This window comes from Mytilus californianus, unplaced genomic scaffold (genome assembly GCF_021869535.1).
Source record: "Mytilus californianus isolate M0D057914Y unplaced genomic scaffold, xbMytCali1.0.p SCAF_9, whole genome shotgun sequence".
Classification (NCBI taxonomy): Eukaryota; Metazoa; Mollusca; class Bivalvia; order Mytilida; family Mytilidae; genus Mytilus; species Mytilus californianus.
In genome coordinates this window covers 88,450,780-88,522,868 of record NW_026262745.1, presented here as the reverse complement: position 1 = coordinate 88,522,868, position 72,089 = coordinate 88,450,780, and the positions used below count along the sequence as shown (strand labels likewise).

Genomic DNA, 72,089 nt, shown 5'->3' with positions numbered 1-72,089 from the left:
GAGAATACAAAGATATTTATAGTGTGTCTCTCTTTGTTGTGATGATACACTATTGTTTCAGATAAGGGTTAAGGTTGGTACCTATTAAAACGTTTGAACACGCTGCGATTATTTGCACCTATCCTAAGAACGAAATCTGATGTTCAGTAGTTGTCGTTTGTTGATTTGGTTCAGAAGTATATCTCGTTTCTCTTTATTTATATAGACCGTTGGTTTTCCCGTTTGATTGGTTTTACACTAGTCATTTTAGTGGCCCTTTATAGCTTGCTCTTCGATGTGAGCCAAGGCTCCGTGTTGAAGGCCGTACTTTGACCTAAAATGGTTTGCTTTAATAAATTGTGACTTGGATGGAGACTTGTCTAATTGGCTCTCATACCACATCTATTTTTATCTATTTGATAATCAGTATTTTTTATTTGATATATTAAATTATAGATAATCGGTGATCATATCAACGAGATTGATTTTCTCTTTTGAGCCGGTACGAGTTGAGATGACCAATGATAATCTGTTGATCGCTATTGTTTATATTTAATTGCATTGACAACGGGCACGTGCGCCCTTAGTTTCTATCGATTATTTTTTATATCTCTCTACTGTGTTGAGAAAGGAAATTACCAGTCAGTAAGATTAAAGGAAAATTTCGTAAAATAGCGATTATACTATTTTCTGATTAACCTTGGTTTCGAACACCATATTACATGTCAAACTTAATTCCGAAACAACTCTTGCCTAAATTCATTTGTTGAGAATTGGCGGAGGATGCAGGTAACCTTGACGACTCGAGCGCTTAGTAAAGAAATGAATTATAAAATACCTGTTACCCCTTCCTTTACTATTTTTTTTTTATAAATGAATGTATTTATAATGACACTCTTTAAGTTATATAATGTTTTGACTGTATGTTACGTACATATTCGTTTGCTATTCATAGCTTGTAATTTTATTTTTCATTTTAGGGAGACGGATTTATATCAGAACACTGCTCTTGTTTCCTTATCCCAATTATTGAATCACTTGACGTGTATTTCGTATTTATGTCTTTACCATTGTAGCTATATATATATATATATATATATATATATATATATATATATGTTTGTGGTATACCATCTTTTCCACAAGTTTTTTGGTTTCTGTTTGGTATTAAATTAATATTAAGATCCAATTTGTTAGATCTAGTGATCAATTTATTTGGCAATCGCCAATGGCAGTCAGCTGGGTTTAAGAACATCAGTTTGTTCGACTTGTTAGTCAAATGCGTTTTGTTAAAATAGACTTTTTCACTTTTTTTGGTCTTTTTGAAATTGTTGTTTTTGCTGTATTTAGACCCCTCTACCACGAAATTTGTTTTTCATGCACACGTATAAAAATTGCGGTTTTTATCCAACGCAATCATAGGTTTGAACGTTGTTTTCAATTAAGACAATTATATATTTTTTTCTTTTGGGCTTGTATTATATTTTCCTTCGGGTTTATATGATCCGTTCATCCTATTTCGACTCTTTAAAATTCAAGAGTCTTTCTTAAATTGAGGTAAATTATATGGTCTTCCAAATACCGTTTCAATCCCTAACATCACTGAAGAAACATTAATTGTCGAAATCCGGATATGGTGTACAAATTTTTGCACCTCATGTTTGTGGTATACCATCTTTTCCACAAGTTTATTGATTTCTGTTTGGTATTGAATTCATATTAAGATCCAATTTGTTAGATCTGGTGATCAATTTATTTGGCAATCGCCAATGGCAGTCAGCAGGGTTTAAGAACATCAGTTGTTCGACCTGTTAGTCAAATGCGTTTTGTTAAAATAGACTTTTTCACTTTTTTTTGTCTTTTGGAAATTGTTGTTTTTGCTGTATTTAGACCCCTCTACCACGAAATTTGTTTTACATGCACACGTATAAAAATTGCGGTTTTTATCCAACGCAATCATAGGTTTGAACGTTGTTTTCAATTTAGACTTTTATATATTTTTTTCTTTTGGGCTTGTATTATATTTTCCTTCGGGTTTATATGATCCGTTCATCCTATTTCGACTCTTTAAAATTCAAGAGTCTTTCTTAAATTGAGGTAAATTATATGGTCTTCCAAATACCGTTTCAATCCCTAACATCACTGAAGAAACATTAATTGTCGAAATCCGGATATGGTGTACAAATTTTTGCACCTCATGTTCGTGGTATACCATCTTTTCCACAAGTTTATTGTTTTCTGTTTGGTATTAAATTAATATTAAGATCCAATTTGTTAGATCTGGTGATCAATTTATTTGGCAATCGCCAATGGCAGTCAGCAGGGTTTAAGAACATCAGTTGTTCGACCTGTTAGTCAAATGCGTTTTGTTAAAATAGACTTTTTCACTTTTTTTGGTCTTTTGGAAATTGTTGTTTTGGCTGTATTTAGCCCCCTCTACCACGAAATTTGTTTTACATGCACACGTATAAAAATTGCGGTTTTTATCCAACGCAATCATAGGTTTGAACGTTGTTTTCAATTTAGACTTTTATATGTTTTTTCATTTGGGCTTGTATTATATTTTCCTTCGGGTTTATATGATCCGTTCATTCTATTTCGACTCTCTAAAATTCAAGAGTCTTTCCTAAATTGAGGTAAATTATATGGCCTTCCAAATACCGTTTCGATACCTAACATCACTGAAGAGACATTAATTGTCGAAATCCGGATATGGTGTACAAATTTTTGCACCTCATGTTTGTGGTATACCATCTTTTCCACAAGTTTATTGATTTCTGTTTGGTATTGAATTCATATTAAGATCCAATTTGTTAGATCTGGTGATCAATTTATTTGGCAATCGCCAATGGCAGTCAGCAGGGTTTAAGAACATCAGTTGTTCGACCTGTTAGTCAAATGCGTTTTGTTAAAATAGACTTTTTCACTTTTTTTTGTCTTTTGGAAATTGTTGTTTTTGCTGTATTTAGACCCCTCTACCACGAAATTTGTTTTACATGCACACGTATAAAAATTGCGGTTTTTATCCAACGCAATCATAGGTTTAAACGTTGTTTTCAATTTAGACTTTTATATATTTTCGTTTGGGCTTGTATTATATTTTCCTGCGGGTTTATATGATCCGTTCATCCGATTTCGACTCTCTAAAATTCAAGAGTCTTTCCTGAATTGAGGTAAATTATATGGCCTTCCAAATACCGTTTCGATCCCTAACATCACTGAAGAGACATTAATTGTCGAAATCCGGATATTGTGTACAAATTTTTGCACCTCATGTTTGTGGTATACCATCTTTTCCACAAGTTAATTGTTTTCTGTTTGGTATTAAATTAATGTTAAGATCCATTTTGTTAGATCTGGTGATCAATTTATTTGGCAATCGCCAATGGCAGTCAGCAGGGTTTAAGAACATCAGTTGTTCGATCTGTTAGTCAAATGCGTTTTGTTAAAATAGACTTTTTCACTCTTTTTGGTCTTTTGGAAATTGTTGTTTTTGCTGTATTTAGACCCCTCTACCACGAAATTTGTTTTACATGCACACGTATAAAAATTGCGGTTTTTATCCAACGCAATCATAGGTTTAAACGTTGTTTTCAATTTAAACTTTTATATATTTTCGTTTGGGCTTGTATTATATTTTCCTGCGGGTTTATATGATCTGTTCATCCTATTTCGACTCTCTAAAATTCAAGAGTCTTTCCTAAATTGAGGTAAATTATATTGCCTTCCAAATACCGTTTCGATCCCTAACATCATTGAAGAGACATTAATTGTCGAAATCCGGATATGGTGTACAAATTTTTGCACCTCATGTTTGTGGTATACCATCTTTTCCACAAGTTTATTGTTTTCTGTTTGGTATTAGATTAATGTTAAGAACCAATTTGTTAGATCTGGTGATCAATTTATTTGGCAATCGCCAATGGCAGTCAGCAGGGTTTAAGAACATCAGTTGTTCGACCTGTTAGTCAAATGCGTTTTGTTAAAATAGACTTTTTCACTTTTTTTGGTCTTTTGGAAATTGTTGTTTTGGCTGTATTTAGCCCCCTCTACCACGAAATTTGTTTTACATGCACACGTATAAAAATTGCGGTTTTTATCCAACGCAATCATAGGTTTGAACGTTGTTTTCAATTTAGACTTTTATATATTTTTTTCTTTTGGGCTTGTATTATATTTTCCTTCGGGTTTATATGATCCGTTCATCCTATTTCGACTCTTTAAAATTCAAGAGTCTTTCTTAAATTGAGGTAAATTATATGGTCTTCCAAATACCGTTTCAATCCCTAACATCACTGAAGAAACATTAATTGTCGAAATCCGGATATGGTGTACAAATTTTTGCACCTCATGTTTGTGGTATACCATCTTTTCCACAAGTTTATTGTTTTCTGTTTGGTATTAAATTAATATTAAGATCCAATTTGTTAGATCTGGTGATCAATTTATTTGGCAATCGCCAATGGCAGTCAGCAGGGTTTAAGAACATCAGTTGTTCGACCTGTTAGTCAAATGCGTTTTGTTAAAATAGACTTTTTCACTTTTTTTGGTCTTTTGGAAATTGTTGTTTTGGCTGTATTTAGCCCCCTCTACCACGAAATTTGTTTTACATGCACACGTATAAAAATTGCGGTTTTTATCCAACGCAATCATAGGTTTGAACGTTGTTTTCAATTAACTTTTATATGTTTTTTCATTTGGGCTTGTATTATATTTTCCTTCGGGTTTATATGATCCGTTCATTCTATTTCGACTCTCTAAAATTCAAGAGTCTTTCCTAAATTGAGGTAAATTATATGGCCTTCCAAATACCGTTTCGATCCCTAACATCACTGAAGAGACATTAATTGTCGAAATCCGGATATGGTGTACAAATTTTTGCACCTCATGTTTGTGGTATACCATCTTTTCCACAAGTTTATTGATTTCTGTTTGGTATTGAATTCATATTAAGATCCAATTTGTTAGATCTGGTGATCAATTTATTTGGCAATCGCCAATGGCAGTCAGCAGGGTTTAAGAACATCAGTTGTTCGACCTGTTAGTCAAATGCGTTTTGTTAAAATAGACTTTTTCACTTTTTTTGGTCTTTTGGAAATTGTTGTTTTTGCTGTATTTAGACCCCTCTACCACGAAATTTGTTTTACATGCACACGTATAAAAATTGCGGTTTTTATCCAACGCAATCATAGGTTTAAACGTTGTTTTCAATTTAGACTTTTATATATTTTCGTTTGGGCTTGTATTATATTTTCCTGCGGGTTTATATGATCCGTTCATCCGATTTCGACTCTCTAAAATTCAAGAGTCTTTCCTGAATTGAGGTAAATTATATGGCCTTCCAAATACTGTTTCGATCCCTAACATCACTGAAGAGACATTAATTGTCGAAATCCGGATATTGTGTACAAATTTTTGCACCTCATGTTTGTGGTATACCATCTTTTCCACAAGTTAATTGTTTTCTGTTTGGTATTAAATTAATGTTAAGATCCATTTTGTTAGATCTGGTGATCAATTTATTTGGCAATCGCCAATGGCAGTCAGCAGGGTTTAAGAACATCAGTTGTTCGATCTGTTAGTCAAATGCGTTTTGTTAAAATAGACTTTTTCACTCTTTTTGGTCTTTTGGAAATTGTTGTTTTTGCTGTATTTAGACCCCTCTACCACGAAATTTGTTTTACATGCACACGTATAAAAATTGCGGTTTTTATCCAACGCAATCATAGGTTTAAACGTTGTTTTCAATTTAAACTTTTATATATTTTCGTTTGGGCTTGTATTATATTTTCCTGCGGGTTTATATGATCTGTTCATCCGATTTCGACTCTCTAAAATTCAAGAGTCTTTCCTAAATTGAGGTAAATTATATTGCCTTCCAAATACCGTTTCGATCCCTAACATCATTGAAGAGACATTAATTGTCGAAATCCGGATATGGTGTACAAATTTTTGCACCTCATGTTTGTGGTATACCATCTTTTCCACAAGTTTATTGTTTTCTGTTTGGTATTAGATTAATGTTAAGAACCAATTTGTTTGATCTGGTGATCAATTTATTTGGCAATCGCCAATGGCAGTCAGCAGGGTTTAAGAACATCAGTTGTTCGACCTGTTAGTCAAATGCGTTTTGTTAAAATAGACTTTTTCACTTTTTTTGGTCTTTTGGAAATTGTTGTTTTTGCTGTGTTTAGACCCCTCTACCACGAAATTTGTTTTACATGCACACGTATAAAAATTGCGGTTTTTATCCAACGCAATCATAGGTTTGAACGTTGTTTTCAATTTAGACTTTTATATGTTTTTTCATTTGGGCTTGTATTATATTTTTCTTCGGGTTGATATGATCCGTTCATTCTATTTCGACTCTCTAAAATTCCAGTCTTTCCTAAATTGAGGTAAATTATATGGCCTTCCAAATACCGTTTCGATCCCTAACATCACTGAAGAGACATTAATTGTCGAAATCCGGATATGGTGTACAAATTTTTGCACCTCATGTTTGTGGTATACCATCTTTTCCACAAGTTTATTGTTTTCTGTTTGGTATAAGATTAATATTAAGATCCATTTTGTTAGATCTGGTGATCAATTTATTTGGCAATCGCCAATGGCAGTCAGCAGGGTTTAAGAACATCAGTTGTTCGACCTGTTAGTCAAATGCGTTTTGTTAAAATAGACTTTTTTCACTTTTTTTTGTCTTTTGGAAATTGTTGTTTTGGCTGTATTTAGACCCCTCTTCCACGAAATTTGTTTTACATGCACACGTATAAAAATTGCGGTTTTTATCCAACGCAATCATAGGTTTGAACGCTGTTTTCAATTTAGACTTTTATATATATATATATATAGACAGAGAGAGAGAGAGAGAGACGAGGAAAGATAACACCTGGCCACCGAAAGCTTCATTATGTAGAGCCTAGGTGGTCTAATGGTCTAGCACATCGAGCATAGTGCAAAGCGAATTGGTACCACGATATCTCAGTAGCATGAGTTCGAATCCCGGTCAGGGAAGTACAAACAATTGCTTTCGCAAATTTACAGATCTAACATTGTTAGGCTGATATTTGGGTCAATATCTTTAATTGATTTTCATAGGCGGTAATGGTAACTTTTTTTCCTGTAGCTCAGTCAATATCGTAAACTTGGATATGTATGATAGCTCGTTTCGAAGCTGTGACATTTTCACATATGTGGTTAAATTTTCGGGGTACGAAGTGAGATTACTTTTTCGTAAATTAGCATATCCCGAACATCCTTTCGTGATGCGGCTCCACGTGGTAAAAAATCACTTTTGTAACACAATAAGTTCTTTGAAAATTTAATACTTTGAACACATTTAATAGCTCCATAGTTTTTAAACATTTATTCTATGTTCGTCTTCTTTCCACAAATGGTTAGGCTCAGTCATTTGTAAAAAAATAGAAACATGTCCAATATCACTATACAGAGATTTTTTGTTTACTCACAAATTTTGAGTTCCTCATTTCGAGGGGCATTAGGGATATTGACCCATATTGAAATCCATAGTTTTCCAAATATTTTCATGTGATCTTTATTGGTATGACATTCTAAATAAATCTGTGTAATTTTGTCCCTTTCTTTAAAAAATCAAGCTGTTTCAGCACTATAAGGCAATGACACTTTTATCGCTATATTAATTTATTTTGAATACAATGTGTATGTATAATTAATTTCTTCAGGTATACCTTCACTAGTCAAAACATAGACAAAACATCTGATGATAACCTTAAATAACATTACACAGACCCTGTTAAAGCATTCAATAAAATTTTCTGGTGCCTAAAAGTGTATTTTGACAGAGAAATTATGCAAACATGTAGATTTCATAAAAAAAAAAAAAAAAAAATAAAAATACTTAATTATTTTTACCAGTGAAAATCTGGTATTTTATACTGTAAAAAACACTCTAAACTACTGTGAATGTCATCTTCATCATATAATTAGAGTGAAATGAAGTGCAAATTTTCAAAACTTGTCCTTTCACATAATTCTATTTGAAAAAAAAAGTTTTTTACATGTATTTCAGTGAAAACCTTTTATCAGTGAGAAATCCACATGAGATTTTAAAGGAAACATTGTGACATCACACGTATTATGGCGTCGTTAAATAACGACAGATCAAAATAATGCTAATTATAGTTGCAGTGTGAAAAGAGGAACAGTTGCCACAAGGTTTAACTCGAAATATGGAGTCGAAAAGATCAGTAACTAAGCATTTGTATATAATATTAAGACCATAGCAACAGTTTTGATAACAGCAAATTTTTAACATACACACTGTCATTTCAATTGCATAAATACCATAAATAAACAATTTAGAGCTTGCCTAATAAAACAAAATGCTTACCAGTTATTCAGAACTTTTTAAAACCTATAGTTTGCCATCTCAGGATAAAAAGTAATGATATGTCTGGAACTGAAATAAGCCAAAATATTTACTCAGGCTGTGTTATCATTTGATATAGATACATAAGTATTATTGAGAGAGAAAAAATCAATTTCTTGAAAGTTTTATCACAAACAAAAGAAAAATGCTTCTCCCTTGTGGCTTATCAACCTTCATTTAAACCTTTTATATTAGGAGCAATGAGTAGTAGCTAAATTGTTGAATAGGTACAGCACTATTGTTTTCCAAAAGGTTTGACCCTCACTCTTTTTCACTGAGAAAAAGATAATATCTTGTGATGTGCTAGTGTTCATTAAAATATAATAATTCATGACTTTCTAAATGCATATTTGTCTGTTTATTTGCACATGATTTCTAATGACCAGGGGTCGAATTATTGGAGAAAAGCACATGTGATGATGTATTACACTTCACTCGTATGAAGTGTGCTATTTCTCTTGATTGTCAGTTATTCCTGTAGACCGGAATGATAATTACATAACAAAGACTTTATTGTGTCATGTTTACTTACAATTTAATAATATTAAATGTTTTCATAAGTTAGTTCATGCCTTTTTCAATTAAATAACAAGTACCTTTTGGATCTCTCGGCGTAAACACAGTTATGATAGTGCCTGAAAGAAGTGTTCAGCCCCGTGCCAGTAATGCATTTTAAAAGCGAAAATTTCATTGAATTTTTGCTGATCTTTTTCGATAATGTTTATCTAAAACCAGCTGGGATAACTAGGTATAAATAAAAAACTACTTACCGTCATTTTCACAATTGTCTCTGGTGTACAAGGTCAGTCATCCATCAATCAGTCTGAAAACTGCTGAAAATCTTCAAGTTATTTAGGTCAATATCTTTAATTATATTCCATAGGCGGTAATGGTAACGTTTTTTCCTGTAGCTCAGTCCATATCGTAAACTTGGATATGTATGATAGCTCGTTTCGAAGCTGTTACATTTTCACATAATTATGTGGTTACATTTTCGGGGTACGAAGTGTGATTACTTTTTCCGTAAATTAGCATAACCTGAACATCATTTCGTGATGCGGCTCCACGTGGTAAAAAATCACTTTTTTAACAAAATAATTTCTTTGAAAATTTAATACTTTGAACACATTTAATAGCTCCATAGTTTGTACACATTTATTCTATGTTCCTCTACTTTCCTAATCACCACAAATTATTAAGCTCAGTCACATATCAAGTCTGCGTCTGATCAACAATGATAGACTTATCGGTTTGTCGTGTGCAAACAATCGTACAACCTTTAATTTTACAGCTTAAGTATGAATCAAATATTCTGATGGAGAAATTTATTGTATTATGTTCAAAAGTTTTTTTTTTTAATGAAAATTAACTATTTTTTTCCACGTTTAAGATACCAATGGCGCAACAACAAAAAAAGACGCTAAAAAGTAAACCAAGGAAAAAAATAGACAACAAGATGACGAACCATAAAAGCACATGTACATTCAACAAAACACTGCACAGACATCTAAACATTGAGTAAAGCAGGTTACAAAAGAAGGTAATGTTAATCATATGTAAGTCTTTGTGTTTTTCTCAATATTAATTTCATGATAGCAACGTATATTATCAGAACATATACTACAAAGAAAAATAATTAAATGAACAGGTTAAACAATGTCAAATCAATAAATTTTGTTGACATTTTACTGCTTTGTGTGTAATTGCATTGTATGTCTGTTTTGATAGAAAATAAATGTAGGATTAATTTCGTATTTCGTCTGATAAAAACACACACTGTGATAAACTTTTATTTTTTATTATGGTTGATATCATGGTTGATATTATGTGTACAATAAGGCCAGATTCAAGTTATTTTGAAGATTTGAAGTAGATATATTTGTAAGTAATACAAGTATAGGAAAGACGTTTTAGAAAAAAATATTTTCGCATGTAGGTTCTTTCGAAAACATTTAGATCATCTATTAAATTATACATACTACGAAATCTAAGTAAAACCAAAAATTTGAAGAAAGTAACATAGACAATTTATGGAGAAAAGCATTAAAAATTACATTTATATAATATGTTTAACAAATATAAATTTTACAATTTTTAGGACGCAGTTTATCACAATATAATTTATAAATTTTGATGAAACTCGATGTGTTCACTACAATATAATAATTTTTTCACTGCATGAACACAATGTTTACAAATATGAAGTTATAAAAGATACAAGGGTGAAATGTTTTACGACAGTACGCTCGTCTGCAAAAGAATGTTTCGTCTAATAAAGACTTTAACATGACGCAATAATAAAAAGATTTAAAAGAAAAAAACAAGAACCTCACACTTTTTGTTTTTAAACAATCGAAAATCCTCTATTTAACAGAAATGGGTAAAGCAGATTTATCTATTCTACACTACTCATATTTCATGGAACAACAAATGATGGAATATCGATACATTCCTTACATAATTAGCTCTTTAATCCATGTACATATAAATCATTATTCTCCGTCTAAACAACTGTATATCTATATATACTTTTATTTAATTATCCATTATCATAATTTGGAAAAAAAATGTGTTTTCAATCATAATTTACTGGGATCGGGCATAATTTCATCAAAACAGATAGTGCTAGTCCCTTAAACTCTGATATGCTTTTTGACCAGCAAATTGATGTCGATGGGTTCCATTTCGTTAACATACACTCCATTTATCCGTTCATTCATACTCTGGTCTGTCGAATTAACATCAACTTCAGGAATAAATCGAAAAACCTTTTCGCTATAATATTCACAGGAATAACACTTAACCATTTGTATTCATATATAGCAGTGTATACTCATATTGCTCTCATTTAAACACTAGTTAACAATGCAATCAAGTTATAAATATCGAGAGATATCTAAATAAACACCAATAACAGACCAATATGAAAATATGAATACGCATACTTACTTCATTGTTTTGTGGATTTCGATTACTTAGCTGTTGCAAAAACGTTTATTTCTTCAAAACCGAAGAAAGATTTAATCTTACAACTTGTGTTAAAGGGGTATAACAATTTTATTAACATTTATTAAAACATTTTTTATAGAAAAATATACCTTTGCGGTTTTTTATGAAGATGTATATTCAGCCAACAACAAAATATATGCAGTAACACTTACCTTATCATTGTGTGCCATCATATTCCCTTTTCAGAATAATGATAAAATGGAATGCTTACTATCATATCATACTGTATGCATGTTAATGTGTTGACCTACTCCAAAGGCGTGCGTTTCTGTGGTACAACATTGATGTCTTATTTGATCAAATGCATCCGTGATCTGTTTAAAAGTGCTTGTCAATCTACATTAACCGCAGGGTAAAACTGTTTATTTTGATCTAATCGACCCATGCACTTCAAACCAGTAAAGTGCATGGCCTAATAAATAAACGGATAAGTGGGTGTATGTCTACGAAATGGAATCCATCGACATACAATCATGTGATTTGTTGGTCAAAAAAGCCTATCAGATTTTAAGGGACTTTCACTATATGTTGTTTTGATAAAAATTATGTCCGATTGCAGTAAATTAAGTTTGAAAAAAAAATAATTCCAAACTATAATAATGGAATATTAAATAAAAGTATGTACATGTACAGTTGTTTAGACGGAGAATAATAATGTATATGCATATGGGTTAAAGAGCTAATCATATAAGGAATTTATCGATATTACATCATTTTTTTCCGTGATAAATGAGTGTGTAGAATAGCTAAATTTGCCTTTCCAATCACTGTTAAATAGAGGATTTTCGATTGTTTAAAAACACAAAGTGTGATGTTCTCGGTTATTTTTAATCTTTTATTATTTTAGCGTCACGATGAAGTCTTTTTTAGATGTAAAATTCGTCGATGAGTCTTTTGCAGACGAGCAGTCTGTCGTACAACATTTCATCCTGTTAGGTAGATTTTCTAGGCACTTTATACATATTCTAAAGCCTGGTATTTCTTTATCGTAAGAAATCTGGCGGACACAGTGCAAGGCGGTTTGGTGCCACGATATCTCAGTAGCATGAGTTCAAATTACGGCCAGGGAAAAATTGGCTTATGCAAATTTACAGATCTAACATTGTTTGGCTGATATTTAGACGAAATATATATATATGTATATATGTATAAATATTTCTCTAAATTCAGAAATAAAATTACAAGCTATTATAAAATGCTGAATAGCAAACGAATATGTACGTAACAAAATACAGCCAAACAATTAAATAACATAAAGAGTGTTCATTATATATTTATTTATTGATATAAAATAGCAAATGAAGGGGTGAAAGGTGCTATAAAATTGATTTCTTTATCAAGCGTTTGGGTCCTCGAGGTTACATGCATCCTCTGGCAATTCTCAAGAAATAAATTAAGGCAAAAGTTGTTCCGGAACTAGGTTTCACATGTAATATGGTGTTTGAAACCTAGGTTAATATTCTAAATATTCTAAAGCTGTTATTTCTTGATTATAAGAAATCCGTCGGGCATAGTGCAAGGCGAGGAAAGGTAAAGGAGGGACGAAAGACAGTCAAACTCATAGATCGAATACAAACTGACAACCTAATGGCCAAAAATAAAAAGACAAACAGACAAATAATAGTACAGATGACACAACATAGAAAACCAAAGACTAAGCAGCACCGGGCCATCGAAAGTTTTATAATGTAGGGCCTAGGTGGTCGAGTGGTCTAGCGCGTCGGGCATAGTTCAAGGCGATTTGGTGCCACGATATCTCAGTAGCATGAGTTCGAACATAATAAAGCTTTCAGTGGCCGGGTGTTACCTTTCCTCGTCAGTTTTTTCTCGCGTCGTAACACAGTACATGATTTGTAAAGCGTGAAGATGGAATTTTTACTGATCAGAATTTTCTATCGTAGATGATCTTGCAAATTAATGTAGGATGAAGTCACGGAAATAATTATATTATGTTATAAGTACGTCTGACCCAGTGACAACCCTACGAAAGATCTTAAGTTTTAATTGGTACCAACCTTCACCCTGATTTGAAACAATAGTGTAACATATCAACATAGAAAGACACACTATCAATACGTTTTTAATCTCTTTTCCAGCTCATTCTTTTACTTATGATAGTGGTTTTTCTTCCACAATGTGAGATCGAAGTAGTAGTCTGACCCCCTGAGCAACAACAGCACGATTTTTTTGTCATTATCTACAGTTTTGCTGCTGAAGGTAAGTTTGGTATTGATAAACAGATAATGGTTTGTTTTTATACTCTAACGAATGTCTACAAAGAATGCTGTATGTCCACTTCTCACAATTATATCATATGATTAAAATCATAGAAATTACTTAAATTATTAAAAAACGGTTTACATTTAATCCTGTGGAGCATGCTCATTTAGTATATATCTCTTTGTTGGAACGATATTCTAGAGCTTGAGTTTCCTATCATTATTTCCCTTAAGAAACTTTTGAACGGCAATTTTTTTTGAAATTTGAAATAAACTTGAGACTATTATTTATCTGTGATAAAGGGGCGAGGCATATTCCTTATCAGAATGGTATTAAACTCGATGAAACATTAATACAATCTTAGGATCGATTGTTTTTTTCGGCTGGTCCGAAACAGTTATCAACCCTAAGACAGATCTTAAGTTTTAATCGGTACCAACCTTCACCCTTATTTGAAACAATAGTGTTACATATCAACATAGAAAGACACACTATTAATACGTTTTTATTCTCATTTCCAGCTCATTCTTTTACTTATGATAGTGGTTTTCTTCCTTCCACAATGTGTGTGCGAAGTAGTTATCTGACCCCCTGAGCAAAACAGCACGATTTTTTTTTGTCATTATCTACAGTTTCGCTGCTGGAGGTATGTTTGGTATTGATAAACAGATAATGGTTTGTTTTTATACTCTAATGAATGTCTTCAAAGATTGTTGAATGTCCACTTCTCACAATTATATCATATAATTAAAATCATAGAAATTACTTAAATTATTAAAAAACGGTTTGCATTTATTCCTGTGGAGCATGCTCATTTAGTATATATCTCTTTGTTGGAACGATATTTTAGAGCTTGAGTTTCCTATCATTATTTCCCTTAAGAAACTTTTGAACGGCACATTTTTTTTGAAATTTGAAATAAACTTGAGACTATTATTTATCTGTGATAAAGGGGCGAGGCATTTTCCTTATCAGAATGTTATTCAACTCGATGAAACATAAATACATTCTTAGGATCTGAAATGTGTGTACCCTCGAGTCTCCTCAAGTGGACTTTGCATAGAAAGTGATGAGAAGGAATACTGTGGAGTCATTATTATTCGTTGGATACAGAGTTTCGTGGATTTAGTGAGTACAGCCCGGGGATCAATGAATTTAAATGTTCAACAACTGCAAAATTACCATAGGCTTGTATGCAGTCTTTTGCAAAACCACAAAATTAAATATCCACGAAAGTGTAAGTTTTCCTCAATCCACGAAAACTGATACCCACGAAAACAAGCATTCTGTGAGTATTGCATGGCAATACATAGTCCCCTACCGGTTAAAAACCTACAACTAAACTTTTCAAACATATTACTAAAGAAAAGGACAAAAATCCAAAATGTCATTTATCTTAATACAATGTCGTTTACAAATATTTTAAAAAATGAATTATTTCCCTTTGAACAAAAATCTAGTAATTAATAAGTATTTCATCAAAAAATTAATTCTAGGAAAGGGCTTTAAATGTACAAGGAGAAAAGCTAAAATCGTGAAAATAGAACTTGACCTGTAACTTGTCATGATAAATCAATACACCAAATATCAAATAAATATCTTCAAGCATGAAGAAAAAAAGTCTGGAAAACTGATTTGCCGGACTGACGGATGGATAGACGGACAGACGGACAAACAGACAGACAGAGTGCAAACCTAAAGTCCCCTTCGACTTCGTCGGTAGAAGACTAATACATGAATCCAAAGTTTCTATTTCTGGCTAATGACCAAAGGAAAGCTTTTGCAAGCTATTACAAGGACTTAAGTGCTCCTAAACCTGAACAATTTGATGAATAATGTGTAAATTTATGAAAAATCCGACAAAAAGAAACATGAGAAATGATGAAATTTTTTGAAGACCAGGGAATACCTTCTATTTATTTTAATGCTGCGGACTTAATCAAAGCTATTGAAGAATTAAATATGAATAAAAGTGCTGATGAATTTGGACTACATGTACGTGCAGAACATCTCTAACTTTGCAAAAAGGAAATAGCACCTTACTTAACTCTTATTTTTCTGGTGATTAAAGAACTATATACTAATCTGACAACAAAAGTACAATTGCAAGGAGATCTTAGCATGCTTAATGAAAAATTTCCTGTTCACCAAGGTGTTCATCAAGGCAGAATTTTATCAACTTATCTCTAAACAATCGGTATACAAGATCTGCTTTTAGAATTGGAAAGAAACTATTTAGGCTTAAACATTGGAAACATTTTTGTCTATACTCCTACTTGTGCTGATGACATGGCTTTTATTGAAACAAATAGAGACAATCTCCAAATCATGCTTTATGTTTCAGAAAGATACTCCAATCAACATCATTACAAAATTCATCCTACAAAAACAAAAATGTGGAAATGTCACAAACCCTGATTGGACTCAGGTAACGGTATCAAAAGAAATAACTCATTTAGATATAGCTAGAAGCTGGACAAAGGAAGGAGAAATACATGTGGCAAATAGAATAAAACATGCAAGCCCTAGTGGTCTCTGGGGTGTGTATCGGATCGATAAACATTATAACCTTGATTAATAATTAATTTTTGATTGTATGGCGATTATTTTAATCTGATAACATTTTCGATATTAGTATTGATTTATGACGGATTTAACCTGCATTGATGATGTGATAAAGTACAGTATACGTTAAAGAAGTGGTACTCCAAATAATGTAGGTATTATTATGAGTAGAAAAATACAGTATACAGACTCGTTTCATTCCCCTTTCTCGAATAACCCTGGAATGGTTTTTGAACTTGTTTTGTTCATCCTGGAAAACCAACAAGTTAATAGCAAATGATTGATATGAAATAGGCCGTCAATGCGTAAGTGATATCAACATTCTTTTTTTTATCGAATGTCTGAACTGCTTATTGTGTCTAATTAACTGTTATCAATCGCGATGTCAACATATATCAAATTTGTGACTTATGTGTTATTTGAATATTGTCATATTGTGTATTTTTAGGTTGAAACATCATTTACAATAAAAAAGTTACAGCCTTTGACGAATTATCTTCATACATTTCAACGCAAGGCAATATATCTGTTGATGCCGATCACATAAGGTTAACAAAGAAGAAAAGAAGTACGGCCGAAGGGATTTCATAGAATATATGGTCGTTTACTAAAAGGAATACAGGATGAGTTAGTGACAATTGTGGTTGAAAAAATACTTCAAGATTTGGAAACAGCGTATACAAAACTAGAGCAAGACATGAGGTATTTTTAGAAGCATTTGATTCTGAAAGTGAAGAAGACAAACCAAAGATAAATGAACTTAATCATGATCTAACTGGTATGTACCGAGAACTTTGTAAATCAAGATCATTGTGTGAGAATCTAAGACAAAAGATAAAACATGAACAAGACAGTAAGCTAAAGGAACAAACTCGATGAAGCATGCTAAGAAAAATAAAGATACTGAAACGTTTAGGGTGAAAAAATTAGAGGCTCCTATTTTTGCTGGCAACATTCGTGATTATCCAAGTTTCACAGTTGATTATGAAAGACACATGCTATCGTCATACGGTAAAGATCCATATGCTCTGAAACAATGTTTAAGTGGTGAAGCCTTAACTGTCGTGAAATGTGTTGACAATGATTTCGAGGAAATGTTTCGGCGTCTTGATATGAAATATGGCAGAGCAGAGAAAGTGATCGATCACATATTAAATGAATTGAAAAGATTAAAGAAAGTTCAAGAAGGTGACAACATGAAGTTTATTTCGGTAGTAGAAACTGTCGAGAAATGTTGGCTTGATTTAGAACGAATGAACTTCGAAGCAGAGATGAACACAGCAACCATGGTGAGTCAGATAGAAAAACTCCTACCGCCTATACAAAAATGTGTATGGGCATTTCGACAACAGAAGACACAATCGAAATGTATTCCACTGAGTTTCAAAGAATTCTTATTTTTTTTGTAAGAGGAAAAGGGTGCTCTAGAGTACATGGAGTCTGTTTGCGTGAATATGGAACAGCAACAGGAAAGATAAATACTTTTGATGCAAATGAATCGGAAAATGACGAGAATAATAATGGTGTAGCCGTAGATCCCTTACAAGTGCAATTACAAGAGAACCAGCAAGTGATGAAACTGGTTGTTGAAGGTCTTGCACAGGTAGCGCTAGCAATGTCAAACAAACCGACAAATCGATACCATTCAGACAAATATACCGGTACAAATAGAAATACAGAAGAGAAGTTTAAGTGTTGGTATCACAAATCAGTTTATCATGAAATAGGTGCATGATTGTTCTATTTTTGCGAGATTAGATTGTCAGCCGAAGATTGATTTAGTGAGAAAAATGGTGGATGTTTCAGTTGTCTAAAGATAGGACATTTATCAAGAAATTGTCACAGCCGTAAACCTTGTGACATACAAAATGAGCTTCATCAAACATGTGGGAAAATTCATCACAAAAATTTGCACACTGCACACATGGATGGCATATCCTTTCATAACTCTACACAGGTGATAAACGATGACAAGAACAAGAATGGAGTACTATTAATGATCAGTTCAGTTCAGTGTTAGGACATGTCGTTGACAACACTTTGGGACCCTGGAGCGAACATGTCATTGATCACACACAAAACTGCTAAACGATTAGGATTATCTGGACAAGATATAACATTATCTATGACGAAAGTTGGAAATGTAACCAAACACGTACAAAGTAAAGAGTGTGTAATACCTTTGACTGACTTAGGAGGTAAAATATGGACAATAAAAGCATATGGCATGGAGGAAGTTACAGCCGCGATTGCAAGAGTTGATATGAGTAGAGTCGAACAACTGTTCAAAGGTATATACAAGAATGACATTCAAAGGCCAACTGGCCAAGTAGACATATTGATCGGCACAGATTGTTGTATTTTAATGCCAAATAAAGAAGAACACATTGGAAATTTACAGTTGATGAGAAATCAGTTTGGGTACTACATTCATGGCAGCCATCCACTACTAGAAGTCCCAAAATTGTCAAACCATGGCATAGTCCGTACTTACTGGGCATCTGGGAAAATCATTCCGTTAAATGATTTTCATGTATTGGACAGAGACAGTATTATGAACAAATTAGATTCACTTTTTGACATAGAAGGGCCTGGGAAACAAACCATATTAAAATGTGGCTCATGTAAGTGTGGCAAATGTGCTATAAGACAATCACAACACAGTATAAGGGAGGAGAGGGAATTACATATCATTAAATCAGGCATGACACATGATGAAGAATTCCAGCAATGGATAGTAAATTACCCTTGGATAAAAAATCCAAACAACCTTCCAAATAATATGAATTCAGCCTTATCAACACTTGGATCTACTGAAAAACGACTACTTCGAAATTTATTAGAATATGCAAGTGCCTACGATGAACAGATTATCGATATGGCGAAACGTGGCATAGCAAGAAAATTGACGAAGGAGGAGATGGAGAAACATAGCGGTCCGGTACATTACATACCACATCACGAGGTGTTAAAACCCGAATCAAAGTCGACACCATTAAGAATTGTGTTTAACTCTTCGTCATCTTATATGGGACACACTCTCAATGACTATTGGGCGAAAGGGTCCAATGTGATCAATGATTTGTTAGCGGTCTTAATTCGATTCAGACAAGAATCCATAGCTTTGGCTGGTGACATTTCAAAAATGTACAATGCGATAAGACTTTCACCGTTAGATCAGCACACACACCGATTTGTGTGGAGAAATTTAGAAACACACAGAGATCCAGATCACTATGCATTGTTAACAGTTACTTTTGGAGACAGACCGAGTGGAGCGATTTCGACGCTTGCATTACATCAAACGGCAAAAATATATCAACATATTTACCCAGATGCATCAAAAATGGTGATAAGAAACAGTTATGTAGATGATATATTACAGTCAGTTGAAAGTGTAGATAATGCTCGTTTGATAACCCAGCAGACCGACAAAATGCTGGCATGTGGAGGTTTCCGCATTAAACATTGGATTATATCTGGAAATGAAAAATGCGGCAGTACATTACAATCCGTATACTTTAGCAGCTAAGATTTTCATGCGAAAGCTATGCATAGAAAACAGTACGAATGACAAAACTCGAATCAATTCTCGGTGGGATTATGCCATGTCATCAGAATCACGATTAGAATGGGTGGATTTTTGCAAAGAGCTTTTCGACATAGAACAGTTGGAATTTCACAGATGTTTAAAACCCGATAATGCTGGTGGGGATCCCATGCTAGTTATATTTTCGGATGGAAGTAAATTAGTTTATGGAACATGTGCATATGTCAGATGGGGAACAGCACACGGAGGATTTGAATCACGATTAGTAACAGCAAAGAACCGTATAGCACCAACTAAACAGATGTCTGTTCCAAGACTGGAATTATGTGGAGATGTATTGGCACCTAGAATTAGACAAAAGTTAGCCGAGGAGATGGATTACAAATTTAGTCGTGTTATACACATAGTCGATTCGATGATTGTTAGGGCACAAATTCAACGAGAAAGTTATGGATTCGGCACATTTGTTGCTACAAGGGTAGCACAAATTCAAATTTAGACTGAACCGTCCGATTGAAGGTGGGTGCCAAGTGAATTCAATGCAGCGGACCTCGCGACAAGGATTACGTCTAATGATTTGGTTAAGAACTCAATATGGAAAAATGGACCTGAATTTTTGAATGATCCAATGGACCAGTGGCCTTTAAGGCAAGATTGTAATTTAGGTAATGATTGAGTTTATTTTTTATCTCAGTTATGTAGTTGTGCCCCTTCTGAGTTCGAAATATTTTCGTGTTTCAAAATGACACTGTATGAGTTGACAAGAAACACAATCATTGTGATACTAGTAATGATAATTATGAATGTGAAATGAGAAATACAATTTTGAACAAAATAATAAACACAAAAAAAAACAACAAAAAACAAAAATCAAACAGAAAAACCAAGAAAACACCCCATACAATTACAAATAAGATAAGAAAACAAGACAAAGAATCAAAGAAGAAAAAAAAGAAACAGTAGTATCATTATTAATGATAAAAATAATGATAATTATAATTATAAAACAGTCTATATATTTATAGAAGCTAACCATTTGTATCCCCTTGATCAGACTCAATAGAATTAACTCTTTTGGAAATAGCAGTCAAGACATTCAAAATTCTATTCGTCTTCAATTTTCTGTCATTCAGTTGCCACTGCACCCAGTGTCTGAAATACGCATCATTTAAACTGGTAACAAGAACTATTTGTAAAGTCGAAATTAAAACGACTAGAGACTTCAATTTGCTTTAGATAGTAAGGGTTGCAAAACTTGTAATATGAAAGGATGGTTTATTAGAAAATTATATATCAAGCACAAATAGCGTGTTAACTTATCGATACCATATAAGAATACAACATCTAAAGTATTTACATGAAAAGCAATGTGGAAATGCAAATCTGTTATTACATTAACTTTCCTGTTTGGAAAAAAGGAATCATTTACCAACCAGTCTTTCATGTAAAGTACATTTTGTATTCTAAGAATCAACAAAAAGTCAGTTTCAAAAATAATAAGAATGAATAGTTAAATATTGAAAATTTGTCAAGAATAGCTTGTTTAAGTTATACAAGCATTCGTTTATATAGATATCTATCATAATTTGTCCAATTCAACTGCACTAGCAAGGTCTCTCTAAAAAACAATTCACTATGTAACTATATTTTTGAGAGACAAAACACATCATTAGATTTAACAGTTCATTTTTCAACTTGTATACAAATAATCAAAACTATGTCTTTACATCGTGGTGTCTATGTTTTCTGTGATAAACCTGCACTCACTACAATGCGGATTTTCAAGTGACAGGACATCATTAGTATAAATACGAAAAAAAAAAGAACTCTGCGAGATACTTTTTCCTTTTGTATTTAAAAAGGTTATGTGTGTATTCTGCTTCATATGAGTACAAACAACAGGTCAACCAAAAAAAAAGGAGGCACCAATAGTACCAGCTTTGTTGAAATATAAGGAAACGACAAAGCAAGTATAAAAAAGAAAGCATTAGCATCACCCCAATGACATCAAATCGAAGCAAAATATGAAATAACAATTGTCTTGTAATCAGTAAATTTTGTCAAACACCATTATATTAAACACAAGACCGCCAACACATTTATCCTGATACATTTTCTAATACAATAATTCAGAAGAATACATTTTAAACAAACACATTATTTGCTCTATATTCTCTAACTACATTGGAAAAGCTGTCAATCCCGCACTTAGTTCAACGAAGGAAGGGTTGGTATAGTATTACCAGGGCTGGGAAAAAATCAGTGGGAAAACCTTGGTTTTTCCCGGTACGGGCAATACTCTCTGAAATGGGTTATACTGGGAAATACTGGGAAATACTGGGCAATATGATTTTTTGATAAACAAAATAGTTGAATAATCGACTTTCCTTACAATAGTTAATTGTTTATTCTAAATGTTAGGTGTATGTATTATAACCAAATTTACTATTATTTAAAGTTTAACCAATTTAGACAGAATTGATAGCAATTTTATAAATGTGTAGGAGAACTATCTATAACTCTTCGTTAGAAAACGTTTCGTATGTCTTAGAGTTGCTGGACCAATATTTTCTAAAATTTATAGACACTCTAAAGCAAATGAACTTTAAATAAATATTCGATTTTACATATTTCGTTATTTATGATTGCATTTGAAATTAATCACTGACTACTCTTAAAGATTATGGGCACCATTTTATATTACCAAGTATTACCCGGTAAAATCCAGTTAAACCCGGGTTTTCCAAATATTTCCCACTGAACAGTACAATACACATACAACCCGAGTCGAAACAAATCCTGGATAAAGGTATAGCCATATGGCGGATAAGAAACACAGGTAACCATAACAAATAATTACACAATATAACTAATCTCAAAGTGATGATTTATCAACAGACGAACTGAGTTATTGCTGCATACCAATTTAAAGGGACACAAATATTCCATCAGTTTATATAACTAGATAAAACACACTAATACATTAAATAAAACAAAAAAAAAAGTTTTATGAAAAAGTGTCGAGTATTGCAAAAGAGGAACAAAATATACCAAAGGGACATTAAAACTCATAAGACGAAAAATAAACCGACAACGCCATGGTTGAAAATGAAAACGACCAACAGAAAAACAACAGTTCACAAAATGCAACATATAAAACGAAAGACTGAGCAACACAAACCCCACCAAAAACTAGGGGTGATCTCAGTTGCTCCGGAAGGGTAAGTAGATCCTGCTCCACATGTGTCACCCGTCGTGTTGCTCGTGTTAGTAGTACACACCTGGTGATAAGTCTAATTCGGAAGGTCACATTCGTGTAAGAGGGGACGGGATTGTAGTTACGACAATTGGAACATATCCACTGTCATCTGTGAAACGGATCTTCCATAACGGTCAACCAACTCGTGATGGCGTCTGTAAAATTTACGATGGGTTGATTTCAACTTCACCACTAGGAACTTGGTTAAATAGATTCTTTGAGGGCAGCAACCCTCTATCATGGAAATCATGATAGGAAATACAAGAATATCTAATTAACTGGGAAATATATACTCCGTATGCTGGCGCTGCTGTAATGCTGCTACATAGAAATGGAGTGTTTACAATTGGGAAGCTGAAATCATCTCTTTTTTCGCAAAGTTTTGTTTTCAACCGACCCTCACTGTCTATTTCTAGATGTAAGTCAAGATATAAATATATATCAATAAATAAGTTGTATATTTTATTGTATCACAGTAATGCATCTAAAGATGACCATCTCAAGCTTTTATTGCGGAAACAGTTAGCTAGTTTCAGATTCAATCACTATGGGATACGTGGTACCATTTGTCTTTTAGAATAACAAAATGGTATACCAAGTGTAAATGCGTGTTAATTTATTGATATCAGATTAGATTACTACATCAACATTATTTACATATATGGCATATCACTTGTACAATTCGTATAGTACATGAACTTCCGTGTTTAAAATTAAAAAAAAAACCAGTTTACATGTTTACATTTCTAATCAACAAAACGTCTTTTCTATAAGATTAAGAATAATTGGTAGATATTGCATAGATGAAAAACATACATGTGTTTAGATATTAAACATTTATTGCAATGGGAGCCAATTTAACTGCATGTCACTATGGTTCATTTGAAATATAATTAATGATACATATTTCATGCTCAAAAACTAGGAATAAGAATTTCGAGAAATTTTTCAGAAACAATGAAAACTAATTGGTAAATTCAGAAATTCAGCATTTTGTAGAGGTGGTACGTAATGTATAAAGTTCGTGCCAATGTATTGATATCATATTATACAACCACATCAGAAATATTGTTCACGAATAGAATATTTGATGAACAATCCATATATGATATGAACTATCTTGTTTGAAATACAAACAAAAAATATACTTTTGATATATCTTCTATGTAAAGTACATGTTTCAGTCGTAGAAACAAAAAAACAAAAACGTTATTTCAATAATAATACAAATAAAGGGTTGTATGTTGAATATATGCGAAGAATCTTATGTTGGTTGGTATATATACATGCATTTGGTTAAATACGTATTGTTATGAGTAGCACGATTTAATTGATCTATTAGAACGGTCATATCACCATGATGACAGGCAATGCACGAAACATCTTAAGGTAAAATAATATAAGATATATTTCATTATTAAAGCTTATATATTAATATATTAAACTACATCTACAAATAGTGGTCTATGTTCTCTGTAATGATACTTGTTCAAAGGATTTGGATACGATTAAACAGTATACATTTGTTATCGAGCAAAGATAACCGCTGTTATACTTTAAGTTTCTGCCATGCTGCAGGAGCATTAACACGGGACCGTTGAACTTATTTCGAAAGCACAAAGTCCCCCCTTGCTTTCTTCTTAATCATTGGTATACCAATTGAATATTATGATTGTTTGCATATTAAACATTTTTATTGACAAATATCTCTCTACATAATATTTTTATTGGTGCATGACAATAGAGAGTTTTGTGATAAAGGTGTTGGTCCTTGAAGAAGACTTTATAAGTTTAATTCATTACAAAATAGTATTGACATTACTAATATAGATTCCACATCTATTTTTGCTTTTGAAGTTAGTTTTAAACATTTGATTTCAGGAAAGGTTCAGAAAGAACGACCAATGCTAGTATAACCAAGCCGATGCTGAAAACAGGTAAATACCGAGAATAACTGACAAACATTGGTCAATATTGGTCGATTAAAATTGTAAGTGGACCATTCTATAAAACTCCGTCCCGTATCTAGTAAACTGCTATTATTTGCTGTAATTCATGTACGCATGCAAGTGTTTAAGTCGACCAACCATTTCGAATGCTATCTTTCCTTCTTTCCTTATACATGTTATATCAATAGACATTCGTCATGGACAGTGATTTAATAGTGTATACTTATTGACCGGGTATGCGTGGAATAGTAAGTTTATTGTCCCCGAGGTGCTACGCCTCGGGGCAATAGTTTTATCCGATGGGACAAAACACATACTTTTCCACGAATATCTAGTCAGTAAGTGTTTTATTTTACCGAAAGAGACTACAGACACAAAGTAATGCCAAGTACTAAACGACATAGCTGACCAAAATTACTTTCAACATTTGAAAGAGACGACAGACACATAGGGTGACAATCGTCTGATTGTAAATATGGGTTCCAATAAAAGCAAGCAATTGTAAGTTTAAAGCTTTATGTTTTTTTTTTCTTCATAACAACCGAATTAAGTTTACAGAACAACAATTTCAACAAATTCATTTGATAACCAATAGTCATTACTTTTGTTGAAAGTAAAAATTTACAAAACAATTGTTAATATTGCTGATGGTGAAACCTGACGGAGAATGAAATCCAGCTGGGATCTGAAATGTGTTTAAATTACAAGTTGGTGCATTTGTCATGTCTGAGAATTATTTTGAACAGGCACTTGATGTGTTTCAAAGTTAGTAATGTCATTCAAAACATTAGCAATAGCTTAATCATCAGAAAAAAAGTCTGGTATTTCAACATCATTCACATCATTTGGAATATTAGAACAAGAAACAGTTGATGATTTAGACGGCACTGCAACTGGTTTTGGACCAGTTACGGTATTTGTAGATTTCTTTGAGGGGACAGGTTCTCCTTTCACAGCAGTGCTTACCACGTCAGACATTTGCCGTTTTTTTCTTCTTGCTGAGTCTATGACTGTACAAAGCAAGAGTCTTCTCTGACTTATGCCCACTAAGGCCCATAATATGTCTACCGGCAATGCCCCCATTGTCAAGGGCTGTGATGCAGGTACTACGTATGCAATGATTTGTATAGCGTTTAGAAAGTTCGCATTCTGTACTTATTTTGGGCATCATGTTACCGAGTGAATTTTTTCCCACAGGAACATTATCAAACCATAGATCATCGGTAGACGAAACACTGGACGCAAACTTCGGTCTCTGCCAAAAATTAGGATTTAGCGGGTTGAGTTTGCTCATGTACTTTGTAAATGTGACAACTGGACAATTTGCGTCACCTGAAATTCAAAATAAAAAAGTATAATAGGAAATGTTATGTATATGAATATAGTTCAAATATATCATGTTCATGCAGATGCGCAAAATGTAACAATATGTAGCTACATTTTTGTATTGTAGGTCCTTTTGATATATTTTATTTTTAGTTTTTGTGGTAATTCTACATACATTAATGTACATGTATTTTGCAATCGCGACATTTCTACATGTGAATGAATCATTGGTTTTTCATTTCTTTTTTTTTTTTCGGTTTGCCGTGTTTGTTACAATTCCAAATAATGCGACAACAAAAGTTCAAACTTAAGGAAGGTGCATGGACAGTCTGCAAAAATTAAATGGATAAATGTTTTTACTATTGTACTGATTTTAACTTGTGATGATTTTACCTGGTATTTCGTACATTCTGCCATCACTACGATCAATGTCAGTCAAGTTTTCACCTCTGTGATTCTTCGTGTGACGTCTTATTTTCAGTCCAACATACTTTCTGTCCTGTCCGTCTCGTCCAAGTTCAAAGTCAGCCTTCTGCACTTCTGTAAGATTCTCCCTTCCACGATTACAGAAGTAAAATTGATTTTCAAAACATGTTTGTTTCTGCAGGGACTCTGGAGTATCATGTGAATTTCTCATGACTGTACAATTTTTGTAGGTCCTCGGGACTTATGACATCTTTATGTGTGACGGTTCCTAATCCAATTTTTGACAATTTAACTATTACTGCCTTGAACATTGCATTGTATGTTGCAAAAATATCATTATTTACAATATCTAAGTCTCTGGACTGTATGAAATGTTTTTGTAATCTAAAACGTATTGTCGACATTGACTTGTAGGCATAATTATTTCCGTCTGATTTGCGGATTTATCCATAGAACTTCCTGGGGAAGGAATTAAGAAGAGTTGGATCAACCTCATTCAACTCTTCTAAAGAGTTCAGCTCACCGTCTTTTTTTTAAGATAGTCTGACATAATTTTTTTTGCAGTTCGGACAACTGATTTAGTGTTTTTTGCATCGTTGTCCATAATCAAACCTTCTAAATCTCCATCTGAGAGCGATGTAAATCGTCACGATTGAGCCATTATTCTGTCGTCTGATGATGATTTGGTGTGTTTTCGAACGGATCGGGAATCGACGTTAATAATTGTGATGAACTTTGAAAGTCTCAAATGAATTGATAAAAACCACTTATTAATAACCAATCCCGTAGCTGCATTTGAAATTTCGCGAAATATAATGACGACTACGGTCAAATAGTTTCACCCAGGTCCAAATGTTGGAAACTATTTACCGGTCCAATAGTTCAACGCTTGCAATTTGAAAAATAGTGAAAATATTGTGTACTTATTTTATATAGAAAATGATAACTGAGGTATAATAATATATCATATAATTCGTCATCATTCAAGTCCTTGATTCTTACTGCAACATTCCAATATTTTCATTTTGCACTGGTTTTGCTTTTGTCTTATTTACTTCTTTAGATAGAAGTTCCAAATTGGGTCTTTCATTTTGAAAAGAAATGTTTGTGGTTTGAAGCTTTGCATTATAGAACCTACACAGTAAAGGATAAAGATTTTCCTGCATGCAGGAGTTTTTTCTCGTAGTTGCAATAACATGACATCTTTTTTGTTTAATTGGTCTTTTTTACTTTTGTTACTTTTTATCTTATTTGAACATTAATTTGTGGCTGGTGTATGATATTGTTTTTAACAATTATTGTTATACTCATGTCACCATGTGATATATAAGGCTAAAACTTTAAAACTTTTTTAACTTTTATTACGAAACATTGGTCTGATTACTCATCAGTTCTACATATATACATTTGACGAATATCTACTCAGATCAAAAGAGAAGTATGTAGATAAATTTGCACAGCCGTCAACAATGAGTAGTGAATACTATAGGTACCGACACATATTCAGCTAATAGATAAGTAATTGATATTAAATGTGTACTAATATGAAAAAAAAATATTGCTCTGTACTATAACGATAGCACTGAGTTGGAAGTTTAACCTATCATATATAGATATAAGAAGATAATGTATGAGTGCAAATGAGACAACTCTCCATCCAAGTCACAATTTGTAAAAGTAAACCATTATAAGTCAAAGTACGGTCTTCAACACGGAGCCTTGGCTCACACCGAACAGCACGCTATGAAGGGCCTCAAAAACGACTGGCGTAAAACCATTCAAACAGGAAAAACAACGGTCTAATCAATGTAAAAAAACGAGAAACGAGAAACACTTATGAACAACATAAACAAACGACAACCACTGACCATCAGGTTCCTGACTTAGGACAAGTGCAAATCAATGCAGCGGGTTTAAACATTTTAATAGGCGCCAACCTTCACCCTAACCTGAAGCAATAGTGTAAAATCACAACATAGAAAGACACACTATAAAATATAAATTGAAGTGGCTTAACTCCATCAAAAGACATATTAACAAAAACAAGTGAAAATACACTGAACGAATAAATTTGATATATGACACAATGTAAATACAAAATTAATGAAACAAGGGGGTTAGATGTAAAACAATATCAGAAAGACAACCAATAATAAAAGTCAACTCACCCGTACACATTGACTCAAAGGCAACCAGTATTTGCTTTATATCAACATGTCGCTCGCTAAGCATAGAAGTAGCAAATATAAATTTTCAAGTATGGTTTACCTGGGATTTAACCAGTGACCTCCCGCATACAAGGCGTTTTTTGTCGATTTGACAGAGTTTTACATGAAAATATATTCATTCAAAAGAAAATTGCTACTTAATATGTATATGTTCATGTTTTATATTCACCCCATTAAGGTAAAAGTAGCAAGTATGTAATAGTGCATTTTGTGATGTGACACACTACCCAGGCATCCAGGTAATACTTATGCTTATTATGTTTTAAAATCTGAATGCGTTTTGTTAGTCCAGAATGTGTAATTGACAATTTTGAAAACAAAATGTTATTTGCATCTATTCAATGAGTATCAAACTATGGCTTTTAAATTCAAATTCATTTCTTGCTGGGTAATTTACCTACAAAAGATGTAAGTGACCTACATATTTAATATTTTATAACATACACAATTTAATGTTTAATTTGTGAGTGCAAATTGAAATGAAGCGGGGAAAATGGGAGTGGTAATTAAAAAATTGAAACAAAAATCTATTATGTTTAAATGATATATGAAATTTAAAACATAAAGGAATACAATTATCACTGTCAAAATGTTGATAATTTCACTTATCTTTCCAAATATGCAACTTTTTATAATAATTGCAAGAGCTAATTCAAACGATAAAGGTATATGACATAGAGGACAACACTTAATAAGAATGATTGGGATTCTTAGAACGTTGAAAAAGAAAGAAAAAGGGTTTGATTTTGTGTATGATCTATTGACTATTTGTTATATCTTTAACAGTTATATTTCTCCTGATTTCATCGAATTATTTCTTTCACTTTGCAAAAATTGTAACATGAAGAAAACGTATTTAGGGAAGGGATTAGTAGTGAAACACTTTTATCCAAAGAGATCAAAAGTCAAGGACAAGTAACTTTAATGGATTTCCAATCAAACCCAGATGCAGACCTGAGGTCAATTACATGCCAAAGTAATTAACTACATTTCAATTACATTGATTTTTAAATGTAATTAATTACATCACAATTACATTGATTTTCAAATGTAATAAATTACATTACAATTACATTGCCAATGTAATTAATTACATTTCAATTACTTTTCTCTAAAGAAATGTACATGTAAAAGCTATATCATATAGGATAAAATCTTAAAATGGACAACAGACTAGAAAGAAACTTGCATACATGCTGTATTTAACAGTGAAAACATTTGTACAAGTTTTGTTTTAATTAAGTTTTCAGTGTTCAACTGTAATTGTTTAATTAAATCTGAATTAGATTTTCAATGCTTATTATTTAATTGCAATTATTATTTTTATGGAGAAAAAATTTATTAAGATAAAGATATATATATAGATACAAATGATCTATCATTATTCTTAAAAAACTTGTTCATAAGGAAAAATTCAAAACTATTTTTTAAAAAGTTAATTCAGATTTGTTTAAAGTTTTTCTTATTTACCTCATGTGAGTTACAAAATTTTACCTATTTAAGCTTGCCCTTACTAAATTTCAAAATTTGTCTTTTGGAAAGTCAAAATTGTCAAGTATATTGGACTCGATTTTTGTATGTTCTTGTATGCTATATTCACAATTGTGTAGATAGTGTTTAAATATATCCATCTGTACAGATTTTAACATAAATATATGATATCTTAAAATGAAAATTGTCCATGGCATTTTAATCAAGGGAAATTTTTGTACTTCATAATTAGTTATGTAAAGGAAAATATCCTGAGGCTAAGATTATTGTTGATTGTTATTACAACATATTTACAAATTATGTGCCAATCATGTCAATAAATTGGTATTGTTTTTAATTTTTAGATTTTTTATGTATGTATTTGAAAACATAAATAATTAAATTAAATACAAATATTTTTTTTTTACATGTTATACTGATTGTAAATAAACTATTTAGGAATTATATATTTTTCAACACATACAAATGTTTATCAAGTATAAAAAACAAGGTACCAATTACATAAAGTATGCTAAATGTAGTAACAAATTCAACTTGCAAGTACATGATGTTTGAATGAATCAAAAAAGACTAAAATGTTTGAAAATTTCCCAGCAAATATCTAAATGTAATTGAAAGTAATTGAAATGTAATTCATAATTACATGGCAAAAGGCAATGTAATTAATTACTTTCAATTACATGTAACTGAAAATATGCTGAATTACACATTGCATTGAATTACATTCAAATTTGTAATTAAATTCAGCTAATTACAATTCCATATAAAATGTAAGTGTTTTGTGAACCTGTTTGTCTTTTTGTAGTCTTTCTTTTATTTGCTATGACGTTCGATTACGAGTTTTGAATTATTCCTCGGTATCTTTCGCCTAATTTTAATGATGTGTAGATCATCTAAAAAAGGAAATTATTCCTTACATGCAAGATAAGGGAAATTTCAGTCAAAATTCTAAATATAGATAAAAGGAGACAGAGGTAAACGTTAAGATTAATCAAAAGACATCTCCATTGATAGATCAAAATGTCAGGAAGTCGAAAATATCTAGTTTATGTCGATACGAATTCTGAACAGTTATTTGTGTAAAGAATTTGTCGAGAAATATTCCAGAAATTCAGGAATATTGGAAATATGTCAAGACTGAAATCATACAAAGCAATGATGTCAAGAATATGTCGTGATATTTTCATCTAAAAATGAAGTATAATTAAGAACGTCGAGTTATTTTTCTGTCAAATTGAGACACAAACTAGTAAATGTTGACTTTAAGCAAGTTGTAGTGTTGGTTGCTTAGCTGTTCAATAATGACAAAATAACATATCAAACATTTATTGCGTGTTTATTTATTGAATTTATATCAGATTTCTGCTACAAGCATTTGTTTCATATATACCAGATGTGCAATTCGTATATCACATTATCTTCCTTGTTTCAAATAAAAACAAAATAAAAATCTATAAACATGTTTTTTGTGCAAAGTTTTGTTTTCAGTCTACGAATCAAAGCATCATTTTTTATAATCAAAAACATAAGGGGATAAATATTCCTGATATGACAGGAATAGTTTGTTGTGCGCTAAATATACCTGTATCAAATGAGAGTAAATAGTAGCGAAATTTAACTTCACAGTCCGTAAGGTCCCATTGACAAACAATAAACGAAGCATACTACGTAAACAAACTCAGATTCGCATTTATAAACTTACGTACCTATCAATACAATGTATCTATATATGGTTGTTTACATGTTTCTGTTATCAAACCTACTCACAAGATAAGCATACAACAAAAATCGTATACATGTCATTGAGTAAAAACAACCGCTGCTGAAATTGAAGTTTCCGATGAGGAACATGTGCATTAATACGACACTGATTCAATTATTTTGAAAGCATCCTTTCTTTTCTCCTCTTATTTATTTTTAATCATTGTTATAACAACTGAAATATTCAATTGAAATCTATTATGGTATCGCATATCAAGAATTTTCACAGACGTAAACCCTTGTACATGATGCTTTTCTTGCATGATAAGAATGATATATTCTACAAAAGTGCTGATGCCTGAGGAAGACTTAAGAATCTTAATGCAGTTAGAAATTTAATGCAGTTACAAAAAGTATTGATATAGATCACAAAAATTCCACATTATTTTTTTTTCGAATTGGAGATAGGTAAATACTTTGACTGCAGACACTGTTGGCAACTCCCTCCTCCCCCGGTCAGTTAAGTAGGCCGGCGATGAAAATGTTAATACTAGGAAATACTACCAAGTCAAATACTAGTTATTTCTGGTTGATTAGAACTCTTGAGTGTAAAATACCATAAAAACTAGTTTCTATCGGGTGAATTGCTGTAAATTTCTGCCAGTAATGCAAATATTAAAGTGTTTAATTCGACAACATTATCCATTTTGAATGTTCCATTTCCCTATATCAATTGAAATTCAAAACAGAGGTTTCTGGTTTATGAGGTTTATGCTCATCATAATTAATAACTTGCTTTATTTCTGAATACAACATAGCTATCTGTTCATTCTCAATATTGTTGCTATTATCTTTCAAATGTAATCATTAAGTGTCATAAAAAAAAAGTTATGTGTTCTATATGTAAATAAAATTGATAATGCAAAGGTAAAAGGTACGCCTCGTTGAATATTTGAGGAGTTTGGAGCCATGCATTATAGAAGTCATAAGAGTAAAGGTAATTGCATTTTCTGAATATAGCAGATTTATATTACATAATTTATTGATACAAACGGTTTACCTAATTCAACTTTTGACGTTTTACTGTTAATTATATTAATATATGTTTATTCTATTGCATTGTTTAAGTAATTTCGCCTATATACATTTGTCTAGGTGTAAGTTACAATTTTTCTAATTATATCTACTTGTATCTATATTAATCATTTTACTTATATCAACATTTTAAAGAGAAAAATGTTTCATTTCAAATGTTGATATAAGTAAAATAGTCATATGTTTTTTATCTGATGTATGCTATATAATAACACCTTAGTACTGAATTAACCATAGTTCATGAAATATATGATTATCATCTATTTTGATAAATTGAATCAAACTGGAGAATAAATAAAGGCAATATAAGGATACCGCTGTTCAATAGTCATAAATCGATTTAACTGAAACAAATCCGGGTCACAACTGAGTGAAACCCATCAACTATAAGAGGAAACAAAACGGAACAACAGAAATACTGCACTGCTAATATAGCAAACGCCAACATACACAGAAACGGACTATGTGATAACAACTGCATTATTCCTGACTTGGTACAGGACATTTTATGAAAAAGTGGGTTGAACCTGGTTTTATGGCTAGCCAAACCTCCAACTTATATGTCAATGTTGAAAATTCCGCTAAAATGACATATTACGTGACAGGAATACAGTATAAATAAACGCAAGAACATTCAAGACAGAGAAATACATAAATAAATAATAGAATAGTACATTTCAACAAGTAAACCACAGATTAACAACGAACACCTAAAATTAGTTTAAGACAGAACACAAATACAGCACAATAGAATAATGAACTGTGAGAACAAAAATAATAATTTACCTCTATATTTTAATGTATCAATTACAACAGGATAATTTTCTCAGATGCTAAAAAGAAAGGACATATATGTCCCTTCCCCCTCATCCATCCAGCGGTTCATATCATAATGACATGTTTGCCATTTCTTTTCATTCATTATAAGAATAAAATAAAAGATAATATCTTCGAAAAATAAGCTTTCATATTCAACATTATCGCAAAATATGAGGTTAAATTTGATCAGACATTCATTTGTGTGTTTTCCACAATGGACAGGTGTAAATGACATAATCCCCATGAGTCACCAGGTATTTCTTCAACTGATACAATTGAAACTGGTAGTTTTGTTTTTTATACTGTCATGTGAATCGTTTTAAGCGCTTCTCTCACAGAAAACCATGCAAAATTTGAAAAATCGTCCAGGAAGGTGGTTAAAACTTTTCCAGCTAATGAAGATTTTTATGATCTTATGTTCAATGGAAACCAGAAAATACATGTTAGACTTCTCTGACTTGTGTCTATCTTTAGTAACAAGCTAATTTGCATAATTGAATAAAATTAGCTAAAAATTCCTTCAAATATAGGTTAAGTGGAAAGTACTTTTAAAGTCACCATAATAGTTCTATTGGGTTTCTAGCCTTTTATATTGTGGAAATATATATAAAAGATAATAAATTATGCATTTATAAAGCGTTTTTTTTTTTTTTGCAAACTTATAGGGTGCTCTCTTTAATGCCTTATTTTGTATAATATAACATCATTGTCATTTACTAGCCAAGTTCAAGTCACTGGTTTTCAAAAAGGTGAGCATGAAACCCCTCATAGCAAATTAGTAAAAATAGCCTTATTTTTTACTTTGAATCCCCACCTCAACCCTTTTTCCATATTTTTTACTAAATCAATTTTGAGTAAATATCAAGCAAAATATGGTGTTATTAACATTTTAAATGCTGCATTTTGAACATTTAAAATACTTTGTAAATGTATAACTTCTGAATAAATAAGATTTAAAACTTTCACTAGAAGATTGTTGTCAAGAGTTATCTCCCTTAAATCGTTCTCCAAAAGACTGTAAAGAAGGTAACATCTCAGATGCAGATTTCCCTGTAAACTGGACCCCTGTTGTGTACACTTATCGCTACATCGGTGCGAAGCTTTAGATGGAATGGCGGACCAGTTTAACTTCCCTGACACTTGCAACTAAGCCTTCTTGTTTAAGTAGGGCCTTACCTAAGCTCTATGAGTGGCATAAAGATACATCACACTTTGTATTGATGTCAATTTTGCAATGTGTAGAGAAAATTTTTGAGAAATTCCAAGTTTTCTCACGTTTTGTCAGCTCAGATATTACAGAAACGCAAAGCTCACACATAAGATGAAGTTTGCTGTTGCTGATATGACCACAACGAACCTCAAGTTTAAAGCATGTTTTGGGACTTTTCCGTACAGAAAACTGAACAGTCACAAACAGCCTTTACAGGGTATTCACATATCGAAATGTCAATGGACAAGGTAAATATAAAAAAATAGATCATTGTCTGCATATATAATATTAAAAAGGGTCTGCTGATACAATATCTATAGTTGTAATGAAATTTACCTCAGCTGTAATACTTTTACAGTTTAGGATTCCAAGTCCAGAGGCTCTGTCTCTGAGGAGCCCAATTAAGAAAATCACTCCAGACTAAGAATCCCAATATGGATTACCCAGGTAAAAGCCACTAGACATTTTTGTGACAAATAAATATACCATCATGTCGGTACATAAACACTAATGTCATGTATGTAAATTTGGCAAGATATAAAATAATACTTGTATTTACTTGTATATCCGATAGCAATACTTTTTATATGCCCGTTTATGGGACGTATTATGTTATAACGTTGTCTCTCAGCCTGTCCGTCCGTCTGTCCGTCCTTCCTCAACATGTAGGACAATAACTCAACAACACTTTCATCAATTTGCACGAAACTTTGGGGAATTGTTTATATTTATTGATATGAGTTCCCTTTTGCTTTTACTGAGGTTTAGATTTTACGTTTTGAGTTATGGGGTTTTATTCGTTAAAAAAGGGAGATTTTCCAGTTTTCGGACAATAACTTCAAAATGGTTTTACATGATTTAGTAGTTTTCATGAAATTCTAGTGAACGTTTTATATCTATTAATTTAAATAACCTCCCTTTAGTTTTTTTGTACGTTTTTGATATATTGATATATATGATATTGAGAAGAAATTGAACTTTATTTTTTTTTAAAACAACAGGCGCTCATGGCGCAGCTGTTTATTTGTCTCTCACATTGCAAACATAAATGACATATATACCAAAACCCAATATAAGGCATTAACATTTCAGTATAACTGTTCGATTAATTATGTTGTAAGATTTGTTGTGAAAAGAGCTCAAGTAGTTTAAAATCAGATAGATAAAATAGATAAGAGGAAAGTATGTGGGGGTTATAAAAGTCAGCAACCCAATGACAAAAGTTTCACAAATCAGAGACATTGGTGATATATCCTTCGTATGTATTATCTAGGCTTCAACATGCAGATTACAATGACAGTTGAAGTACATGTATCATCTATGTCAAGCTCTAAATTGTTCCTTATTTTCTGCGTATGAAAATTGGGAATAAATTAAACAGAAACAGTCAAAGTGGTTCATTGGTTCTTGTCTGTCATATTTGTTTTTCGTAAATTGTTTTGTTATAAAAATATGCTGTTAGTTTTCTCAGTTGACATTTTTCATGCCGGGAACTTTTATAACCAACTATTCTGTATCAGTGTATGAGTATTGGTTTTTTTTCTCATTGTTGAAGGCCAAATGGTTGCCTATTATTGCTTACATACATTTCATTTGAACTTTGGTGTAAAGTTGTCTCATTGGCAATCATACCACATATCCTTATTTTTTCATAAAGATCTGCTGTTAATCCCTAATTTTCAATTGTCAAAATTTACACTTTTGGTTAAAAAAAATTATCCGTCATTATTTAAAACTTAATATTTTTTTCTCCTTGACTGACATTTACTTACGGTATGAAAACTTGTTTGGTACATTTGTACTAATTACTCTCTCTATCATGTTATATTGGATTTTTGGTTTGCACTTTGTCTGTCTGTCTGTCTGTCCATCCGTCAGTTCGGGAAATCAGTTTTCCACACTTTTTTACTTCGTGCTAGAAAATATTGATTTGACATTTGGTATATATTTTCATCATGATCAAGTATCAGATCAAGTAAGACTTTTGTTGCAATCTGATGATTTTGTGCAGAGTTGCGGTCCTTGGACTTAGAAAATTCACCGAGATAATTCGTTTTCCACTCTTTTTCGGTCATGCTTCCATATATTGTAAATTGTTACAGATCTAGTACAAATTTTGTTCCGGTCTGATTCACTCAAATAATCAGTTTTGTTATCATGCTGTAGATATTGAATTGATATTTCTTACAATACACCATGCCAAGTTATAGATCAAGTATAGAATTTTGTTCCAGTATAATAAAATTTTAACTGATAGGGGACTATGTATTATCATGCATGATGCTATACTCTCATAATGCTTGTCAGAATGAAAATTCATTATTAGTATTTTAAACATGTATAAAAAATTGTGTAAAAGTAAGTTAAAATTTAAATAAACCAATTCTGTCTACATTACAGACTTAACCATGCAGGCAAAATAGAAATTGTTCTCAGGAAAACTTTTAAAGGAATACATGTATTTTTAAGGTTAAGACTTGGAAATCAAATTTAAAGTTATCATGTTAGTACATACATGTACACGTATGATTACATCAGTTTTTTGCACACATGAGTAAAAGGAGATGTGGATTATATGTCAATGGGACAGCAACCCAACATTATTGGCGATTGTATTAAAATAGTTGTTAAGATGTTGTTTCTTTCTGTCATAATTTAGTTTCTGTTCAAAAGGGTTATATTTGTAAATCTAACAGTGTATTTTTTTCATGTTTCAGGTCGTCCAGGCTATTTAGTGAGCTCATACTTCCGAAACTATTCATTGCTAGAGCAGTATAACCCATATGTATAAGAAAACACAGCGACCTATGAATGAAAATTCAGCAGTCAAAGCTACTTACTGTTTAGCATGATGCTCATCTTTTTCTGTTCATGTCCTGATCTGCATAAATCATGATAGAAGCTGTGGAGAAACTATTTTATACTTGAAAAAAAATGGTACAAAATGGATCAAATGGATAGAAATTAAAGTACATGTTTAAGGTAGATAGGGTGTCTTCCTCCATCTTGGATTTTGAAATACCAGAAAACAATCGGTCTAGATCTTTAATAAAATGTGCAAATTTTGAGAGTAGTAGGTAATTCATGTGTAGGAATTTTCATTTCAATATAGAAAATAACATGTTTTATCATATTTATGGTTGTATTAAAAAAAAAACAGAATACTTTTGTTTGATTCAATTTTTCAAACTTTGCCACAAAAGGGGAGGCAACTCAAATGTAAGGGCAGATAATTCAGATAAAGTAACGTTACAATAGAATGTGTTAGGAATTTACCTATTTTATTATGTAGCAAGAAAACGGGTCCCGTGACCCAATTTTTTCTTGTTCTTATCTGAAAGCATAATATTAGAGCTATCTTCTCATATTTTATCTCAAAATTCTATGGTGTAGTTTTCGTTTTATGGCTGAAAATTAGGTTTTCCATGCATAATCTATACAAATTCTGTCAATTTTGCACAACCTGTTGCGTGAAAATAAGCCCCGTGACCCATTCTTTTTATTGATTTTTTTTAAAAGCATGATATAAACTACATTTTGGCAAATTATTAAAAAATTCTATGGATTATAATTTAGACACCCCATCTACCTTAATAGGACAAGACTGAATATACAGGCTTCAAAGTGAAAATTTGCATGTGTGGATATGGTCGATATATTATACTTAGCAGTTACATAAGATACTGAATAAAATGTCAGCAGATATTCAGAAAATGGAGTTGGAAAGGCTACATTGCAGTAATAGAAAAGTATAAGGATTCAATCTGCAAGTGAAAAACTACTTATAAATACATGTATATGTGAAGCTTGTGTAGAACTGGAAAAGTTCCTTATTGTATGTAATAGTCAGAATGAAGCTCCAAATTACACGAACTACAATAGTTGCCTAAGTTGGATACTTTGATAAAAAGGAAACTGATTAAAAACTTAACAAACTAAAGAAATCAATGCATCCTTTCTGTAAGAAAAATCAGAGACCTCATCCACCGAACAGTTAGTTTCTGAAAATGAAAGTGAATTAGTGACGATAGTGAGAACCTACCCAAAATAAGAATTATGCTATTCATGGTAAATATAAGATTTGTTTTAGTTTTTGTGAATTTGCAATGAGAATTATAAGCCAGAATGGAAGAGACAATTCATCAAATAGTTCAGGGACAATGATATGGCTACTTTTGCTGTAAACTGAAAGTACATCAAGTCAGCTGGTATCAATGATTTTTAGAACCATAAATTCTATAATGATTTGAATGTCATAATGTAATGTAATGGGCAATTAAAAAGAAATGTAAAGGATTCAGGGTCTTATTGTTTAAAAACAAACAAAGAATGCTAAAATTTTGTGTAATTCTTATTGAAAAAAATGATTATGATGGCTTATCTTTGCTAAAAATTTATTACAATTTATTCTGTCATCACCTTTTCAAATCTGACTTGACCAAGTTTTTTTTATTTTGACTAATGTTGGAATTTGTGTTTTTATAATTTCACAGCCTCCATATCAGGTACTATTGGACCAAAATACTGAACAACTGGCCTAATTTAATACACACAAATGAATGTTCATGAGTAGCATGTTAAATTTCCAACAACATTACATTTGCACCAATATGCTGATCCGGCACATTTTTGTGCAAAATGTCCTCACATATATTTTGATATAATTATTAAAGTACATATAAAAGCAGGTGCTAGATATACTCAATAAAACAGGTTAAAGACAAAACATGTTATTAGTAGTTTCAAATTGGTGAATTTCGACTTTTGTATCAAACTGTCTGTTTTTTCATTTGTTACATAGAGCTTTCCATGAGTGCTTTTAGTACTTTGATTATCGTTTTCACTATGATTTTGCTTTAAATTAAAAAGAAACAGCAGTTGAAGTATAAAATCACTCATTTTGATAAAAATTGCACCCTAAATTGTGGCTTTGTGTTGAGAAAATGATTTTATTACATGAAAAAAATTATAAAAATACTATAAAAAAATAGCCTTACAGTGATATATACTAAATATATTTTTAAATATTTGCCGTAGGTGGATTTTTTATATTTCGTTAAGCTATCATAGTAGTTCATTTTGATTTATTCATTCATATTTAGGCATTTCTTTTGGTCCTTATTTGGGTAAAATAGCCAATTCCTCAAACACCAGTTTAATAAATAAAGCGATCCTACTAAAAACAATCAAATATATATTTATTACTTATGTATTTCTATTTCCTTAATAATGCGTTATCACCTGAATTGGTCAAAAAAGATACTTATCATGGCTATAACTGATTATTTGTTGGAATACAATGTATAACAAACCTTGAATTTGCAATTTTTCCGTAAAAAAGGGTGAAAATAGATGGCGCTGAAAATTTCGGCTATCCGATAAAATTTAAGCAAAAAATTTTACAAGTGGTATTTGCATGGCCTAATTGTTGTGTGTACCAAATTTCAAGAGATTCTGCGAAATTCACTCCTGGACACTTTTGCATGGTTTTCTGTGAGACAAGCTCTTAATATGACATTGATAACTGCCTCAAAACAAGCGGAAAAAATATATGTATAATGAAAGGAGATGTCGGTATACATGTCAAAAAGAAAGCAACAAATCTATACATACTATACAAAAAGCAACTCTATTTAATATACGGAGTAGTCAACATAATTAAGGACTTCAGCAATTACAAAAGGCAAATGTCTGCACAATTTAGTTTTTCTCGTTCTTAGAAATTTGTACATTTATGATACATTATTCAGAATGATTGTTACCACATTTCATACGTAAAGTTCACAACGTCCATGTTGCATTCATTTTTTGATTTGCACCATCTTAATATTTCTTATTTCTCCTCATGTCCATGTCATGTCACCAAAGTCAAGAAATAATTGTGCACGTTCAGAAGTTATGAAAAACGCAGGAAAAAGTTCTCATAATTGCAGATTCTGCAATAAGGTTAAACGGAAAGTCAGTCACTGCTATACCTATGAAACATATTTCTATCACAACAATGATTAATTATGTAAAACAGGCAGACTGTACACAGGTCACACAATTCAAAATTCCGAGAATCATTTGAATCTAATAAAATAACTTATGAAAGGCTTTAATCTGTATATAAATCACAGTTTACTACTGACCTACATATACCTTGTGTGTATATCCTACTGGACACAAACAAAAACACATTATTGTTTTTGTAGTCTTTAAACCTTTAGTTGTGTTTACAGAACAATAACGATTTCAAAATGTGATTTATGATCATAGTTGTGTAATTGTTGGCAGTTTTTATGTTAGGTGATAATATTTTAAATATGTTAATTAATTTATAAATATGAAGCTAAGAAATAAAAAAAAAAATATCATACAGATTAAAAACCGTTACTTTTGTTAGAAAAAATAAAGATTTAACAATTTGACTATTCATCAATAATCTGCTCAATGTAAAGGATGCATTTAAAAGTTCTGAATATTCAGGAAAGTCAATGTATAAAAATCATTCATTTAGAATATGTATTGTCATGACAAATGTAAACAAATAGATACACAAGCCGCTACACAGAAGTATTGACATACACATATGTACCGTAAGATATACTTTCTAGTACGTTTAAAGATATACTAGCATGTATAGCATATTCTAGTTTGAATTGTTGTACATTTTGTTATGTTGTGATTTGTATAGCTTGCTATGTAATCTATATTTTGCTCGTCATTGAAGGTCGTTCATTGATTTATAGTTGCTAACATATATGTCAGTTGGTCTCTGGTGGATAATGAATGGTCAAATTGCCATTCACGCCATATCTCCTTATTTCATATACACTAGAACACACCCGCGAAATCGCGGTCATTTAGAACGTGGTTGAAAGTATGTAAACTGTTGTAGGATGAAATTTTGTAAAACATTTTACGACTGGAGAATTTCAGGAAACGTATAAAAAGTCATAGGTACTTGGGAACAGGACAATTTTTTTTGGCCCTCCCTCTTTTTTTTCAAAAGCCGTTATTTTTTGTTTATTATTAATTTCAATTATTATCGCGTTTTTCTGTATACTATAAACATACATATACTATAAATAAGGTGTATTTGCTATTTAATATCAATTCCAAGTTTACAATCCACGGCGGTCACTGATATATTTTATAACATGTCCCTATTATATGTATGTTCATAGTATACAGAAAAACGCGAAAATAATTGTCCTGTCCCCAAGTACCTATAAAAATTGTGTGTAATTTTAAACAGTCCTAAACGGAAGTCTTGTCTATGACTTGAAAGTCCGTCCAATGACGGAAACAATATCCGGACGCCTTTATTTTCGTTTTCCTCCCCAAATAACCCAAACGGAATAATCATAAGCGAGGATGACAAATGCGACTATGCATGGTACCTCTAGGACACAGAGGCATGCTGATTAATTTATTGTGGAAGGAAGAGAAGCGACACACAAAATGAGGTCTTCTCATTTAATAGTATTGATGTACATATATAAAGTCATACACTTACATGTGTTGAGTGGTTAAAATGTCCTGTACATTTATACATCAAAAAGAAAATGATTCAGTTATAAACGACTAATTGATGAGTGAAACACTGTTTAAAAAGAGGGGCGAAAGACACCAGAGGGACATTCAATCTCAAAGATCGAAAATAAACTGACAACGCCATGGCTAAAAAAGAAAAAGACAAACAGGCAAACCACAGTACACATGACACAACATAAAAAACTAAAGATTAAGCAACACGAACCCCTCTAAAAACTTGGGGTGATAAATTAGTTATTTACACCAATACACCTGTTAATAGTACCCTTTGTTTATTTATTTCTCACAAAATTGTATTAAACTTTCGTGTGTTAACGTGCATCATGTACCTCTGTCTGCGGCAATGTTTTTTGACAAGTTATTAGCAGGCCGCAATACTCATTTTCATCCTGCTAGGACATAAGCATGAATGTGATAATCCTGCACTGCTGAAATTACCTTTACTTTTCAATCTTTTTTTTTATTGTTACACTGCTAATTTGCGGTAAATCAACCCCTTTTAAGTTCAAGCAATACATTTAAATGGATTTCATGTTAGGAATTATTCAAGAAAAAGGAGACTCGCCATTCTGGAAATCGGTCAATTATTGCATGGTTATATGTATTAAAACACATTTTTCTGTTATAAGTTTACTTTTTTATTATTTATTTTTTTCAGCGATCTATCAATATATTGAAGTTTTCCCATGCATTATTATCTTCAGTGTAATCCGAACAAGACATTCGTTTGTGCACGAACCTCTACTTGGAAGCTCAATGGAATAACAAGGAATAACATGGAATGATTTATGGTAACAATAAATACTTTTAAATTCAAATCACTTAAAAAATAAAGAACAACTTATTCGGACATATGTAATACGAATCAATCAAGAGGACCGCATATGATGATGATTGGAGTTTTAAACGACCGTGACCTGCTATACAGCACTCCGGAGGCAATTGTTGAGCTTTTAAATATTTTCTGTTGCAGTTGGTCAGGAACAGGTGGAAGTCGCCATTTTAGTAGGCGGCTATCTTGGTTGAAGTGAGTTGACTTAGTTTTTTTTTTACTATTTTGAAGTTTCTTTGTAGTACTACTCCACAACGGCTGCTTTCAGGGCCAGGTTGATCAGCTGGGCAGCCTGCTAACCTCGGTGATGTGTTGCTGGTAGATGAATCATTGACTCAGTAGTAGAAGACTAAAAATTGCAATAAAACTACGATACACATAGCCCTCGGACGTCTGAGCAGCATATGACACTCACTCATCCACAATGGGTTTCAGAGTGTTGCTGACGCGGGTTTACTGTACGGGAACCTCATAAACTAATTTGTCGTTGAACCATCTGAACAGTGTAACATGGTGTAGTTAACGGATAATTACGAGCTGATTCAGCACGTCCTTTCAGCTGTAAGGACTGAGACGTGTGGAATGAGAATGTGATGGATGGGTTGACCGTATATGTGCGGGTATCGAGGTAACTAAATCTATTAATTGCAAAAGAAATGCAATGTAGTACAATCTGTTAATAGATCAGATCTATATATTTAGGAATATATCTTCATATATCTATCACATGAACAGACATGACTTTTTTATATTTATACAACGCGGAGTATTGCAACGGGTCTAAGTTGTTGAAGTGAAAGTACAATATATACTTCTGACAATGTACAAATCTTTATGACTTGTATGAAGTCTTGAAAGAATTTTCAATTATATTCTGTATAATATACAAATTAATTTTCCTAAGTATGCAGCAAATATCAAAATCGCTGAAAATATGTGCAATATGATTATAATGTGGTGTGGTAACCGAATTTTAAAAGAGTTTTATGTGGTGTCTTATCTCTAGTCTTATCTCTAGTTTTCTTTGTAGGGTTTTTTTTTTTCTCTCGTTTTTACTATGTAATCACTTTTGTTTCGTATGTAGATCTTTTCATAAGTTTTCTATGTAGTGTTCTGTCTTTAGTTTTTTAAGCTGTGTTTTGCCGTTCGTTTTCTTTGTAGTGTTTTGGTATCAGATTTCTAAGTAGTGTTTTCTGTTTAGTTTTCTTAGCTTTGTTTTGTTTGTTGTTTTGTATGTAGTGTGTTGTCAACTGGTTTGCATATGGTGGTCTCTGTTTTGTTTTCTACCATATTTTTTGTATTAGTTTTCGATTTAGTGTTTTTTCTTTAGTTTTCTATGCAGCGTTTTGTTAATGGTTTTCTAAGTGTTGTGATATCTTCTGTTTTTAACAGTAGTGTTGGGTCGTTAGTTTTGGTATGGTGTCTTATCCTTAGTTTTCTGTGTAGTGTGTTTTCCTTAAATTTCTTTGCAGTTTTTTGTCTTCCTATTTCGAGAATATTTTAGACAAAAATGTATTTGGATGGAGAGTTGTCTCATTAGCACTCATACCACATCTTCTTATATCTATTTATCACAAATGTGTCGCGTCATATTCAGAAAATTCAAGAATATAAAGAATATGTTAAGACTGATTACAATCAAATTATTTATGCCAATAAAATGCCGTGAAACTTTCAATCTAATAGAGTAAAATTCAAAATCTCAAGTAATTTATTTGTTCAGACAAAAAATGGTCAGTTCTAACTTTAAGCACTCTGATGCGGAGGTTGCATAGGTGTTGAATACAAAATAACCTATCAAGCAAAAATTGCGTGTTGATTTTATCGATATCATAGTAGATTACTGCATCAAACCACTTTTTATCATATATAAAATATCACATTTATAGCTCGTAAATTGCATCGACTTCCTTGTTTAAAAAAAGAAGAAAATCTATCAATATAATTTTTATTTTTCTAGGAATCAACAAAGCGTGTTTTATTCTTCTGTCAAAATAATAAATATAATGGCATTAACATAAATAAATATTACAATAACAGTCTCCTATAAATAAAATTGAGAATGGAAATGGGGAATGCGTCAAAGAGACAACAACCCGACCAAAGAGCAGAAAACAGCGAAGGCCACCAATGGGTCTTCAACGCAGTGAGAAAATCCCGCACCCGGAGGTGTGCTTCAGCTGGCCCCTAAACAAAAATATGTACTAGTTCAGTGATAATGGACGTCATACTAAACTCCGAAATATATAAAAGAAACTAAAATTAAAAATCATACAAGACTAACAAATGCCAGAGGCTCCTAACTTGGGACAGGCGCAAAAATGCGGCGGGGTTGAACATGTTTTTTGAGATCTCAACCCTCCCCCTATACCTATAGCCAGTGTAGAAAAACATACACACAGCAATACGCACAGTAAAACTCAGTTTAAAAGAAGTCCGAGTCTGATGTCAGAATAGGTAATAAAAGAAACTAAACAAAATGAAAATGATGCATAAATTAACAAAGGACTACCAGCAGTTACTGACATGCCAGCTGCAGACCTCAATTAAACTGATTGAAAGATTATGTCTTCATCATATGAATATCAAGCACAATCCCTCCCGCTAGGGGTTTAGTATCATACCATCATAAAATATATGAGAATAACATAACCCGTATCATGCCAACAACTGGTCTTAGAATAAATGAGTTTATTTCCGATGCAAATACCCTATACGTACATCAATATTAAAGCCGAAATATGCCATCTTTAATGACCTGACAACAGTATCGTAACTATATCCCTTCCTAGTAAGTCTTTTTAAAGGTTTTGTTAGGTTTTGAGGTGAATGCCGACATTTTTGTGCTTTGCAAAGAATGTTACTATAAAAGATTGGATGTGAAATACCTGAACGTATAAGATGTCTGCATGTTGATTTATATTTACGAATGATGTCCTTGTACCGATAATAAAATTAAGTAAATGTTTTCACTAGTTTGTGATATCGAAAACCCTGGTGTAATAATTTTTCAGTAATACATAGATTTCTTTTGCTAAAATCTAATACGTTGTTACATACACGAGCGAATCGTACAAGTTGAGATATATAAACACCATATGAAGATGGTGACAAGGGAACGTCACCATCTAAAAATGAATAATTAACAACAAGAAATGAAAAATCATCTCGTTTATCATAAATTGTGGTATTAAGCTTCCCGTTATTGATATAGATATCAAGATCCAGGAAAGGGCAGTGTTATTTGTTAGTAATAGCTTTTTTAAAGTTAGCTCAACAGGATAAATCTCTTTAGTGTACATTCTGAAGTTGTCATTATTGAGAGCCTATATATTATTCAAATATCTAAAAGTATTATTAAATTGTTGTATCAGATGTTGTTTTGATGGGTCTTTGCTGATTTTAGTCATAAATTGTAAGTCATAACAATACAGAAACAAGTCCACAATAAGTGGTGCACAGTTAATCCCCATTGAAATTCTGATAACCTGACGATATACGGAATCTCCAAAGCGAACAAAAATGTTATCTAGTAAAAATTCAAGGGCACAAGGGCAGTTATAGTATCAAAGCATGTCCAATTGACATAGTTCTTTTGTTTGTTGTTACTAAAAAAAATGACGTAAAAGAGTTTGAACATACATGTATATATTCGATTTCTGACTTTTTAAATGCCAATTTAATTAGGTGTGTGAATTTTTTCTTAATAATAATATGAGGCAAAGTGGTATATAGGGTAGAAAATCAAAACTTGGAACAGATTCAAAATCACCAATATAAGCATGCAATTTATCAAATACTTCCAACGAATTTTTGACACTCCAAAAGTAATTAATATATCTACATATATTTAGATAATAATAATAATTGTAATTGGTAGCACAATTTAACTCAACCGTCAGTACGGTTCGTCTGACAGACAATACACAAAGCACATTATGTAAAGGGAATAGATGCAAGATTGATTTTTTTCAAATTAACATACCAATAACTGAATTATTTTTACATATTAATGTTTATGTTGTTGTTGTCATAATACCTGATCAAAAGATAAACATTGGACTAAAACGTGTAGGAATGTCGTTCAGTAAAGACAACCGCTAAGGTTCCGACATGGTACAGGTACGGGACGGATCAAATTAGTTTGAAATCAGATAGGTTCACTCCTACTTTATTCTTATAATAATTGAAACTATTTATAGTATGCATATCTAGATTTTTTAGTGAGGGATATTCCTGTACATGATGCTTTTTTCTGGGTAACGCTGCATGAGAAGAATCGGTGTTGTGATAAATCTGTTGATCTCTGAAGTAGACAAATTTGATGCAGTCAATCATTTTATTGGCATATATTATATAAATTTCACATATATTTGTACACATTGGAGATAGTTGAAATAATTAATTGCCGGAAAAATACGGAAACAACAGGTCAGTTCGAGCACGGAGGTCAGCATTGTTAATACGACTAAATACGAGCAAGGAACTAGACGATTACAATTGTGAGTGTTAAGAACTATAAAAAACCAGTCTCAACTCAAGTGTCAATTATGGTAAATTGCTATCCGTTATGACAATATCAATATTATCAAGATGATGTCAAACGATAGTGTAATTATCATTACCCAATTATAAGGCGACCATGTACTAAGTAGTTACAGCATAAAAATGTTTCTTCACTACTCCTAGATTATTTGCAGCACGGCGTATCAGGTCTTATAAATATTATATTGTAAGTAGACTGGTGTAGCGTTTATACGACCTAGATGAAGTTGTTGCAGTCGCTGGATGGATGTCACAAGTATTCTCCCTGTGCTAATATGTTTAGGCAAATAACTTTAAAACAACATATTTATACCTGCTGAAACGATTTGGCTTGAAAAAGATAAATGGAAACTAAAAGCCTTAACCTAATTCTCAAATATATTATTTATAAATCGTTTACATTAGAAAGAATCAACAAATACGGAAGAAGTGTATGAATACATGATCAGGAGCGACTACTTCGATAAATGTTTACTTATGAACGAGGTTGTTTCGATCAAAAGTTGTTTAAGGACATGAAGGATGTACACCTCTGAAGAGCTAAAAATTTCTAGAATTAAACTTTTTTTCTCAACCTAATTTTTGGGTTTATATGACTGTAAAAAATATTGGTGAAGAAAAAATCATATGGTGGTACACTTGTTTTTTTGATACGGCCATTTGAAAATACCCAATTCTGATGATTTTCCCATGTTTCATCAATTTTTACCCATTGTTGGGCTATTATCATGAAAAAAAAATCAGTTTCACAATTAAACTTTTTTTCATACTTTCAATAAAGATGAAGTGGACCAATCTGAATAAATTTGACTTAAAAAAAACTATAGGTAGGTGTTAATATAAGAAAGTTTTATAAAAGTTTGTTGCTTTTTCGTGTCAAATTTACCATGCTGTCAATTTTGTAAATTTTTGATTTTTCTCTTTTTTTGGAAAAAAAAAGCATATTATTTCAACTTCTTTGTTATAAATGATTGAAACAATACATATCTAAGAAATTTGAAAAGAAAAAAAAACTGATATGGGATGTACATGTTTCTGGTAAAATCCTTTCTTGTACCCCATACTCATTTTCTCAACATTTTGGCCCATAATGAGACTGACTTGATTCGTAATAAAAATTGAAAATTTTATTACTCAAAAACTACTTATTGTAAAGACACAATTTTTTAACAGAGTTAAGTTTGATTATAATATTTTTTGAATTCATTGATATTTTCCACTTGTTTCACAAGTTTTGGAAATAATTCAAGAACAAGATTTCAACGAGACTGAAACGTCAGAAGAATACATTGCTAAAGAAAGCTGCATTAATAATTGCGGAAATATTGCAATCTGACACAGCGATAATGAATTTTGACAATGGACGACAAAAGCAGTTTGAATGATTCAGAGAAGTGATATCAAAAGTTGTTCCACAAGAGTCTTATTCTGTTCCCGTAGGATATGAATATGATTGCTGTATATTCCATCGAAAAAAAGGCAGTGATTTGGTTTTTAATATGCTTCTATCCGAATACGAAAGTAAATTTTCAGACGAAGACGAAGCTTGCAATGTTAATTGATGGAAGTATAAGAGATAGGCGAAAGCGGTCAAAACGATAGTCAAACTCATAAGTCGAAAACGAACTGAAAATGCTATGGCAAAAAGCGAAAAGCGATCAGAAGACAAACAATTTGCAAAACGCAGCATAGAAAGCTACAGACTGACCAACATAACACACTAAAAAACCGAAGGTTATCTCATGTGATCCTGAAGGTAAAACATATCGTGTTCGTCAGCTGACTCCCGTCGTGATGATTATGTAAGTACAGACCCGATTATAAGTCTAAATAGGGAAACAACATTCGAGAAGAAGATAACAAGATTGTAGATACGACAATACGACAATACGACAATACGGGGCATGTCTGTTTTCAAATGTGGAACAGATAAATAAATGATACCGAAACAATGAATGAATGATGTAGTTAATTTTTCTTATATAAGCGATGTCTGCGTCGTTTAAATCCTCATTGGCTGCCGCGTAATGAATAAGTTGTGCAATCCACTATGTAGGTACTATATGAAATGTCATAGGATATATCTTCCCCTACTAAAGTGTAGATTTTGCATGAATGTTAATTTACAAATGGATAAACCTAAACATGCTAAAGACACACTTCGAATAATTTCAATTATATCCGTCCTTCTCCTTTCTCTTTAGTAGATAATTTATACTACACTGTACATGTAGAATCCCCCCTTTTTGCCTATGCAAATACAACTGATAGGGGAAAAAGAGTTAAGAAACTAGAATACGAAAGACTGTTATGTTTCAACATGTTCATGTTTCAATACGGTGACGGGTTTCCCGATGATAACAATAGACATGATAGACACACATGTTATCTTTAATTTATTTCTTTTGTATATATTCAGAATATATTGCAGACCGGGATTTCGTTCAGATGAAAACTATATTTAAAAATATAAAAACTAATATTAGAACAAAATACATCAGAATTTTGATACGAGCCCTTGGTGCGAGAATAAAATGGAAAGAGCATTAAAATGTTAAGTCGACATCTGACTGTTCGTTATCTGTTGCATATTTGAATATGACAAATCAAACCACATGAGTTCAAGCATTAAATAGTCTGAGGCGGAGTTTGTTATATATATCTGGTGATGATATTGTTTACGCTAAGGAAGATAATTGAATCTTAAGGCAAAAATTCAAAACATGGCGATAACATTTTTTTTTAAAACATAACTATCATGATTATAATCGGCAAGTTAGTTAGATATGTCAGATATGAGTATATTCCATGTTGGTTTAACTGTAAGGAACATCAGAAAAAGCAGTCATGGTTAAATCCTTTTATAACTTTTATAGGGGCATTAGCTACGAGATATAGAAAAAATCAAATATATAGTTTTTTGTTCAATCATTAATGAAAGTGAAATAGTGATATGATAATTCGCTTTCAGCAGTCAGTTTGGTTCAGTTTTGTCAAAATAAGCAAAGAAACATCGCTAATGTATTATTCACTTGCAAGTGAATAATTTGATCTCATTAAATCCGTATTCATAAGAACTTCAATTGAACCCCTTAGCTAGAGATGGGATATGCATTGACTAGGCGTGTTCAGCTATTAAAAAGAAAAGAATGTCAACATTGGAAGTGAAACAAGGGTAAACCATTTAGTTGACTGATTTGATCTACAAAAATTCATTCCTATACAGGTAAAAACGATTATTAACACGTTTTAAACGTATAATATGAAATCAAACAGACCTAGAAAAATCCATTTCGCTATCTATTTATATCATTCTATGTTTATGTTTATAGCGGGCTATATGACCGTAGGCGGTCTTCGGAGGTCATCTCGACGGTTAATTAGACTAAACTACACACGAAATGCTGATACATATTTTCGAGTCCGTGCAGCGTAAATTGTTAATTTTATACTTTTTATAATTTGGAAATACGTTTTAGTATGCTATAACTCAAGAATAGGTATTTGAGTCAAATGGATGAGGATGAATTTGACAGCTATTGCCCCTTTAAGACGACGCGTGACTATTTGAAATATTAGGTGAAATTCGTTCATTTTATTTTCCCTTATTATTTGTTTGTCTCGTATTGTACTGTCTATTAAGATGCTTTAATTGGGTATGTTGTCATTTTCAATAGAAATTAAATCAAGTCATGATTGATTTTGATATTTCAATAATTTACACAATAATGTTGACGCAACATGCTAGGATTCGCTCCTGTTAATTACTTACTTTCATAAATAAAGAGATATGTGTGGGAACATTATTTCGACAGCAACTCGACAACACTAAATGAGAGGTCTAGATTAACCTTTAAACAAGAGACACGTCTTACTATATAATACCATGCTATTAACCGTAACAAATCTAAAATATAATACAATGTAATACATCGAAAAGAAACTATCAAATACACCTTTGAATCACATGATATCAAACTAAAAAAAACGACGAATGAAAAGCAGGAGCGAAAACTAACTACCCGTGCAGTGCTTATGAGGAAACTTCTGTTTTGTTTTTTTGTTTGTGGTGTAATCTTTTTCAAACTTTAGTATCAGTATTTTTTAAACATTCTGTATGTTTTTATACATGTATAAAGGTGTTGTGTGGTTGTCCTAATCGACTATTGATTGACCCCTTGTTTTCTTATTAACTTCTTCGAGCAATTACTATCAAAAGATTTATATAGTTCGACAACATATAAATTATGAAAAGTACAAATCAATAACTGTATTAATTGACAATGAATACGATAATCAATTTTCAGTTGTAGTTTATGCGCTGTGTAAGTTTTAGCGAAGGGAAAATAACATATCGAAGAGCAACAACGCGACGTGCACGTATACACAACAGACGGTATTTGGCCATACAAAGACCACAAGGCAATTGTAGGTACTCCTGAACATAAAGTAGCAGGATAAATAATGAAGTTTTTAATTGTTTCGATGAAGTCAGAAAAAATTATGCCGGCAATAAAAAAATAGAGTTATTAATGGTTATCTCTTTTTATCTTTAATTGTTTAAAAATTGTGATATACAACAATGTGGTTGCTTGTTTAGCCGAATGTGTATATGAGGGTGCTTACTTATAGATTTGTTCCGTTTAGTATTTGAACATATTTTTGTCTCATGTATTTTCGTAATGAAATGCTGTTGTATATCGTAGAACGTTCAAATATGCGGACAGTTTCTTACATGTATTTTCTGTTCAGTATGATATTTTTCTTTTATTTCATGTAACATTTACTCCCATATGCAAACGACAAACATAGAAATACATGTATCACATATCACGCAACAGCCGCGTTCGTAATTAATACAATTACATGCCATATGCATATTAGTTGTTTTATTATAAAACAGTGATTTCCTGATATTTTAAACATCTATCAACAGAATGAAGAGCTTAGCAATTCTCGTTGTTTTCTTGAAATTTGTAATAGTTACTAGTTTAGATAAACGAAATGGGGTCAGTTTATCCTTGAATGCACCAAATAAGATTCCAATTCGTGGTTTCTTATTAGATAATAACGATGACAAGGTTTTATCTTCGAATTAAAATCGATTGTAAAAATGATGAAATCCCAACAGGACCAATTGAACAGAATAAAAGAAGCTGCGAAGGATAATAGCCACAGCGTTTCTGCAATTAAATCCCAGCTCACCGAGCTTAGTAAAACCGTCAATGGTTCGATTAACAAAGTTATGGATTCCCAACAGGACCAATTGAACAAAATAATAGCAGCTTCGAATGATAATACCCACAGCGTTTCTGCAATTAAATCCAAGCTCACAGATCTAAGTAAAGCCGTCAATGGTTCGATTGAAAAGGTCATGGATTCCCAACAGGACAAAATAAACAAAATAAAAGCAGATCTGAAGGATAATAGCCACATCGTTTCTGTAATTGAATCCAAGCTCACAGATCTTAGTAAAGCCGTTCATGGTTCGAATAAAAAAGTGATGGATGACCAACAGGACCAATTGAATAAAGTAATAGCAGATTCAAAGTATAATAACAACAGCGTTTCTGCAGTTAAATCAAAGCTCACAGATCTTAGTAAAGCGGTCCATGGTTCGATTAAAAAAGTGAAGGATTCCTAACAGGACCAATTGAACAAAATAAAAGCAGCTTCGAAGAAAAATAGCAACGGTGTTTCTGCAGTTAAATCAAAACTCACAGATCTTAGTAAAGCGGTCAATAGTTCGATTAAAAAAATGAAGGATTCTCAACAGGACCAAATTAACAAAATAAAAGCAGCTTCGAAGGAAAATAGTAACGGTGTTTCTGCAGTTAAATCAAAACTCACAGATCTTAGTAAAGCGGTCAATAGTTCAATGAAAAAAGTGAAGGATTCCCAACAGGACCAAATGAACAAAATAATAGCAGCTTCGAAGGAAAATAGCAACGGTGTTTCTGCAGTTAAATCAAAACTCACAGATCTTAGTAAAGCGGTCCATAGTTCGATTAAAAAAGTGAAGGATTCCCAACAGGACCAAATGAACAAAATAATAGCAGCTTCGAAGGAAAATAGCAACGGTGTTTCTGCAGTTAAATCAAAGCTCACAGATCTTAGTAAAGCGGTCCATAGTTCGATTAAAAAAGTGAAGGATTCCCAACAGGACCAAATGAACAAAATAATAGCAGCTTCGAAGGAAAATAGCAACGGTGTTTCTGCAGTTAAATCAAAGCTCACAGATCTTAGAAAAGCGGTCATTAGTTCGATTAAAAAAGTGAAGGATTCCCAACGGGACCAAATGAACAAAATAATAGCAGCTTCGAGGGGTAATAGCAACGGTGTTTCTGCAGTTGAATCAACACTCACAGATCTTAGTAAAGTGGTCAATGGTTTGCAAAAAGCAACTAGAAATCTAGGTTTGTATTCGTTATAGGATAATGTTTATCAACAACATTTTAATCATTGCGTACAAAACTAATTTATATGTATACGATTTTGTATTAATGCTTATTGAATACAATGTGCTCAGGTAGCTTTTTGCAAATTTATTCTGTCTATTTAATCACAATCTAAATACGACAGATTAACTATGACGATACATCTTTATGCATCGTGTTAGAAATAACATTGAAAATTCGCGATCAATTAAAGGATCCGCGTGTAGAAACAGGTTTGGAAAAATTGTGAATAAGAGTGACACATACATATTCAAATGATATTGATTTTAAATATGATTGAACCTGATAATAACTTTGAAAAGTTGTTTTTTTTTAATTCTAAATCGTTGTATAATTATTTAGTAATATTTCCTTAATAAAAAAAACAAAACTGCTTTTAAACGACAGAATGTAATAACACAAGTCTTCTAATATCTTTTGATTGTATTACTATAAATAAATTATATTGTTGATATTTTAGGATATATTGGATGTTACACAGATGACGGTTACAGACATCTGAAAGCTAGATTTTCGAACTTGGGGAAGTCTATAACCTTGGCTAAATGTAGTGAACATTGCAAAAGATATAAATATTTAGGCATGCAGGTGACACTGATTTCAAAATCATTTGTTGAAAGTTAAACATAAAATTACGTTAAATCAAATGTGCCTTGCATTCAGCTTCAAACGAAAAAAAAATATGTAAGATATGTATTTCTAAAACGTCAGGAAAATCAATTTGTTATATTAAAAAAAAACACTAAAGTGATAAAGATTATATATAATTCGCACCACTAGTCCGTTTTTTTTTATTTATGGATAAGTTGTTAACAAAAAAGTGTTCATACATGTACCATGTGTACCATTCCATACTTTTATTCGTTCCAGCATTTTGATACATGTTATTTGTTTATAGCATATTTAAATCATTTTGTTCAGAATTTACTTTTTGTTTTACTTTTTCAGTATAGTACATTCTGTATGTGTGGAAATATACTAAAAAGCAAAAGGTATCAAAAAGTAGCAGACTCAGACTGTAACATGGCTTGTGCTGGAGAATCTCAACGAATGTGCGAAGGTAACACGAGAAACTCGATATATCTAGGTAAATTATCAACATTCTATATATCAGTAAACACATTGCAGCAATCGCTTTCCCCTACATATAAACCAAATATGTTTGTTTAATGTACATTGGTTTATTTAAATTTTTTCATTTCTTAAAAGCTATACAAATGAATCAATTTAGAACAGGAATAGCATTACGTGAAAGTTACTGTTTCATACATTTTGTTTTAAATAATGATGCATTTATTTTTGTTTTCAGTCGTACCATAAGCGATTTGAGAAAAACAGAAAAGAAACAGCGGAAATGTTCAAAATAAAATAATTGCAATTTGATTTGTTTTTTCTTAGTCAAATTATTGTTGATGTTAAAGATGAGCAATGTTTGAAGACGCAATATTTTGCATTCTTGGGTGGCTTGAAATACATGTCTGTATGTGGCACCTTTTTGGCCTATGCCCAAAATCTCTTTCGTTTATAACATAACATCTAATAAGGGAGCAAATTAATCTTTCTGTGTTTACTAAATTAAACAACAATAACATAAAACAACTAAAATCAATTAGAACGCACCTGTAATTGATTCTTGATACTTATAATGTGACCCAGTTTCATATGAATTAAGTAATGTATCGGCTATTTTAGATACCATCGATGTCTGTACTACAAGGTTGTTTCATTAGATACACCTGCTGTACATAAAGCATCACCTACCAAGTGTGGTACTCGTTAGTCGGCAAATCTTTTCTTAAAACTGGAAGGGTAAGATGCTCGAGCCGAACTGTCGTTCTATTTTGAATTTATCTTTTAATTTAAAAAAGGATGTATGTGTTAACTTCCTCAGCCTTAGTAGCAATATACCAACTTCACCTGTATATGGGATATACATTTCCCAACTTATTTGGTATTCTAGAGCTACCAGCTCCTACTCAGACTTTGTAAAACGTCTCCAGTGTCTGAGCAGAAATTTGATGAACCAGTGCTATGTCAAAGATCGTCTCGTCTTTTTTTCTAAAAATAAGTTTATCGGAAGGTATCAAGACCTTGTTGATAAATATTCCGTACCAATTTCACAAATAATACGCGATGGTCTTAAAGTAAAGATTCTGCGCACTGATGTTGTTTATCTTAATAATGTGTTATAGTATTCTTTTTTATGGTCTCTATGATCATTACTTTTGCTGTTTAGTCTGTTTTTGGCGATATCCATTTGACGTGACTCTGTATTTATGCATCCCGTCAGGCCTTTGAAAATAGTCGAAATAATTACTTTTGGAGCGTCAAAATTCGTTGAAAGTATTTATTAATGTGACCCAGTGTCATTCAAATTAAGTAATGTATCGGCTATTTTAGTTACTATCAATGTCTGTAATACAGTACTACATGGTTGATTTATTCGATACATCTGCTATACATAAAACAACACCTGTCAATTGTGGTACTCGTTAGTCGTTAGAACGTATATGATAAATTGCATGCTTATATTGGTGATTTTGAATATGTTCAAAGTTTTGATTTTTCTATCCTATATATCACTTTTCCTCATATTCTTATTAAAAGATATAAAATTCAAACACCAAATTAAATGAGAATGTGAATATATGTTCAAACTCTTTTTAGTCATTGTTTAGTACATATAGTAACAACAAACAAAAGATCTATGTCATTTGGATTTGGTTTGATACTATAGCTGCCCGTGAATTTATTAGATAACGTTTTTGTTTGCTTTGGAGATTCCGTTTATCGGAAGTTATCGGAATTCCTATGGGGAATAACTGTGCTCTACTTATAGTGGACCTGTTTCTGTATTGTTATGAATTACAATTTAAGACTAAAATCAGCAAAGACCAATCGAAACAATATTTGATACAAATGTAATAACACTTTTAGATATGTGGATGATATATTGGCTCTTAATAATGACGACTTCTGAATGTACACTAAAAGAGATTTTTCCTGCTGTACTGACTTTAAATGAAGCTAATACTAACAATGAATACTGCTCTTTCCTGGATCTTGATATCTATATCTTTAACGAGAAGCTTAATATCCAATATTTATGATAAAAGAGATGATTTGTTATTTCCTATTTTATCCATTATCCATTTCAAGACGGTAATTGCCCCCTGTCACCTTCTTATGGTGTTTATATATCTCAACTTGTTCTATTCGCTCGTGTATGTCACAACGTTTTTGATTTGAAAGAAAGAAATCTATGTATTACTGAAAATGTATTACACTAGAGTTTTCGCTACCACAAACTAGTCAAAACATTTACTAAATTTTATCATCGGTACAAGGACATCATTCCTAAATGTAAATCAACATGCACAAATCGTATATGTTCAAGTATTTTTCATTTAATCTTTCATGGTAATATTCTTTAAATAGCAAAAAAATGTCGGCATTCACCTCAAAAACTAACTTAACCTTTAACAGACTTATAAATTGTGACTTGGATGGAGAGTGTATCATTGGCACTCATACCACATCTTGTTATATCTAATTATTAATGTTATTCTTTCTGACTGTTAATAGAAGGTCTTCCACGAAAAAAAATCTTAGATTCATCTCAAACCAAAGGTCAGATGAATAATGAAAAATTAATAAAGGGAAGACAGGGACCCTTTTGATGTCCAGTTTAATAGTTTAAATGTCAAAATGCGCATTTGGTGCAGACACATGGTATTGTTTATGATATACTCTTCTACGAGTCTCTATTTCATACTGATATGAACTAAAATGCCTATATTTTTCATTTAACTTTTCTTTGAAAATTCTAATATCAGGTAGATAATCTACTTTTCGTAACTTTTTCATTGTCAGTGGTGAATTATATTTTGTCAATGCAACCTAACATTTAACATGTGGGAAATGAACGGAGTATGACAAATGAATTGTTAATCAATAGCATCAAACAAATAACAAAAAAAAAACTATACAATATGGTTTTATATATAAACGATTATTATCATATAAAACTCATCGCTGCCTCGGTGGTATTGTCGAATGTGCACACATAGACTGAGGGTGAGGTTAATAAGGGTCGAGGTTATCAGAGACTTCCCAACTGGTTTTTGCTGAAACTCACCTAAAGATGCAATCCGTTAGACAATGCAATAATGCATTTGCTGAAACTTAAAATATAACACACTCTATGTGAAGTTGGTTGAACAATTTTTAAACAAATATATTGTAGGCAATTGGAATAGAACTTTCATCATACATTTTGAGGTTTGAAATAATAAATAAAAATATTAATCTGCATTTTAATATGTATAACAAACAGACATATTATCAAATTTTTGTAGTTATACGGACAATTTTGCTTGACAAATGATGATAACAATTTTCTGAAGTTCACCTAGGAAATTTTACACCAAAGAATATCGATCATATATCTTTGTAATCTACGAACAGGTCAAAGATGTACAATCTCTGATAATATTGAGCATGTTGGGATAAAAAAAAACTGAAAACAACTTTTATAAATTTTAGGCGTCCAAAGAGTTTTTCTGGATTGACCTTCTAATATATTTTAATACAACAAAACAGTAGATAAGATAAACAGGTGACCATGACTAACTATTACGGAATATTACTAATTTACAAAGAGATGGTTTATTGGCGAACTGAAGTTTTGCAGCACATATTTTAAAGGACACACATAGAACATCAGTTTTATGTAAATAAATGTAAACCTTTATTACGTAAAATAAAAGCAAAAACATGTATGAACCACTTTATGTATTGCAATTAGACAGCAGTAGCATATAAACACATTAAAGGATATGATACATGTTTGCTGGTTCATAGGTTAAGTCCATTATATAAACGTGACAGTATGACCCATGATGATAATAGATCTGTCATACATGTAATATCGACTTGTGCGGAATTTAGATAAATATATGTAAGCATATCAATGAATACGATATACATTCAGTTGTATTACAGTAATGTGTCTAAAGATGCCATCCCATACTTTAATTTTGAAAACAGCTAAATGGTGCCAGGTTTCTCTGTTTCAAATGGGATACTTAGTTTTAATAGTGTGTACTAATAACAACATGATATAGATTACTACAACAAAGAAACAGGCATTATCTGAGATTTCAAATCAAAATTTATCAAAAAACATAACATTTTAACAATATAAGTCAAATATTATGTGTGTTATAAGGAAATTTTACAGCAACGATTCTAGAAAGAAAAGAAAGAAAAAGGTACAAATGACAGGTAGAAAGTAAAATGCCAAAACTCAGACCTCTAAGGAAAATTCAAAACGGAAATTGCCCAATCAAATTGCCAAATCAAAAGCTGAAATTGTCAAACGAATGAAACAATTGTTAAAATACTATGGGTGTAATACATTTTGTTATGAAACCTAAGATTTCAACATTCTTGAGCAATTGAAGTTCACTTGGATTTTTTTGTTGTTATGTGTTTTTCATTTTTGCCTTTGTTTTTAAATTCAGAATTGAGTTAGTCCCAAAGGGCAAGATGAGCCTAACCATAACAATTATGTGCATTGGTAATTGTCCTATTTATTGTATTTGCTAATTGCCAATATACAATGTATGCAGATGTTGGTTAGATATGAAAGAAGGCAAAAACTACGAAGATATATTCAATACAAACTATTTATGCTAGACTGATAACTTATTCTTTAAATCCTTTTTTTTAGTTTTACATCATCCGAATAGCATGCAAAACGTACACCAAGGTAATCAGTTCTCTGTTGTCATACTGCTGTATGGTATATTGTTAATGGAAAAATGTTGCCATTGTACCGGTTAACTTGATCAGCAGGTCTAAATTATCAAAAGTGTCATGCTTTTAATGTAATGCAAGGACATACTTTAGACAGGCATGGTCTACATTACTGACAGCGGATGTTGTAGTGTGGTACCTTTGAGTGTTAGGACAGAGTATTGTTTGTCCCCTTGGTATTTTGGACGGATTTTTAAGTTGGAATTATATATTTTATATTTTTTTAGACACATTTAGTCGAATTATAGATATAAATAAAAAAAAGACGTAAGATAAACGTGAGAAAAAACAAAACACAAAACAAATAACAAAATCCCTATAATACATCTTCATTGATAGATCAACTCAATGTTAAAAAAAAAATGTTGATGTTGTAAAAAGGTATATGTAGAGACAAAATCAAAATGATTAATTCATCACGTATGTGACTTTCAAATAAAGTAAATTAAAACAATTTTCAGGACATAATTGGTCAGCCCTTTAAGCACTCTGTAACAGAGGTAGCAATGTTGTTTTACAATACAAACTTACATATCAGGCATATATTGCGTGTTAATTTGATCGATATTATATTAGATTACAACATTAAAATTATTTTCATATTTAGCATATCACATTTACAGTTTGTAAATAGCATCGAACTCCTTATTTGAAAAAACAAAAATAAAAACAAACAAAATTCAATCAACATGTGTTTCTGTGAAATACATTTTTTCTAAGAATCAAAAGAGGGACGAAAGATACCAGGGGAACAGTCAAACTCATAGATCGAAAATAAACTGACAACGCCATGGTTAAAAAAGAAAAAGACAAACAGACAAATAATAGTACACAAGACACAACATAGAAAACTAAAGACTTAGCAACACGAGCCCCATCAAAACTGGGGGTGATCCCAGGTGCTCCTGACGGGTAAGCAGATCCTGCTCCACATGTGGCATCCGTCGATTTGCTTAGGGTTGAATAAGCAAGTTGTGCAAATTAACTCATCATAGATACAAGTATTAAATTTTGTATTTACGCCAGACGCACGTTTCGTCTACAAAAGACTCATCAGTGATGCTCGAATCAAATGCACCAATTAACCCCTTCGCCTTTAATGCAGCCTTTTAATAAGACTGTTAAATAGCTGTTATATGTTGAATTATTTGAAATACAACAGAAATGTCTTGAAAACCATCAGTTACCTTAAAAGAAGATTGTGATTATCTCCTTTTTTTTCATTTGATTTTTAAACAAAATGCTCAATCTGCTGATTACGGTGTTCAGCATCTCCTTTGGCATTAGACATTTTCATTGTACAATTTGAACAACAACTCAGTAAATATTTATTCTTTATCGTCGTTTATTTTCAGCAAAGTTGTTTCAGACAATTTAACATATTTAAGATGAATGTATATTTTAGTATGATCATTTTGTAATACCGATAGTACTGACCGATCTTCTAATCAATATTGCCCTTACGCTTGATCAACTGACCATACTACAACATTGTTTGATTAGTTAGTAAATAAACTCATCATAGATACCAGGATTACATTTTGTATTTACGCCAGACGCGCGTTTCGTCTACAAAAGACTCATCAGTGACGCTCGAATCCCAAAAAGCTAAACAGTTAATTTATAGATATGACCATATCAATGATAAGTCATGTCAGCACAAAAGTGCTCAATACTGGGCTGGTGATATCCTCGGGGACTTAAAACTCCACCAGGAAATATGTGTAAAAATTCATTTAGAAATAAGTAATTACTGGTAATAACTGGGCAGCTTCAGGAATTACTTGTATTTACTATGTACATCAGGAACTACATATAATTCCTAAATTTGAGTAATAACGTATTATTCCTAATTTCAACTTTTTACTGTAACATATATACCTCTCAATAATTTCATAAACTAATTATAATTTATCTTTTGTTTCAAGTATCAACTACGCCTTAATCAACTATCAATGAAATGAAAACAAGGTCATGCGAAAAAAATCTGACGGCATATAAACGTCGTAATGATTTTATATACCAAATATAGTTATCTCAATCACAAGTGAGACATTCAAGAGACAAGAACACGATACATTTTATAAGCATCCACTGAACCATAAAGATTAGTTCAAGAATAATGAACATATCAGAGACTGACACTTCGTACCATAATGTATATATAAGAAGATGTGGTATGAGTGCCAATAAAAAAACTCTTCATCCAAGTCAAGATCTAGATCGTTTTGCGTATGCAATCTCCGCTTTAAAAAAATAGTAAACGCCATCGTCGCCACCGTCTACCGATAAGCATCCATACAACTTGCATCCAGAAACTTCAAGTTAGTTTAAAATATTCACTTAAGGATCATCTTTCTATGTCTGATTATAAATCTTAAAGACACATGACTGACTAGAAGAAAAGTTAAGTTTCTGAAACTAGAAGCCCAAAAGAGCATGTATCGCTGATTTAGGTTCGTGTGCAAACACATTGGACTATCTCTAACATTTTAGCCAGGAATTGAATTCATGACACACATTTTTTGTCGACTTTGTTTTTGGTCAAAACAAAAAAACAAAGGAGAAATTCCTCAGTTAAGGGCAATCACTTCTTAATGAGTGATAGTTGACTAACTATATCGGCAAACTTTAACGTGTTTGTGGATACTGCCTTGCTGATCAATTTTGTTATTGAAGATTCTTTCTATCTATTACAATGTTCATCATGTCAGGGAAACCGCAAACCAATTGTAAAATTCGACATCATAGGGTAACAACTCTAATACGTAGTCATCGGAAATTCCTCTTTATTGTCCTAAAAGTCGATCCTGTCCTGCTGATAATTTTTGCTTTTCTTAATTTGTTTATCTGTCTATTTTAATATTTAAGATATACGTCAAACACACAAAAACATCGTTATCAAAGGACAATATCTTGAGTAAGGGATCGCTGACAATATTGACCATAACACTTCTCTGTATATCTTGTCTTGCTAAACATGTTTAAAACATAAAGTTGTCTCTATCTACTATAGTTTTCAAGATGAAAGTCAAAAATAAAAAATAATCGTAAAATTTGCCTTTCGGGAGCAATAACTCCTATATGAAGTAGTCTAATATTCTAACAGTTTTGAGGTCAATGAACAATTGATATTGCTTAAAATTCTAAACATTAGGCTTGGTCAGAATTGTTCTATTCATAACGATTTTCATTATAATAGACAATACTTCCATGTTACCCCTTTGTTCTATATTCTATGTATAGCCATGCCGGCCATTTGGGTTGTAAGGCGGGCTGGTCGGACACAACTTTTACACTATATATCTAAATGATGATAGTGGCAAATACGTTAGCTCATTTTGCTCGAAAACAGACCTAAAAAAACAACGTACGGCGAAGTCTTGGCAAATTTTGTCCAGTAGTTTCTGAAGAGAATACTTTTGTAAAAATTAATAGAAGACAACAACGGACGACGGACGCCAAGTGATGAGAACATCTCACTTGGCCTTTTGTGTAAAGTGAGCTAAATCGGGAAGTACTGTTGTTCATTCTGCTAAAAGAAGTATTTTATAAAAAAAGTGTTAAGATTTTCGTTACGAAAAGCATTTCGAACATTATTGTTCTTACAAGCATGAAACATATTTCAGAAAAGAATTTCTCTAATCAATCAAACTATAAAATTAATCGTTTGTCTGAAGAAGATAGAAAGAAATAACATGAACAACCAACATCTATTATAGTTGTCAAAACAGAAAAAAAATGCTATATACTTTGGAAAGTTTTGTCATCCTATAAGGAATCGTCTTACAATGTGTATCTAATAAAACGTTGGTAGATCCTTATATTCTGAACAGTTATGCCCAGTTAGATTTTCAATTCTTTTAAATAGTTTTAAAAAAAAAGACAGAACTATTAGGCACATTTTTTGAAACAAGATTCACTTAGGATGATTATTGTGAAGCTGGATTCTAATTTATTAAAATATTTCAGAGAAAGCTGAACATAATCCGTTTCTTTAACGGTTGCTAATACATAGGCCTCGCAAGATAAAAAAAATGTTCGGAAAGATAACTCTTACTACAAAATGTAGGTAAAGTGTTTGAATCAAGTTGGTTGTGTTTATCTTTCTTAACAAACATTTAAACTTATAGTTGATTAATTAAAGAAATTCTACTCTGAAGTCTGTTTCATACTTGTATGATCAAGAACGTTCGAAATGGTTTTCGTTATCAAAAGCTTAACATTGTTTGTGAAGTCTATCTTCGAGCGGAATGAGCAAAAGTATTTCCCTTTCTAGCTCAACTGTCTCATTGGGACACGTGAGATGTTCTAATCACTTGGCATCCGTCGTCCGTTGTCGTCGTTCATTAACTTTTACAAAAATCTTCTCCTCAGAAACTACTGGACTTTGCCGTACATTGTCTTTGGAAGTCTTTCTTCGAGCAGAATGACAGAAGTATTTCCCTTTTTATTTCACCTGATCCATAGGGACAAGTTAGATGATCTTATCCATATTTACCCAGATTTTGCGACAATAATCATGTTGCTATCTAGTTTTAAAAATGTGTTTTGCGACTGTGTATTTGGGGTCTTGCCCTTCAATGACATTTTTTTTTCCATTGTTTTGCTGTTTGCCTGATATGATAAAAAAAGATAGAAAGAAACTTCAATAACAAAAAGGATCAGCAGGACAAGGTCGACTTTTAGGACAATAAAGAGGAATCCTAATGACTACGTATTGGAGTTGTTACCCTTTGATGTCGATTTTCAACAATGTTTTGCGGTTTGCCTGAAACTTCAATAACAAAAATGATCAGTTTAAGTTTCCGATATAGTTAGTAGACTGTCACTTTTTATCATGTTTATAGGAGTCATTGCCGTAAAATGAGGAATTTTCCCCTTTTATTTTGACCAAATTCAAAGTAAAAAAAAAGATATTTTCGTCATGAATTCTATGCTTGTCTACAATGTTGGAGAGAGTCCAATGTTGTTTATGCACATAGAACTAAGTAAGCGACACAGGCTCTATAGGTTGCATTTCTGAAAATACAGACAATGGAATTTCCCATAGAAACTCTCTTTGTGGCAAAAACTGTGACACTTTTACTATAAGTTTCGTGAAAAATTATATTCTAGAATATAAAGTTGATATGCACTACTATTTATTCAAAGGTCAAAACATGAGGCGGCTTATTTTCAACATTTATATGCCCCGAAATTGTTACAGTATAAACTTATACTTAAATTTTGTACTACCCCTACCTTTACTTTTTGCCTACTTCAGAATAGATTTTTCACCGTAATAGTACGTTTTTTTACTGGTAACAGTCCCAACTTATGTCTCTATGAGATGAAACATGGAGATCATATCTTGGAACAAGTATGTCAACAAATCAAAGTATCTATGAATGTTATGTATCTCCCCAAATGAGGCGTGATTTGAGAAACAGCTGTATATACACAGTGCAACCTTTAGAGCCTTTAGTTTCAGAAACTTAACTTGTATTCTATTCAGTCATTAAGTCTTAGATGCATGATTTTTTTAATCAATTGTAAGTGGCTTGGAACTAGCTGTCAGTAACTGCGAGTACTCTCCGATTAGTACTTTGTGTCTTTTTGTTGTTTGGATATACAAGTACCCGACCACATCCACTCTGTTTTTGTTAGATATATTTCTATTTGTATCCATCTGATGAGTTAAGCCTTTTTCAACTGATTTTTAAAGTTCGTTCTTTAGTTGTACTGTTACATCACTGTTCCATGTTAGGGGAGGGTTGGGATCCCGCTAAGATGTTTAACACCGCCACGTGCTGTATGTTTGTGCCTGTCCCAAGTCAGGAGCCTGTAATTCAATGGTTGTTGTTTGTTAATGTGATACATATTTGTTTTACGTTCATTTGTTAAACATACAATAGGCCGTTAGTTTTCTCGTTTGAATTATTTTTCATTTGTCATATCGGGGCCTTTTATAGCTGACTATGTGGTATGGCCTTTGCTCATTGTTGAAGGCCGTACAGTGACCTATAGTTGTTAATTATTATGTCGTTTGGTCTCTTGTGGAGAGTTATCTTATTGGCAATCATACCACATCTTGTTTTTTATATTTAAGATTTATAATCAGATATAGAAAGATGTGAATTCATGGATGATTTAAAGAACTTGAACTTTTTGAATGCGAGTTGTAGAGGTGAGTAGCAATGGCGTTAGCTGTTTGCAAAAAGATGAAGATTCCATATGCTAGAAGATCTTGATGCGTCATTCCTCGTATGTCGGTACCTTATGTTGCGAAGTGTTTGTCTCTGATATGTCCATTGTCTTTGACCTTATCTTCATTGTTAAGCATGTTAAGTGACTGATTAAAAACAATTGTGTCGTGTTCTTGTCTCTTGTCTCTTGAATGTCGCACTTGTGATTGAGATAACTATATTTTGTATATGAAATTGAAGCAATATAGATATGTCGTCAAATATGGTTTGCATGACAGTGTTGTCATTTCATGGATAGTTGATTAAGTCTTAGTTGAAACTTGAAACACAAGGTTAATAATATTTTGTGTTTGAAATTATTATAAGGTGTTTAAAACTAACTATTATGATCCATCTGACCATATATAATCTTTATGGTTGATTTATCTATGCAAAATTTAATTCGACGGTGTAAACTATTTTGAAGATGCTTATATTTCAGAACAAAGCAGACCTGGATGCTTCATGCATTGTATGCAGATACCGTATATTACAAAATTTCTTGTAGTACTATGACCTCATTTTCATGTTGATGGTTTAGTGACTGCTTGAAACATATTATGGTTTTAATTTTTTATTTGACATACTCATTAGTTATTGGTAAAATTGTTTGGTATTCATGTCTTTCATATTTGATTGAGTGCTTTGTCTATATGCCATTTGGATCACCTTTGTTGCCGTATTGTAATAGCTGACTTTTGGGCTTTAAATAAGACTCAAGTCGCTTGCTAGGGTTCAGTATATTTATTTATCAGTAACGTAAAACACCCTGTAATATCAATGATAAAGTTATAAGAATTTTACAGAACAATAATACTGTAATGCACATTATAAGTATAATATTCTTTCATTACATTTAATGGTATTATACAAAACATTGCACTTCAAAAATACAATTAAGTTATGAACATAATGAGAACAAATATTATGTTCAATCATCAAATCATAGTATTAATGTCTTTTCATGTAATATTCAAATGTTCAGATTAACAACATTGATATATTAAGCGAATATTAAAAGCATCCTAAAACAAGGGAAATAACTCTATACCAAAACTATGTGCTTAACATACTTCGTAGTTAATTCAACCCATTTAAACAAAATACATTATAATTCTAATAGCATATTACTAATCCTTACCAACTTGTGGAGCAAGGTAGTTACTGTTATGGCACAAACCATTTCAAGCGTTCATACTGGTAAATCATACAGTGAATTTCTATACAACAGCTTACAAATTCTGTAAACCAAAATTACAATGTTAAATAACGGATTTTCATGAAACCGTATTTAAACATAGACATAATTATAAAACATACATAATAAACAATGTTCTTGTGTATAAAATAAAACATATCTCGGACAATACTTTAAATATGTACAGAAACGTAGTTCTCTATCTAGTACAACTTTGTTTATGTTTTCTATTTATAATCAATCAACAAAGTTATCGTGTACAGACTATAATTTACACAAGTAATACACGGTAGTATTTAAAATCTACTCATAACAAAGTCTTATCGAATACACCTCAAAGTATCGATCGGAATGTGTGTACTTTCTAAACTGATTTACATATAACTCTAACGAATGACTACCAGTAATTTATATAATAAAATAAGTGTATAATATATGCATTCTATGTAGCAATAATACTTTTCGGGATCATAGAGAAAAATAACCATTCATACCAAAAATCATTCAATCTATGAAAATATATTAGAAATATTAATAAAGAAGTAAATAGGGAAAACTCACGTTAAAATGTCAAGTCTGTCATTTAATACAATTCTGACTGTTCAATATAAATTCTCAAACTATTTCAATGGCTACTGGACATAAACGTCTGTCCATTTCGAATCCATTAGTCCTTCTAACTCAAATAAAGAAACTCACTACTTAGCGCTAAAACTTCAAACCAACCAATCAGATTACTTGAAATCCAAATAATCATGAATATTCAACAATACGTCAATAATGTATGGAAACGTTTCAATGTAATCAAAATTTAGAAAAGACAATATGTTTTGTAGTTTTATTTAACATTTACATAATTATACATCTTTATTTTACAATTAAAATCTACACAAAATAAAGAGGCTATCACATTCTCCCCTGTGTTGGAAAAATGATTTCCACGTCATTCGTCCATCGGCATGCAAAACTGGTATTTCACTATGATGTTTCTTTCACAATCTCAATGATGGTACGTGTGATGTCATTCTCCATTCCTCTAAACATTCCTTCTTTCAGTTGTCTTTTTAACCATTCTACTTTCTGTAGCCAAGATGTATGCCCAATAGCTTGTTTGGTGATATAGTCTTTCAAATATGCAGGTGGTTTTCTAATTCTTGTTCTTGATGGTAATTCTTTTGGTGGTGTAGGTAATATTCTGCGTCGTCTGAGCCTTGCTGGTTGTTGCGGTGTGTTATCTGGAGCCGTTGTGTTATCTTCTGTATCTGCCTCGGTATCACCTGATGTGTCTGGGAGCGTACTGCCATCCTGCTCATCCTGTTTGTCAGAAGTATCCCCTCTGTCAATCTGGTCAGTCGCTTCTTGACCTGTTGTCACATCAGCCCCAAGAGGTGGTTCACCAGTGTTTAACTGTACTGGAGGGATAACGTCTTGTCCAAAACCATTCTCTTGACTACCATCAACTAGAGTCTGATCGTCACCAGCCAAGTTGACGGTCTCTTGCTGCCCATCTACCACAGGTACAGCATCACTGTTGGTGTTGCTCTGTGCGTCTTCCTCTGGCATATAAATAATATAGCCCTGCTCTGACTCCTCATCCGATTCTGTATCAGTTTCCTCTTTGGTACTGTCGGAGTTCGTCTTCTTTTCCTCAAGGACTGTCTTTGTAAGTTGTTTCCTTGGTGCAGGGTTTCTTTTAGGCTTTGTAGCCTTTTCCAAACCGGGCAGATGTCCAATTGGTAGAAGGAGGTTTCTGTGAAGTGTTCTTTTGCGTCCTTCTCCATTTTCCTTCTGGACCACGTAAACAGGTATGTCCATGTTAGGCTGTCTAACAATTCTGTACGTGTCCTCTTCCCATTTATCCGCTATCTTATGCTTCCCATCGAAGGCGACTACTTTAACAAGTACACGATCTTCAGGTTGCAAAATGGCTCCACGGGCTCTCTTATCATATCCCTCTTTCTGTCGACCTTGTGCTGTCTTTGCTGAACGAGATGCAAGTTCGTATGCTTTCTTCAGACGCTCCTTCATAGCTTCAGCATACTTTGTAGATGGTTCCTTAGTACCAGTATCCTCAATTCCAAATGCTATGTCCACAGGCAAACGTGGTTGTCTACCGAACATCAAGAAGTACGGAGAAAATCCAGTGGTTGTCTGTTTGGTACAGTTGTACGCATGTACGAGTCCAGCTACGTGGGACTTCCAGTCTTTTTTCTGCGTAGTCTGTAGAGTTCCAAGCATGTTCAATAAAGTACGGTTGAATCTCTCCGTAAGTCCGTTACCCATAGGATGGTAAGGTGTTGTTCGGGACTTTTCCATTCCTGTAATGTTGCAGAGTTCTTTGATGATCTTGCTCTCAAAGTTCGCTCCTTGATCAGAATGAATACGTTTAGGCAATCCATAATGTACAATGAAGTTGTTGAAAAACGCCTCTGCTGTGGTTCGTGCGGTCTGGTTCTTTGTAGGAACTGCTAAAGCATATCTAGTGAAGTGGTCTGTTATTACCAAAATGTTGTCATATCCACCTTTCGATCTTTCAAGGGTTAAGTAATCCATGCAAACCAGTTCTAAAGGTTGTGTTGTTGCTATGCTGATAAGTGGAGCTCTATCATGTGGAAGCTGTTTTCGACGAATGCATCTTTCACAGTTGGTAATCCAGTTCTCAATGTCTCTGTTCATACCATACCAGATGAAGCGGTCACGTACCAATGATAAGGTCTTGTCTCTTCCCTGGTGGCCCATATCATCATGTAAAGATGTGAGGACAGTGGATATGCAGTTTTCTGGGAGAACTAGTTGTCTTGAAGTTTCACCATCAGATTCTATCTCTCTGTACAGCACTCCGTCTATAATCTTCAGCTTCTCATAGTTGTTAAGGAACCAGTTGTTGAGTGGTGAATAACTCAGCTGTTGTTTATCTGGTTTACGATGCTCACTTATCCAGTATATCCAGTCTTTGATGAATCTGTCTCTGCGTTGTTCGGCTTTAACATCAACTAACTTCTGAGATGGTAATGAAGGATCCACAGATGCATCTGAATTAATTGATAAGCTCTGGTAATGAGGTTGAGCATGTTGCAGGTTACAGATGGCCTTCACCGACTCTGATTGAATGTTCTCGGTACATCTAGGTAATCCTGGAAGTCTAGATAATCCATCGGCATCTGCATTAGCCTTTCCTGGTCTGTATACAATGTTGAAATTGTAAGATGACAGAGCTGCGATCCATCTGTGTCCGGTAGCATCAAGTTTAGCTGACGTCAAGACATAGGTGAGTGGATTGTTGTCAGTAACAACAGTGAAGGTGTTGCCAAATAAGTAGTCGTGGAACTTTTCTGTCACTGCCCACTTTAACGCTAAGAACTCCAATTTGTGGACAGGGTAATTCTTCTCAGATTTACTCAAGCCTCGGCTGGCATAGGCGATGACTGTCTTCTTTTCGTTCTGTTCCTGGTATAAAACAGCACCTAATCCAAGCATCGATGCATCTGTGTGAAGTTCAAATGGCTTGGTGTACGATGGAAATCCAAGTATCGGATGGCATGTAAGCTTCGACTTCAGTTGTTGAAATGCATCTTCTTGTGATTTTCCCCATAACCATGATGTATTAGCTGGTTGTAGTTTCGTCTTGCGCTTTCTAGTCTTCTTAGGTGGTGGCATAAGGTTAGTAAGTGGTCTGGCAATCTTCGAAAAGTCTTTGATAAACTTCCGGTAGTATCCAATGAAACCCAGGAACTGTCTTACCTCATCTGCAGATGTTGGACGTGGCCAGTTGACAACTTTCTCTATCTTCGCTGGGTCGGGTTGTATACCATCTCTAGACACTATATGACCAATGTACTTTACCTTTTCCTGGAAAAATGCGCACTTCTTTGGTGAAAGCTTGAGTCCACTCTCTCGTAGTCTTTGTAGAACTCTTTGTAGTCTATCAAGGTGTTCTTCATAGGTATCAGAGAAAATAATCAGGTCATCAAGATAGATGAAACAGATGTCCAGGTGCAAGTCTCCAAGGATTTCTTCCATCAAACGTTGGTAAGTGGCTGGACTGTTGACGAGTCCGAATGGCAGTCTGTTGAATTCATAAAATCCAAGGGGTCCTACGGTGAACGCTGTCCCTACGTGGGCGCCAAATGTAATAGCTGACTTTTGGGCTTTAAATAAGACTCAAGTCGCTTGCTAGGGTTCAGTATATTTATTTATCAGTAACGTAAAACACCCTGTAATATCAATGATAAA

General features: G+C 32.4%; 2 protein-coding genes across 2 annotated transcripts; both read left to right on the top strand.

Moving 5' to 3' along the window:
- The first annotated feature begins 19,791 nt into the window (after positions 1 to 19,791).
- On the top strand, positions 19,792 to 20,232 carry LOC127714025 (uncharacterized). Its single transcript, XM_052219974.1, has one exon. The coding sequence runs from the start codon at positions 19,792 to 19,794 to the stop codon at positions 20,230 to 20,232; it is 441 nt and encodes a 146-aa protein (XP_052075934.1).
- Positions 20,233 to 53,098: 32,866 nt separating this feature from the next.
- On the top strand, positions 53,099 to 55,994 carry LOC127716006 (uncharacterized). Its single transcript, XM_052222111.1, has 4 exons — positions 53,099 to 54,569; positions 55,072 to 55,199; positions 55,560 to 55,698; positions 55,921 to 55,994. Exons 1-4 carry the CDS (start codon positions 53,912 to 53,914, stop codon positions 55,929 to 55,931), a joined length of 936 nt encoding a protein of 311 aa, XP_052078071.1. The 5' UTR covers positions 53,099 to 53,911; the 3' UTR covers positions 55,932 to 55,994.
- Positions 55,995 to 72,089: the final 16,095 nt, after the last annotated feature.

Coding starts and splice junctions, on each gene's coding strand:
- LOC127714025 (XM_052219974.1), top strand. CDS start 19,792: ATGTCATCAGAATCACGATTAGAATGGGTGGATTTTTGCAAAGAGCTT.
- LOC127716006 (XM_052222111.1), top strand. CDS start 53,912: ATGAAGGATTCTCAACAGGACCAAATTAACAAAATAAAAGCAGCTTCG. Junction 54,570..55,071: donor AAAAGCAACTAGAAATCTAG/GTTTGTATTCGT, acceptor TTGATATTTTAG/GATATATTGGATGTTACACA. Junction 55,200..55,559: donor ATAAATATTTAGGCATGCAG/GTGACACTGATT, acceptor TTACTTTTTCAG/TATAGTACATTCTGTATGTG.